The sequence below is a fragment of the Silurus meridionalis genome, chromosome 1 (genome assembly GCF_014805685.1).
Source record: "Silurus meridionalis isolate SWU-2019-XX chromosome 1, ASM1480568v1, whole genome shotgun sequence".
Lineage (NCBI taxonomy): Eukaryota > Metazoa > Chordata > Actinopteri > Siluriformes > Siluridae > Silurus > Silurus meridionalis.
In genome coordinates this window covers 5,007,009-5,069,355 of record NC_060884.1, presented here as the reverse complement: position 1 = coordinate 5,069,355, position 62,347 = coordinate 5,007,009, and the positions used below count along the sequence as shown (strand labels likewise).

The 62,347-nt window shown below is 37.5% G+C and overlaps 3 protein-coding genes across 7 annotated transcripts; all 3 read right to left on the bottom strand.

Moving 5' to 3' along the window:
* Positions 1-3,776: 3,776 nt before the first annotated feature.
* si:zfos-323e3.4 (volume-regulated anion channel subunit LRRC8E) lies at positions 3,777-11,048 on the bottom strand. Of its 4 annotated transcripts, none has more exons than XM_046860553.1 (3): positions 10,951-11,042; positions 9,517-9,669; positions 3,777-6,344 (listed from the first exon to the last, which is right to left on the bottom strand). In XM_046860553.1, exons 2-3 carry the CDS (start codon positions 9,655-9,657, stop codon positions 4,059-4,061), a joined length of 2,427 nt encoding a protein of 808 aa, XP_046716509.1. In that variant the 5' UTR covers positions 9,658-9,669; positions 10,951-11,042; the 3' UTR covers positions 3,777-4,058. The 4 variants fall into 4 exon arrangements, with proteins under 4 accessions (XP_046716509.1, XP_046716607.1, XP_046716697.1 ...); XM_046860651.1 differs by having other exon boundaries at positions 9,517-9,665; positions 10,951-11,014; XM_046860741.1 differs by lacking the exon at positions 10,951-11,042 and adding an exon at positions 6,437-6,509 and having other exon boundaries at positions 9,517-9,605.
* A 2,740-nt stretch (positions 11,049-13,788) lies between these two features.
* keap1b (kelch-like ECH-associated protein 1b) lies at positions 13,789-29,935 on the bottom strand. Its single transcript, XM_046846689.1, has 7 exons — positions 29,592-29,935; positions 24,017-25,151; positions 21,061-21,306; positions 18,964-19,640; positions 17,482-17,687; positions 16,788-16,964; positions 13,789-16,146 (listed from the first exon to the last, which is right to left on the bottom strand). The coding sequence occupies exons 2-7, from the start codon at positions 24,326-24,328 to the stop codon at positions 15,956-15,958; spliced, it is 1,809 nt and encodes a 602-aa protein (XP_046702645.1). The 5' UTR covers positions 24,329-25,151; positions 29,592-29,935; the 3' UTR covers positions 13,789-15,955.
* A 6,037-nt stretch (positions 29,936-35,972) lies between these two features.
* On the bottom strand, positions 35,973-39,450 carry s1pr5b (sphingosine-1-phosphate receptor 5b). Of its 2 annotated transcripts, none has more exons than XM_046846702.1 (2): positions 39,337-39,450; positions 35,973-37,707 (listed from the first exon to the last, which is right to left on the bottom strand). In XM_046846702.1, the coding sequence occupies exon 2, from the start codon at positions 37,464-37,466 to the stop codon at positions 36,342-36,344; it is 1,125 nt and encodes a 374-aa protein (XP_046702658.1). In that variant the 5' UTR covers positions 37,467-37,707; positions 39,337-39,450; the 3' UTR covers positions 35,973-36,341. The 2 variants fall into 2 exon arrangements, with proteins under 2 accessions (XP_046702658.1, XP_046702668.1); XM_046846712.1 differs by having other exon boundaries at positions 35,973-37,702; positions 39,337-39,407.
* Between the last annotated feature and the right edge of the window lie 22,897 nt (positions 39,451-62,347).

The following is a 62,347-nucleotide window of genomic DNA, read 5'->3' as shown; positions in this document are numbered from 1 at the left end:
GAATATAGAGCAGATTTTAGAAGTTAGATTTAGTTGGACTTACTAGAAAATTATTTTGCAAAAAAATATACAACACAACCAAAAATCAAACTAAAGCAGGTAATCTAGAAACTTCCATGAAGCTGACCAAAACTACACACTTCTGTCATGTCTACAGAATAATGCATGATGGATAGCAATGATAAACGTCCCCAATATCCAGTTGTGCAATCACCTTGTGTGTGTGTGTGTGTGTTTAAGACCAAGGTGAGTCAGCAAGGACATTTATAATTGCTCCATAGAGGAATGTGCCTTACTGTACAACCCTCAGAGCATGCTATCACTCAGGTAGACCACAGAATAAAGCACAGGGAACAAGAATTCTATTTGTCCGCTGCATTTCTGTTTAAAGGACACCAGCACAATGGACGCTATTGTTGGCTCTTCTGCTTTAAAGCCAAAAGACTTGACTGCTAACCTGTTGCATTTTGTAACAAAACCTCCAATGGCACTCGTTCACTTCTCTTTCTGGTTGAGGTTCCTTTTGCCCAAACTGGACAGATATAATGCATCCACTTGAAGGGAAAAATTCACCCTGAACAACCCGAATATCCATATTTTGTATCAGTATGTGGTTGTCAGTAAATGATGAAATTCTCAGGGGACTTTTTTTTTTGTGGGGGGTTCAAATTCTGTCAACAACAGTTTATTTAACAGGTTGCTTAAAATGCCTTTTGACTTTCTGCTGATTGGCACTAATGGGAATTCATCTCTAGGCAAACGGGTGCAGCAGCAGACTACACCCTGAAGTCCTTTATTCTGTCCTTGTCTTTCACTTGGACACACTCCCCAAATTTGTCAGTTTCCACACCTTCAACTTGTCTTTACTTAGATAAGTAACTAGGTGAGGATACTCTATTGTAACTCAGCTCAACTGCTTCATAGAAATGTGTTGCATTCTTGAAATCCAAGTCAAAATCAACGTTTGCTCTCTGCACTACATATTATGTTGGATTTCTCATGGATATGATGGAAAATAGTGAGTGAGAAAAGCAGCGCTTGATCTTTTGTATTTTATGAGCTAACAGCAAAATCAGACAGTTACCCCCTATGGCAATAACAATGTTTCTCTGTGACATACATCACAGCAATTTCACAGCAAGAAAATAGACTTCTGATTGGAAGGTCATAAGTTTAAATCTGAGCAGCACTAAGCTGCCAATTCTGTGTCCTTGAGGAAAGACCTTAACCCTTAACTGCTCAGATGTAAATGCAGATGAGATAATTGTACACTGCTGGAAAAGGGCATCTGCAAACTGGCGTAAATATATACAGTACAGACCAAAAGTTTGGACACACCTTCTCATTCAAAGAGTTTTCTTTATTTTCATGACTATGAAAATTGTAGATTCACACTGAAGGCATCAAAACTATGAATTAACACGTGGAATTATATATGGAATTATATACATAACAAAAAAGTGTAAAACAACTGAAAAATGTCATATTCTAGGTTCTTCAAAGTAGCCACCTTTTGCTTTGATTACTGCTTTGCACACTCTTGGCATTCTCTTAATGAGCTTCAAGAGGTAGTCACCTGAAATGGTCTTCCAACAGTCTTGAAGGAGTTCCCCGAGAGATGCTTGGCACTTGTTGGCCCTTTTGCCTTCACTCTGCAGTCCAGCTCACCCCTAAACCATCTCGATTGGGTTCAGGTCCGGTGACTGTGGAGGCCAGGTCATCTGGCGCAGCACCCCATCACTCTCCTTCTTGGTCAAATAGCCCTTAATGCCTTCAGTGTGACTCTACAATTTTCATAGTCATGAAAATAAAGGAAACTCTTTGAATGAGAAGGTGTGTCCAAACTTTTGGTCTGTACTGTATGTATCAAGCATGTTTTTTTGGGGTTTTTTTTGCATCAGAGACAAAAAGTAGCCACAATAATGGCAGATTATTGCGGCACAACACTAGAGGGCGCCATTGGGAACATGGTGTCACATTTTTGTTGCACCACAGAAACTTGTTTTGTCTCGTGCTTCAGTTTCAAGCGCAAAAAAGATGGAAAACGAGGTAAGTATTTTTTTGTAGGGATGACAAAAATAAAGTGAGTGAAGAGCAGCTTATTTCGCTGCATGCATTTAAGGAGAATGTTTCAAACACATAATTAGCACTCATGCAGGTTGAGATGCTCAAACTACTGCCTTATATATATATGGAATGTGATGAGGAAGTTGAGAGAAGATTAGAGAATATTAAGTGAATTTTAGCTTTATTGGAAAACTGTAATATATTTATATACATATATATATATATAGGAGCAGCTTCATGTCACTTATTAGAGGTCACTAATATTACAAGCATATGGCTGTAAATCCTGAACTGAAAATCCTGAACATTAAACAGTGAACTCTGTTTTGCTATAAATGGTATTGTTTCAATATATATTGTAAAATTTTATATTTTATATTGGTACTATTAAAGTTTCAGTGAACTACAAAACTTTGAAAAGTAAACAATTTACAGCATCATGTTTTCTATTTATTCTTTTTAAAATATTATAAAATCATAAATGAGAAAAACAATAGCAACTTTTATTTTAATATAATTGGTATAATGGTATAATGTCCCTCAATTAAGTTTGATCTTGGCTTAAATAATGGCTTGTCAGTATCTCAGACTGCATACAAGTCATAGGTTTGGTTTATACAGTGTTTGTAAAGAAAAATTGCACATTATTACAAAAAAACATTCAAAAGAAATCATCACATATGCAAAGGACATTGGCAAAAAACAGAAAGCTTGAATTGGGTTGGTCACTGCAGTACACTCACTTCAATGTGGTATCTTCTGGTTTCTGGCACTGTACTATATACTTTTTGTATAATTTAATCTCCTCTAGTGAGTTATTTATTTCAATATGCCTGTGGTGTTAATCTAAACACTTTCACTAGATAAGTCTCTTATTTTAAAATGAAACTAATGTAACGAATTGTACGCTAGATGCCAGACGAATACTTCTGCGTAAGCACATGCTAATTAAGTGCGATGCAGGTTATACTTGTTGCAGGTTTACCTCTCATTGTCTAATCTGTACTCATGGGCTGGCTGAACCGCATTCCAGGATTGCACTTTGAGTCAATTTCTATGGAGTTCACATGCAGGAAAGGAGAAACAATGAAAAGGTGTACAGAAAAGGAATCACAGAAAGATAAAAATTTTAACATTAGGTAGAAACACAAAGCAACTCATTAAGTAACTAGTTGTGAAAATAGTGCATACTTTCCAGCTATGAATGTTTGTCTCAATGCAATTTAGGACATTTCTAGTATCTAGGTAGAAGTTACAGTGGACACATGACCCTCACTTCCCTCACGTTTCTTCCCCCAAGATACTGTCCAAAAGTTGTAAGCCCACGTTTATACAGGATGTTTTTTTATGCTGTCAAATTACAATTTCCTGTCATTGAAACCGAAAGTCTGAAATCATGACCGAGCAATGGCAGTAAAGAAGTAGCTTGGAAAGTTTGATGTGGAAGAACTCGTATGACCAGAGCCCTGACCTCAAACACCTTTTGTTATGAATTGGAACGTGACTATGTGCCAGTATCAGTGCCCCACCTTATCGATGCTTTTTTGGGTGAAGGAGCACAAATCCCCACAGCCATGTTTAAAAATCTAGAAGAGAGCGTTCCCAGTAAAGTCGAGTCTGATCTCACAGCAAATGGGGGTCCAACTCTGTGTTAATGGGTGTAATTATCAGGTGTGTCAAAATATTTTCTGAAATAACGAGTTTAAACATTTATAAAAACATTTTATTAAAAAAAAGATACAAACTTTTTATAAAGGCACTTCAATGCAGCAAATAAATAATATCCACTAACTGTTCATTTAAATTGACTAGGGTTTCTTTCACACGTTTCATTTGGTTTTCCTATACAAGTAGGCAAATAAATAAAAAAATACATTAGCCACTTACGCAATTACGCAACTACAACTATCGCTGTATGTTTTTTCATATCAAATACCTGGAATCTGATAAAATCTCTAAATTTTCAACGCAAATGTAAGTCAATCTTTGAATCACCTTTCCTTCATTCTCGCTTTTAAATAGGCAGGCAAAGTATCAATCAGACTCTCTTCTATGATGATCCCAGTCAATTTCAGTAGGTTGCAGTCACCTATTTCGGCAGGCAAAGACTCCAGCCTGTTACCCTTTAGTTCCAGACACACCAAGTGAGCCAAATTCCCAACCCTTGGCGATAAATAGACAATTCTGTTATTCCCCAGCTCCAGAGTCCTCAGCCTTTTACATGAGAACAACTCCTCTGGGAGCACTTCCAGTGAGTTGTAAGCTACAGAAAGGTGCCAGAGACTCTGCAGGATACCAATCTCTGAGGGCAGCGAGGTTAGTTGATTGTGCGAGAGATCCAGGTGCCGAAGCTTGGTGCAGTAGCACAGGTGCAATGACAGACTTTGAATCTTGTTCCAGCTCAAGTCGAGTGTCTCGAGCGAGCGCAGTTTGTTGATATGCTCAGGGATGAAGCGAATGGAGTTGTGCCATAGTCTGAGTGTGCTCAGTCGGCGGCAGTGCTGCAGGCTAAGGATTTCCTCCACGGTGATAAGCCTGTTCTCTTTCAGATCCAGCTGTTGCAGGCTGGTGAGGCTGAAAATAGCATTGGGAAGGCGCTCCAGTTCGCAGCCAATCAGCTCTAGTGTTGCCAATTTTGCTAGCTTCTTCAGACTGCTGAAGGCGTGCAGCCTGCTGCCCTCATTGTGCACGCATAACCTAAGCAGCTGGCCACCTACATCTGTAACACTGGAAGGGATCTTGGCGAGTTTCCCACGTAAGGTCAGTACACGTAGATTCTTGAGCTCCCTCAAGGTGTCTAAAGTGGCTCCACGATGGAGCTCATTTGTGAGGGGCCCATTCAGATGGAGCTCTTCCAGATTTGTTAAAGTGTACATCCACAAAGGGACTTGCTCTAGGTTGCTAAAAGTAAGGCGGAGGATTTTCAGGTTCTCTCGTAGGTACGTGAGGGCTTCTAGCTGAACTCTGGCAGTACAGTGAATAAGGGAGATTTCTTGTAAAGCAGCAAGCTGGTTCACTGTGCCAGGAATAGTTACGTTATTGATCTGTTCAAGCTTTAGAGATTCCAATTCTGGCACATCAAACACAGTGCTGGGTAAACCTGGCAACATGAACAAGTGCAGTTCTAAGCGGTCGCTAGCGTTCCTTGAGAGACGTGTGCAAAGTTTCTTGATGGGCCAATCGTGATTGAGGGTCACCTGACTCAACCTGCTCGCACTTACCTCGGAGAGAAATACAGCAAACCGCTTCGAGTAAAGAGGGTCGTACTGGTCGCTGAGGTGCAAAAGGAACGCAAAGTCATTTTTAACATCAGGGATGTCGTTGATCCCTGTCTCCAGGCGCACATTCTCAAAGGAGTATGATTTGAGTGGTCGATGAAAGAGCCAGTAAAGAGAATAGATGCATAGCAGTCCATACACGCCGACAAATCCAATGTAACAGTAGGCTAGTTTTGAGAAGAGGTGCGCTTTGTTGTTATTACAGCAGAACAAACCAAATCCAGTCAGATCAGGCGGAACTCTACAAGTGACCACAATCTCGATATTTGGTACAAGGAAAACACTATAAACAATGATGATGGCAAATTTGATCACTTTGAGTGAAGTCTGGAAAACATACATGAGGTAAAGAAGGTCAGCTTCTTCTACATGAGTCTGAAATTTTCTCACTTTCTCAAACAGAGCCTTGGCCTGCTCAGCTTCCTTTTTGTCCAGCACAGATGTTGCAGGCTCAGACTCTAGCACATTCTTTTCCCGGTCTGACACAACAGACGTAGAGCGCATAAAAGCAGTAGTTTTGTCCTCCACATCAGGGTTTTCTACTGCTGATACGTTAACTGTGTTTTTCTTCCATGCGATCATGTCTTCTCTCTCTTCCGACACCTCACTAATTGCGCGGGTGGTCCAAGGGGAGTCGAAACACTTCCCCAGGATCGACACAAACAGCTCGATCTTGGATGAGGTCCCAGGAAATTTGAACCAGAAACTGCTTGCTACCATAAAGATCATGGTGTGGATGACCACCAGGTACGGAAAGTACTTGCCATACCAGTGCACTGCCCTTTCGTAGCAGTAACTGTTTATAAAGATGTACTGGTGAATGTCCAGGTCGTTCTTTCGGCCGAACACCTCTACAATGTTCGGGGCAATATTTTTGGTGATGGCATGCTCCCATAGGCTATCGTTCGCTCTGGGTTTTAAGAGGTAACTGCAGTCCATGTCCTCATCTTGTTTTTCAGTGATTCGATCAGGAAGACAGGAGATCTTTTCTTGTGTTAGCTAACAAAAGAAAGAGTTTAGAGTCAGAGCCCAGATACCTCAAACAAGTCATATTTACACATTTATAATGTGATTCACACTATTTAATATACCATTCAATTATACCACAGCCTTGATGAAATCTCCAATTACAAATGTGTCAGATGATTGAAACAGTAGTTGTGTCTGAAATGTAAAGATATTTTACTAAGGAAAACATACTGTGTTTATAATTTCATTAATATAATTAAGTATTGTTTACCAGTATGAACAGATTCTCCTGTGTCATTTTTTTCACCATCAGAGAGTACCAATTTCTCTTTAATGTGGCAAGCACTGTATTTTTGACATATTAACTTTAAAGATGGTGAGGAAACAGCTTTTTTTTTATAGTAAAGTGTAGTAAAGTAGTGATAATAGGAACTAAACCACAAAGTGTCATGTGTTGTTTGTTAATATATTATTACAATTCCAAATTAATTAATTCAAATGGCCAAATTGCTGTATAAGAGGAATAGAACACTTTATGACTGTTGCTATAGATCAGGGGTCCCCAAACTTTTTTCAGTGAGTGAATTCCAGTGAATTTCTCCTTTCTGTAATGGAATCCCTGCAACTGTATAGACAGAAAGTTGTTTTTAATATCTTATATACACTGGTGATTAAATGTTAAAACCAATCAGTGCATAAGAAAAAAAGGGCCACAAACTCTTAGTTTTCATAGGCTTTCTAAACTTTAAAATGCTGCATTGCTACATATAATGATAATCATAATGATAAACAAACTTCCTGTGAGAACATATAAAGTATGGTAAGCTGATGTTTTTTTCTCCTATCTAAAATCTATGTCTGCACACAGAAATAATAAGAAATAAAATAATCTGTCTCACTCAATCATTTCATTGTAGGTCTAGATGGCGACATGGATCAGGCATATCATTGCTAATATAAGATCTTATAAATGAAATATTAAGCTCTAGAGAGCATCTAATCCCATTCTATTTGGATCTAGGTCAGAACAGTGCAAAAACAGGCAAACCTGTTATGTCTTACATGCATTAGAAGGCCAATGTCACTGATAAGAACCTGTTTTAAATACTGGGACTAGAAGTGAGCTCTGGATATTCCCACACATTAAAACATATATAACATTTTGGTCTATAATTAAACCTTGTGATGTGGTATATAGTTTTTATTTTACTCATATGTTCCTTTATCCCACTCTCTCTCTTTCATTTGGCTTTCATCACTTTATTTTCATTTGTCTCTTGCCAGGCCACCTCTGTTAATAATTAGTTTAGAAGTGGTTAACCTGGTTACATCATTAAAAAAGTACTCCCACATAAATAAAATAGCTCATCCATTCAAAAAGCAGCAAAACAGTCAAAGTGACGCAATACAAGTACATGGGAATGCATTGAATGTGCTATTATATGTGTAATATAAACCACAGATCCCACTGTGTTTTTTAAAGAAATCAGAACATGCATACGTAACAGTTCTTACTCACTGAGGGTCATTGTAGAATGACTCACATCTGCCAACATGCTCAATCTTAAAGTCAACAGTACAACCCTTAAAGGTGCCTTTCTGATTGATTGGCACGTGACCACACAAACCTTTGCATTGAAATATCAAAAGTCAAGTAATCACTTACTGTTAAAGTAAAGGCTGGAAAATTTTGTGTTCAAATTAGCTTCAACCATTCATGTCCCTTACATTCTTTGAACCAAAGTATTGGGACAACCGAATTCTCCTCCTATATGTGGGCCAAAATTGTTGGTTATGGTAGCATTACATATCCCTTCACTTGAAATAGGGGACCCAAACCATGAAGTAAGCTCCATGAAGATATTGGTTGGAGTGGAAGATCTTTAGTGGCCTGCTATAGAGCTCTTACGTTAAGACTATTGAACACTTTCAGGATGAATTTTAGTGCACCACAGGCCTCTTCACCTCACCTACATCAGTGCCTGACTTTACTAAAGCCCTATTACTGAAAGAAAACAAATCACCACAAGTATTTTACAAAACCTAGTGGAACATCTTCCCTGAAGAATGGAGGTTATTATAACAGCGAATTGGGGATATGAACATCAATCTTATAATTAGGTGTCCACTAATTCAGAATTTAGAATTCTAAGAATGCAATATAAGGGCAATTTGATGACTAATCAATCTAAGGGAAGTGTGGTAGCTTAGTGGTTAAAGCTCTGGCTTACTGATTGGAAGGTCATTGTTCAAGCCCTTTATTGCCAAGCTGCTACTCTTGGGCCATTGAGCAAGGCCTTTAACCCTCTGTGCTCCCTTGATGCTGTATTATGTCTGACCCCAGCTTTCCTAACATTGCTGGAATATTAGAAGAAAGAATTTCATTGTGCTGTAAGGTACATGTGACAAGTAGACAGTACTTACTAAACAAACACAATTTTTCATAACGGCTTCTTGTCTAGGTCAAAATTGGTGTTCTCTTGGTAAAACTAAAAGAAAATAAAGTAGGCAGACTGTCTCTGCCAGGAACTAGAATATAGATCAACATTTTCAGTGTTTCAACTAACCATTCTCATAGGAAGAGGATATGTTCACTACAATATGCAATCTATAATTGCAGTACTCTAAAAGGCCAACTGTATGCGTTCCCACAATTTCACTAATATTGGTATAAGTTATAATACCAAAAATGTCTTTAGACCAGCTAATGAATCATTGAAGGCAAATGAATAAGTTGTTCAAGCGAAACTAAACCAACTTATGAATTTGCAAAGCTATTTTATAGCTGGTTAATAACAAATCTAAAATGACTTTCATGCCACCTCATCTCATCTCAGACCTCTCTCACCTCATCTCCTCTCAGACCTCTCTCACCTCATCTCCTCTCAGACCTCTCTCACCTCATCTCATCTCAGACACTGCATGTGCATTTTGATAACAGAGTGAGTTAAGTGGTGTTTTGTTTACGCATTTCCTTACCTAGTGTGCTTTCACAGTAATGTTCCTGTCTGGTTATCAGCTTGATCAATGCTGATAACCAGACAGGAACATTACTGTGAAAGCACACTGGAAAAAAAAACTAATCTATGTATACCTTTTTGAATGAATAAACAAAACACCAGCCACTTGACTTGCTCTGCTAACAAAATGCACATGCAGTGTGAAGTAAGTTAAGTAAATGTGATAGGCGAAGGTTTTGTACCTGCATGGTGCACCCAAAGACGCCGATCATTAACATGGTTATGCACAGGTACTCAGAGAAGACGTCCCACCATGGCTTTAAAACCCGGAAACGGGGATTTTGTTCCGAGGTAGCATTTCGGAGCTCATTAACCGGAATCATTTTGGAATCTGCCTGTCAGATGGATGAAGAAAAATAATAAAAATGTATTAATTCAAATGAGCTGATTATGTCAATATGAGATGTCACAGGTAGATATCTGTAAAATCATAGTTTTCACGTTTTTGAATATGGCATTACAATGACTTCAGTGACTAATAACTTATTTTCAGAACTCAGAGCATTTTGGGTGGTAAAAAGGCTTGCGAAAGCTAATTAATAATTAAGCTAATTAGCTAATAAGATAATAATATTTGATAATCTATCAAATACAGAAATAAATGGCTGACTGAATGACTGGTTTTTAGAGAATGAAATTTAGAGAATCAATGTGACCTTTTATACCAGTAACCTCTGGTTTTAGTCATGAGTCTCAGAAACATTGGGGATTGAGGTGGGAATATAACCTGAATTTAAAAGTCCAGCTCAGGACAACATGCACACACACTCACACTTAGGGATAATTTAAATGAGCCAATCCACATATGCAGGTTTTTGAGAGGTCCGTGGAAACCAGAGAACCCTGAATGAAACCCACACGTTCACAATGAGAACAGCAGAAACATCAAGAAAATATGTACAACAATTGAAACTCAGCACATACTGTACACTAGATCATGATTGGTTCTGCCTCCATGGGGCCTTTTAAATATTGGGTATTCCCTTGAAGAGTATATAAAATATGATGTGTTTATATTTTCTGCCGAATCACATCCATACTCTAAAAAAATTATCTAATGAACAATGAATGTTATTGTTCTCTTGAATCTACAACACTGGTTCTGTTAAATACCTTAAATAAGGCATTACATGTAACGTATAATATTGGGGTGCAATCAGTCAAACATCGCAACCTCTGGATCGAAAGTCTCTTAAGGATACCTTCTTTCATTTACACATGGTATCAATAGTTTTTTTTTATAATTTCATATTTAACTTGTACAGGTTTTTCTTTTACTGCCTTTAACCAAAAACACCATAGTTTGCAGAATTGTTTGAGACCATTAGAAAGTTATATACCGCCGCTTTAAGCAAATTTTACCAAAATGTTCAAGATTCCTCTACAGAATAAATATATCTTATTCCTAAATAATTCAATGGAGACCACTAGAACAAGCTGAGTGACAAAAGAACTCGTGTAACCACATTAAGGAGCAAAAAAAAAAAAAGTCTTGTTAAAGTGTATATATGTTACTTTCGAAGACACAAATATATAATATGATAATATATGGAAAACGTAGGACTTCTTTGAATTATTCATAGTATAAACATAACAGTCCTTAATGAGTAACATACCTGCTTTTTCTCACGTGTTCACCATTCCTCCCAAGTCTGTGTTCCTTCATCTAATGAGTGCTGCTCCATTTCTCTTCTCTCACTGAGTCTTGGGGACCGCCGCCGGCGCTATTATAATTGGGGTTGCCAGATTGGTTTCGATTGGTTTCTAACCCAGTCTCACCTTACACACCCTACCATCTCTGTTACACTTCTATACCAATGTATGGATCTACAAAGATATAATGTATGAATGTTTTTGTTTCAGTCAATTATTAATAATAATTTTAATATCATTATTGAAAAAACAAAGCCAATCTGGCAACAGCAGTGCTAATGTACTAGGGCTAGGTGTACACAATCTCATTCTACCTGTTTATCTAAAGTAAAAGGTCGTTAAATCATTCTCATATGAAGTGTATTCTCAGTAAAAACACTCTAGACATGTTAATTGTAAGCCTAACTTTAATTTAAGTTCTATTGTGCATCAAACAACAAACAAATGATGACTCCTTGATCCGGCTATTCCTCTCTCATCATCACTGCTTATTCTGTCGTTCCACTGCGAAATTCAGTAACACTGTGTGAATAACAGGCTGATGATAACAATTAGTCACACACCCAATAATAATTTATTTTTTATGTCATAATTCTGGCCACAAAAATCCCTCGAAACACTTGTTGAATGGCCTTATTGTACTAATTGGGTGAGCGTGTGGCGCCATCATGTGGTGAAATAACCCCTGTGTTTCATTGCCGCATCCTACTTAGACTAGTTTTTCAGGCAACATCGAAAACATTATTTTATCTGAAGCCTTCATGAAACAGTTTCATTTAACAGTTTATTCTTGAAAAAACAACAACCCTACATGATCCACCAACATTATTTTCAATGCCCGGCTATTTGCATAAGCAACATGATTGGCTCATGTGTTTTATGACGTTACACTTTATGCACTGCTTGAATTTAGTTGTTGTGTAAGTCATATAATTGTTACTAAAATAATTTTGGAGACCCCCTAAATCAATTCTTTACTTGGGGGGTTTCTAATGCCTTATGGGGGGGTCCTGGATCCCCAGCCCCCCCTCAATTCGAGCACTGAAAAAAACAACACCTGCATTTTATGTCCTTCTGTTACGTACTATCCTTTCAATTTTACACTTTCACACTCTCAAGTTGTTATTTTCATTCATCTTTAAACACACCAGAGCCACAGACATTAAAGTGAGCAGCACTGGGACACATCAGGTGACAGTCCTGTCTCCTTTTCCGGTCACACTCTACACATCAGACTTCAGACACTGCTCACAGCCCTGCCATCTGCAGAAGTTCTCTAATGACTCTGCTCTTTTAGGCTGCATTAGGAGAGGTTAGGCGAGAACAGGAGTGTGGTGGACACAAATTTGTGTATCTTGTTTTAGAACAGTCTCTCATATTGACAACTGGATTTTTAACATGGCACCTCATGGCAAAGACTCTCTTAAGTTTTGAGAATTAGTATTGTTGTTCTGGACGAAGATGGCCTAGGCTATAAGAAGATTGGTAACACCCTAAAACTGAGTTACGGTACAGCGGTCAGGGAGATTCAGAGGTTTTCCCAAGACAAGCTCCACTTGGAACAGGCTTTGCAAGGGTCCATCAAAGAAGTCATCATGCTATACGTCATAGCTGTGGTTCATTGAGGCGAAACATGGATTCCAACATGTACTCTGTCATTCTGAAGAACATGATGCCCTCCCTTCAGAAACTGGGATGTACAACAGTTTTCCAGCATAATAACGACCTTAACCACACCACCAAGATGACAACTGCCTTGCTAAGGAAGCTGAAGGTGAACCCTACTAAGCACCGATGTGGCATCCTCAAGCAGAAGGTGGAGAAGCGCCATGTGTTTAACATCCAGCAGCTCCATGGTGTCATTATGGAGTAGAAGAGGATCCCAGCAACAACCTGTGCAGCTCTGGTGAATTCCATACCCAGGAGGATTAAGGCGGTGCTAAATAACATTGGTGCTTACACATTGACACCTTGGACACAGTTTTGACATGTTCACTTAAGGTTTACTAATTTTTGTTATTTTCAGAGGACAGTATATACAGTATATGTACTGCTTTACAAGCTGCACATTGACTACTCTAAAATATATCCATGTTTAATTTCTATAGTATTTTCTCTTATAAATATATTAAATATACTATATAATATACTAAAATATACTAAAATGGTTGCTGAAATGGGAGGGGTGTACTGAGACATGAGCTGAGACGTTAAAGCTGAGACCTGAGACATAAAGTAGTGGTAAATATGCACATACTAATTGGTTACACAATATACAGGCTATCTGATAGTCACCCTTTGCAGTGATTAACACTTTCACCCCTATTCTACACCGTGGCAATGATTTATGGATGCAATACAGAATATAAATCAGCACGCTAATGTTATGGGGGCCAAAAAATCTAATCGCATGAACTTTCGTTGATACTTTTTTGTTTCTTAGAAAAAATAAAAACAAATACTTCAGTAAAAGATGAAATCTCTTAATCTCTAGTGAGATTAATGTGTGTATATGGCTAACCAGAGATAAACCAACATGCTCTTCAGCTCTGAATTTTTCCATCGAATTTGGTCACCTGCTAATTCTCATTTACCAGGCAGGTCTCCCCTATCAGACTACCAAGTAAAGAGGTGTTAGCATCAAGAGGAATGCTATCTCTCTAATGCAATGTTGCTTACTGGGCTCCTGTCCACCAAAATATACATTTTCATTCATAAAGAAGTTCAAAAAGAAATCTTTAGTTACAACTGTTCAGGAAAATAACCTTGGCCTAGAACTCAGCATCAAGAACACAACGAACTACAATAAACAGATATCTTTAATACACAATGTGTTGTACAATACAATGATTGCTGTAAAATGTACAAAGCAGTCTTTAAATTATCTCTCTTTGTTAGTAATAAACTGTTAAAGCAAAAAACTACAATTCAATATTTTTCATTTTATTTTATTTTTTTTTTTAAACAGCCAGACTTAGAAAAAAGAGAAGTCACGAGTTGCCGTCATGTCTGAAATTCGGCACATGCTCAGTGTGCAATGTATACAAAAGGAGACCGGTCCGTTTTTTCTTCTTTTTTTCAAACTAGAACAAACCCCCCCCCAAAAAAAAAAACAAAAAAAAACAAAACAAAAAAACCCCACAACATTGACTCCAAAATAAATAAAACATAAATCCAGACCCTGTACAAAACTCCAAGAAATTTCTAAAATCTTGGGGAAAAGATGTAGAATAAAATACTGTTACAAATACATTAATAAGGTTTTTTTTAAACTGATCACAAAAGATGTCTGTTCCAACTGTGGTTTTGGCCTCAAGTAACAAGAAACCAACTTTTTTTATATTAATTTCAGGTAATGCTTGATCCAGCATTATATGATGACAGGACCCATGTTTCTTCTTTACGATCCAAAACCTCAGACAACAGTCTATCTTTCCTTCATTTGTGCTCTTGGAATTTGGATTCTGTTTTACCTCAGGTCAAGGTAGGACCCTGATGCACTTTAAATGAGATGCCATCTAGACAAACACGGGCCATCTGGACAAACACAGACTCATAAAGGGGTTTACAAAATCATTAATTAAACTCAAGTGACTCCAGCAGAGAAAAAACTAAACTGAATCAAGTTATTCTATAACCAGGGTTAGGCAACTGTGATTGCCAGCATTACCAGTCACCATGTGGATTCAACTCGCTACTTAATTACAAAGGTGGTGTGTTACAACAGTGTTTGTAAGCACACACTCGATAAACAACACCCTGAGTGAATGCGAGCATGAAATTTGCTAATACTCAACATGTTGGAGTTGAATCGGAGTCTTAGAACAGCCAAAGATAATTACCTCAGGAGTTGAAGGAAGCATTTTCCCAGTATAAAAATCAGTTCATCTTGATATCTGCCTGATGAGTGGATTCGAAAATCAGCTGAAACATGTTTCATGTCTGAATCATGTTTTGCACTGGGTTTATAAAACAGGTAATCTGTAACTATTTTTAAATATCTGCTTGAAATGAAATTTGTAAGTGGTGAAACAAATACGTTTGAAAACTAGTAGCGTTAGACCACATTTACATATCACTAGAATTTCATCATCCACGTAACCATCAGGTAGAGGTAGACACAGTGCTATTTGTTTTTATGTATTTATTTTTTATCCAATTATATTCCCTCCCACTGCTCACATTTTGGTTTTTGCCTAGTCTGGATCCTGAACCTTCAAATATTTAAACAAATATAATTTAAACTGCTCCCAAGATTAGAGTCTGTATGTATGCAAGATAAACTTCTCTTACTTTAGAGCTACATCAAACTGGTAACCTGGCGCAAAAAAAATAAAGAAGCAATCTTCAGACACAAAACATGTTTTGGGCTGACGGAGTGGATTAGAGTATGTGGAAGATGTTGGAAATTTCACTGTTCTCTAAACTATCCTGCAGTTCGCTGCCTCGCTGGGTCCTTGTGCCTGGCGTGATGGTTCTATAAGTGTAGTACAGCAGCACAGACTTCAGATACTGAAATGTGTCGTGGGATACGTTAATGGCACTTTAAAATGCTGACATCTGTGGTCCAGGCTGCTGATCTGCAACTTTCAGGAGAAATGTTCGGCTTTTAGTCAGTGCTCATGTTTGGCTTAAAGAGACGAGGCTGGTCAGTAATACAAACAGGAGACGCAACCTGACTCACATTAATGATCCCGATTCCTGGAATCTGGCTTTAAAACCAACAAAATATATAAACCAGTCCTGTCTGAAAGCATCATCTGGTCTATTTACGTGTCTCTGATCTCACGGCTTTTTGTGTGAACCCTGTAGATATCCAGAGACCCGTATGCTCTCGTTTTATAGAAGACTGTTGAAGTTTTAAAGCACCAGAATTGTAATCACTGATCATCCTGGCTGTAAAAAAGGAAGGAATAGAAATATGGAAGGAAAGAAACAGAAAAAAAAAGCAGGAGAAGACAGCAGGCACTAGAATTGCTGACAATCTTTTTTACAATCTTTCGGACACTCTTTCTGACAATATTTTTGGCACGGCTCCATGGTAACTGCAACACCGACCCCGCTCCGGCCAGAGGTCATCCTCGTGACCTCGGTCCATGTGTCCGTTTCAGGGTCGTAGCACTCTACGCTATCTAAAAAGGTGTTTCCATCATATCCTCCTGTTGGGGGAGAAAAGCAGAAGCCGATTAAACATTTAAAAAACATTAACTGGTCTATGTAAATGCACAGTCAATTATGCGCACTTTTGCAGTGCTGTTTTTGGAAAATAAGCCATGGTAGGGTGGTGTGATATTGCGGATGTGCTCAGTTTCATTGTCCGGTGACTCTGATAAAAAGGAATGAGTCAAAAGCTAAAATGGGGCTTTGAAACACAAAAAAATAAGAAAAAATATGCGCTCTTATACCAAGACAACTGAACTCTGTCGACCGATGCGTACATCACGGCAGCGTCCCAACATATAGTCTGAAAATTAAAATGCTGCGCAAGCATTTTAATACTAAAAAATTCGTATTGTCATTGCAAAAAATTATTAAAAAAAATTCAAATGCTGTGCAAACTTAATACTTAAAAAAAAAAAATTTGTTTCATCATTGCAAGATCAAAAAATCGTAACTACCTGTAGGTTGTAAACAAACAAAAAAACAACCTAATCTAAGAAAATAAATAAAAAATTGATGTGTCATTGTTAACCCAGGGACAATGGCAAGGCATGAGGACAGGTCGTTAGAGTCGCTAATATCTCCGACCAATCAGCTGATAAGGAAGTTGTTAAAACGAGAAGCAGAAATTTCCCCATACCGAGTGCGTAGATGCGTCCTTGGTGTGTGGTGACTCCTAGTGCGCTGCGCCGGTGTCTCATTGACGAGATGAAAGTCCAGCTGTCCGTCTCCACGTCGTAGCGCTCAACGGTGTTTAGCTGATTGGTGCCGTCATAGCCGCCCATTACATAGATGTGGTTATTTAACGTGCACACACCTGAGAAAAGAGATAGCGATAAATTACACTGTACAAACAAGTACAAGAATTACCTAACACAGGCTGCTAAAACTAACTTAATGGACAGATAAACTTCCTTGTTTATTTTTCCTGACCTCCGGTGTCTTTATCTAGAATTGAAAGGTTGTTGCTGTGGTTGGGGAAATACGGGCTTGTTGCAAACGAATCATGACGATGCACAAAGATGTTGTTAATGAGTGAACTAAGAGGGTTATGACTCGGTAACTGGGAAAAACAAAGGTCAAAAAAGTGAATAGGTATTTAATCTTTCTGCTTATTGTAAACCATATACAACCAACCAACCAACAACAACAACAAAAAAAAAAAAAAAACATTGAGGAAAAGAAAATCAGTAAGTTAGGGAAGAAAAACACCTCAGGATGTGCTGTTACAGGACAATAATGTGACTCAAAGTTGAATATTTTCCAAATGACAAAACATCGTGTCATACGGTTCCTAATCCAATAATTACTTATACAATCTTGCAAGGCCACACCTGCTCCGCTACGGACAGTGTTCATGGGTGCTGTGCTCCTCCATTCGTCTTTCTCAGGGTTGTAACACTCTACCGAGCTCAGACGATGGGTTCCATCAAACCCACCCACCGCGTAGAGGAGGCGGTTAATGACAGCCACGCCCACCCCTATTCGCCGGGTCAGCATGGGGGCTACCAGCTGCCACAAGTCTCTTTCCGGGTCGTACCTACATGAAAGATACACACACACACACACACACACACACACACACAGAATCAGAAGAGCTCCAAACAACGGCAAAATATATGGCCCATAATATAGAGCCCTGCATAAGTCATTCAACCCTTTTCCATAGGTTGCAGTGTTACAACCTGGAAATGACTTTGGTTACAAAAGTACTAAATATTTCATGTTGAACATCCTACAAACCATCATTAAATCTATTATTTAAACATAAAAAGAATACGGCAGAACCATTTTATATTTTAGGAGCTACAGTAACAGACAGGTGCTTTGATCACTAGTCTCTCTTCCTTATTCTTTAAGGTTGGTTGTTTCCTTATCCAAGGCACAACACTGGACTTAGTGAAAACTCGCTTCCTGAAATTATTCTGAAAAGGTACAATGAGACCAAAAACAAAAATGACTGGCAGTCAGGAAGAGAGAGAGAAAAAGAGAGAAAGAGAGAGAGAGTGTAAATGAAAAGCCGTTTAAGAAAACAACTTCGAGGGTATTTTGGGTACAAACTTAATCCTAAATACAGCACACAAGTCTCACTGTGGTACAAAGAGACAATATGTAAGGAACTGAAAGAGAGACGCCTGAAGAGAAACAGCATTTTTTTTTATACATATACATAATTTAATCAGGTGAGGGACAGCCTACTTAACATCTCCCTTTCACTCAGAACACAAGAAAATGCTATGACATTAAGTTGTGGACTGCTCTTGTATAGAGTAAATAAAAAGAAACAAAAACTGTTTTGCCTTATAAATGTGCTGGCACTGTAAGTATAGCAGGCAGAATAAAAGTGAAAATACCACAAGCCAACACTAAGCAAAACCTGAGACAAGCGTCTGATTTAGCTGTTGTCGCTTCCTTTAAGAGACAACACTTCCACCCACATGCTTTGACTAGACGGAGGCTTGGTTCGTGGAAAGAAAGTCAGTGTGACGTAAAAGTAACAGCTATCTAAAGCAAATGTGTGGCTTTTTATATTCCACATCCTTTTCCATTTAGTGAATTGCTTCTTCTGATTGTTGCGTTGGCTGAAAAAGTAGAAAGGTCGTCAAAAAAGGGGCAAATCTTTTCCTAAACCAACCTGTCCATCTGTTTTGATCAGAAATAAAAGGGTTTTGTTTTAAGTGTGATTAATTATTATTATTTTTAGGAGCAGTAGTAATTCCTTATTCCTAAGATGATTCCAAAAAAGGAAGTCAGTCATAAAGGTCAACCTCCTTTTACAGTACACAGCTGTTTAACGCTTTAAACACCATTCTCACCTCTCTACACTGTTATGATGGATGCATCCATGTGAGCCTCCAACAGCATAGATCATACCATCAATGACCCCAATGCCAATTCGGTTTCGAGGTACGCTCATTGGGGCACACGGGAGCCAGCAGTTGTTCATAGGGTTGTAGCAATCCAGCGTGTTGGAGTCCATGTTTCCATCGGGTGCGTTGTTCCTCCCTCCGACAGCGTAGAAGAGCCCGCTGATCACACACGCTGCCAGGCCACTGCGGGGCACCTGAAGATCTGCCAGGCGCAGCCAGGCACCAGTGCCCGGGTTAAACGCCTCGAGGTAGCAGAGCGATTGGCGGAAATAGCCACCCGCCGTGTAGATGAGCTGCGGTACTTTAGGTGTGCGGCACGCTGCTGCCTTGGTGGGCTTGTGCAGAGTCAGGTCCTGAAAGATCTGTGCTAAATAGTCCTTGCTCTGCGCGTCCCACTCAAAGTGCTCAAGCTGGCGCTGAAGAAAATGCGGAGGGAGAGAGTGGCATCTCACGGCCTGCAGCAGTGCCTGCACGTAGGGCCTCCGCTCGTCACGCTCATACTGCACCCACGCCACGCATGCATGGTATACCTCAGATTCGCACCGGACGTTCAGCTCATCACGGCTAATCAGAGTTACCAGCTGACATGGAGACAGGTTGAAGAACTCCTCCTGTGTCGCCACCTGGTGGGTGGGAGGAATCAGAGGTGAAATGAGTACCATCAGCGGCTATGCAGTGGAAAGGGTTATATTCATTATAACCTGTCAAACATGGCTAAGAAAGAAATCCTACCTTTATATTTTCAGTGCAAAAACAGGGAATCAAATTATGGGTTTAAAAAAAATGCCCTGGCTGATTAACTGACTGTTGGATAAGAGGAGCACTTTGAAAAAAATATTATTGTTCAAACCTATGAAGATTCAAAAATAGTCACACCCTAATATCCACTCTGGTGAATGGCAGATCTCTGCTGTAAGCATACACTGGAACGTTCATTGAAAAGATAAGCATATAAAGTAAACAGATCAGATAGAGAATCATTGCCAATATTTAGGCTGAGTGAGAAGAGGAACTTGCACACTCCCACTACTCTTTTAACAGCATTCCTTCCTCTTGTGAACAAATGCATTGTGGATGTTAAATTCATTCACTCAACTACAGTCCACCTTTAAACAGTGCTTCATTGTTTTTTTTATTACTTGTCTCTTGGATGCCATAAATGGTGACGTGTCATGTGATTTTATGGAAAAGGGTTTATTAGACACACCTTAATCCAGTTGGTCGCGGTTACAGAAACATGTACAGTGCCATAGTACTCTTATGAATACATCCGTGTATGCTATATACATACTCCAACCGCATTTACTGCATTCCTAGACAAGAATTCATCTTTCTTCACCTCAATGCGTACACAAATCTTAAAACATTATTCTTACTTCTCTGCCACTATATCTCGAATATTAGTTAACAATATAACTATAACTATAATACTCTAGATAATGTAGGCACCCAATATTCCTTAATCACATATTACCACCAATATTTTTTTATACAGTGCTTCCTCACGGACCATTATTACTGACGCGCCACCCGCTAAACTCTTGAGCGATCTAGACAGGTGAACACTATGGAAGCCCGTTTCCGCAATTCCAGGATTTTCCTCGCGTTTCCGACTTTACTTCTTGCAGATCAGACTTTTTTTTTTTGCCAATTGGGCAGCGTTACTGCCTCTATTGTACCAGAAAGCTTTTAACTTAGAAAATTTAATTAGCTACAAATCAGTCTCAAACTAAGCCTCAGATCCCTGAAGAGAAATCTGTCTAACAATTAGCTTCAAACTTCAGGCCGACAACATGGTTAACAACATGGTGGATGCACCAGAAATATTTGACGTGTACAAGAAATAAATTCGGAATTGCAAGAAATAAATTCGGAATTGCGAGAAATAAATTCGGAATTGCGAGAAATAAGTCAGAACACGAGAAAAGTTTGCTTGAAGTTTGATGATTTCAAACTAAAACAAAGAAAAACACCATACAACACGTTTACCGTTTTTTTTTTTTTTTTAGTTATTTGAAATAGATTTTTATATATTTTAGTTACCTGGCTGAAGTTCATGTAGATGTACTCGCGGGCTTTCTGGTGCAGCTCAGTGCAGCCAATCTGCTCGGCGAAGTTTGCGATGCCGATTGCGTTGCTCGGGTCCAGCTGCTGCACCAGGAAATCGCAGCAGGCCTTCACAACACTGTCAATCTGATACATCACCGCTCCGTTCATCACGTGGATGACGCACTTCTCTCCGACAGAGATACTTGCAGTGTAGGCAAACTCAATCAGGCGGCCCATTACCTGTAAATTTAAAAAGGTTGCCTGTTTAGCAGTAACTTACGTTATACATTATCTTGCTACTGAAAAACATACAGTCGTCCGTGACATGATCATTAGGGCAAGGTAACAAAACTGGTCATGCTGTCTGGTTCAGAGTGATGGCATACTTTCTGTCCTCTATCAATCTCAGATACGTTCGATAATTATAGCAATATGTTGGTAGAGAAGTGCTGGGTTTGTTTATAGGAACTGGCATGTACCCAAATGGGTTTATTGGTGATGCATTAATAGGAAAAATTACATCTCCAACTGTGACTGTATTTGAATTTACGACATATGATACAGTACCAAAGTGTCACCTGTTTCACTACTTGTCTGTCAAAATATTACACAAAATGACTTTGCAAAAACATGCTGGCAGCCGATTGTCTTTGTATCGCTGTGTTTAATCGGTATATTCCTGTGTATCGTGTATTTTTATTAAAAGAGGTAAGAAAATCTAATTTAATATCAAATTGATATTTTTTTTTTTATCGTTGATCAACAATAAATGTATTGTCCAATCTTAAATCTTTAGTTCTGCAATGGTTTCAAGAGGTTGTGTAGCTGAAATGTCATAGCAAGACATTTTAAACTATCCTAAACTTCAGAAGATATGAAAAACATTAACTTATGTAAATAATTCAAGTCCATAATTTCTAAACTTCAATCTGGTACATTTCAATTGACTTGTTACACACTTAGCTTCTTAACCAGGAGCCTGTGTCTGTGTGGTGACCTAAAATAAAAAAAAGATCCCAATATCTACTTGCTTACAGTATCGCAATGCGTTGCAAAATATCGTATCGCAATCCCTGTATCGTGATACATATCGTATCGCCAGGTCCTTGCCGATACACAGCTCTAGTGTAAAATGAAATCCACACGTGTAAAGTACAAGCCTGTAATGTAATGAAGTACAATAGCACTCCATAAAGAAATCACAATTATAGTACTAAAACAAAGTCCTGCTACAGTCCAGAGTAATCAACCCCAAATACACTAAAACCAAACAAATACTCTAAAATCAGCATCCTTATTGACACCTCTTCGTAGACTTTAGCCACGATCCACAGTTCCTCTGAAACACCAGGAGCACAGCATGCCACATCCGTTACCCCGACTACCACAGAGTAAGATCAAATCTAATCTTTAGGGAAGCACAGCTGTTGGATGGATGTAGCAGGTCATGGTGATGACACCACACCACAGTTGTGTAACAAGAGTGTCAAGTAATAGTTGCTGATGATCAGTGTGTAAGGACAATGTGGACCACAATGTGGTTTCTGCCGAGTCATCCTGGAGACTAGGTTGTGCAAAACTGTTATACTAAACTCATTTATTTTCATTAATTTTTCAATCTGGCAAACATCTAAAAGCGGATGTGTGTTCTGTCAAAATATTAGGCTCTGGACAATGTAGTATTTTTCAAAACCCTTTTCAGATAAAGGAGATAAACCTCAAGTCTACATGAGTTCAGTAAAACATCCGAACCTTCTAAAGTAATACGTTTTACATTTCAAGTCACTTTTTTCTTTTTTTTAGTAAATATTTATGTTGATCATATCATATGCCTAAATTCCGAACCCCAGGGTATTTTCTGTAATTCAGTTATGTCTGGGCAGGAAATATATGAGCCGAACACTGAATGAAATAAAACAGCTGGTTGTTCAAAGTTCTTGCTTGAGGAACCAGTAGTGGCAGGGTGGTGAAACTCATAACCTTAAACACTGAGCAAGATTTTAACAATGACGTCTCTTGGTAGCCAAAAGGGCTTGTACTATTTCTACGCTTTTTTTTGCTCCATGTTCCCACTTGCAAAAGCATGTAAATCTTACAACCAATTTTCACATTGATAAGTGCATTATATAAAGTGTTCATACTGTAAAGCTGCCTTAAGAAAACTATATTTAGCTACAAATCTGAATATAATTTAAAATAATATATATAATGTATATGTGGGTCTGCTATATATATATGTACCTTGTTTTCCTGTTCTATTAGGAAATATTAATTTTTTTCTTCCTTTTGGTCTTGGCTATCAGGGTGGCTTCTTTCAGAAGTAATTTTCCAGTTCGCAACACAGCTGTTGGGACATTTAATAGTCCTCTCACATGTGGTTAAGGTCAAGTGGTTGACCACAATGTTATTGGTACTTGTAAACACACTTTTAAAATTCTACATTTAAAGAGATTTAGTCAAGTTAGAGAAATATTAACTTAAAAGATACGAAAAAGAACATTGAGGAAAAACAAATATTTTAAGTGCTTCAAAGGGGACCAAACATTTTATGGGTCAGAGAATAGTCAAGTCAAGTTTATTTCTATAGCGCTTTTCACATCTGACATTGTCTCAAAGCAGCTTTACAGAATTTAACAGTTAAGGTGAACGATATGTATTTATCCCTGATGAGCAGCCTGGGCGACTGGCAGGAAATAGACTAAACATTTTAAAGTTTGAAAAAGGGACCAAACATTTTACAGGTTTGACAGCAGACCAAACATTTGTGAGAGTTTAAGAGAGGATTAAACATTGCATATTTAGTAGATCAACTGCTAATATTCATTCAGTATAAGACTATACACTCTTTCAAAAAATTATAATCAATCATGTAACAAATCAAAGAGAAACTGAGCAGCCATACCACATATATTACACGGCAATAATTCTTAAAAAACAGTCATTCACTCACCCGTGGGTGGATCCCCTCGATGGGAACCACCTCCATGCCGCACTCCTTCAGGCCATTGGTGAACATGGCACGGAAGACTGGTGAGGAGGATGCCAGCACCACCTTATGTGCCACAAAGTCCACAGCCTCCAGGTCATTGTATTTTACTCGCAGCGTGACGTCACAGAGTTGCCGTTCAAGCCGCAGCTCGTTCATGATGGCGAAGGCGGCGGCCGTGTGGCTCTCGAGCGTGTAGCTGAACACTCGATGGCCATTCCGCGTTGACGGCGTCACTTCGGCCTTGCACTCGGTCATCCCTGACGTCGCGTACATGCTCAGCTGCGCCCGCAGCCCGGCGCCTTCATTCTCGCTCGCCAGTGCAAGACAGGAGCAGAGCAACCAAAAATCAGGGTTCACAAATTCCTGCTCAAGTTATAATTCTTTTGTAGTAGGTGCAAGCAACATTAGGAAAGCACTATTCCCTTACAGTGCACTAGCTTTCTCTATTCAGACTTTCTTTATTCCTCTTTTACGGCGTACTGTGCGCACTATTGGGCATAAATTTAAGTCTGTGAATCACCTTCATTTCAACATGCAATTTTTGATCCATTTTGGATTTCCTGGAAACAAGACACACCTTTATTAGAAAGCCTTGTCTGCCTGCTAAATATAAACACCATCTTCTTACACAAGGCCCATTAGCTAGGAAAGAGAAACTGTCAATGACCTTAAAAGAAAGGAATCTATATGTGTGACTAAAGTGTTGCAAACATAGTAATGGCAGGAACAGCAGAAACTTTAAAAGCTGGAAAAACAGGAATGGCAACTGGAGGTGAATAGAAGTCAGGCCAAAAAATGGGGTACGTTTAAGCCAGACAAGAACTCGATCAACATACTAACTAAAATGGCATTTTAATCGAAGACTGTCAGGTCAGAATCTGCTAACAAGCCTTGTTTCTAAAGCCTTGTAAAGATTTTCTCACTACAGTAATAAAACCAGGACTAGCCGGTTTCAGGTCAGTGGCAAAAAATTCTCAGAAGTTAATTAGTGTGCCACCACCCTTTTCAACGCAAAACTCCGGGACTGAATAGTTGAGAAAAGGTAATGGAAGGTGGCGGATTTCAAGTGATCTTCTTTGACTTCTTGCTCGAATACCTAAAGAACAAGAAACAAAAGCAAGAAAGGATCAGCAGATTAAAATCACACATGCGGTAACAACACAACTAGAACATTCCCAGCTTTCTTAGAAAACAGATATTTTTGTCCACACATCCAGGCTCCGCAATCATATTACCAAGGCCACACATACCCGGCATAAGGTCAAGTCAAACGAACATGGAAGTAGAGCTCCACTGATCTCTCCTAGGAACATGCTGTGTGTTTACTTCGCGTGCGAGTGTGAAACTGAGACGGGGATGCTATTTAGAACAGGTGACTTTAAGTAGGGCCTTGTGCTATTCTGTCAGAGTGACTGTGGAGTTTCCTCTCTGACGTCAGTACAATTTTAGCCTACTGAAAGAATAGGAGTGTGTCGCAAAACCAAACTACAGTGTAGAATATTATATATACTTTTTTTCCAGGGTGTCAAATTAAATGAATCGCATATGTTAAAATGACAATATTAACACTAACTATATATAAACCACTATGTAATGCACTATGCAATATATACAACAGGATTGAGACAGAACAGAAAATGTCATCAGAATAGGAAATATAGAAGTTGTGAAAGATTTGGAATTTTTCTTTTAACAAAAAAAAGTACTTTTAACAATGTATGTAAACTTCTTATTGCATTTTCCCATCCTGATCTGTAACCTTTGTGCAAATTCAGCAGTGTGTAATAGTTTGTGTTTCCAGAAACTTAACTGAGGAGGTTAAAATGTAATATAATAAAGTATGGCAATTGCATGAGCAAAAGTATTGGGACACCTAACCTTTTCAGCCATATGTGTTGTAACATTTACATTTTACATTTACATTTGCGGCATTTGGCAGACGCCCTTATCCAGAGCGACTTACAACTGAGCAGGGGAGGGTTTTAGGGCTTTGCTCAAGGGCCCAGTAGTGGCAGCTTGGTGGTGGTGGGATTTGAACCTGTGATCTTCTGATCCAAAGCCCAATGCCTTAACCACTGAGCTACCACCTCCCGTAACTGTTCTCACAACGCTGGAGACACGCAATAGGATGTATTTGGATGTGGTGGCATAGAATTTTCCCTTTACTTGAACTTGGCAACCCAGACCTGTTCCAGCATGACAATGCTTCTGTGCACAAAGAGAGCTCATTAATATATTGTTTATATGGGTTGGGTGGCCTGTTATAGCGCACTGGCCTCAACCCTATTAAACAACTTTGGAATGAATGTAAACGCCGACTTCACCCCAGGCTTCCTCGCCTTACCTTCATCAGTACCTGACTTTAAGAACACCCTTGTGGCTGAAAGAGCACAAATCTCCAAAAACACACTTCAAAATCTAGTGGAACGTCTTCCAAGAATAGTGAAGGTTATTATAACAGCAAATGGGACTAAATGTGGAATAACAAGTGTTCAAAAAACGCATAGAAATCTTATTGTCAGGTGTGTATATATAGTATATTTGAGTGTATTAATACAAACTAGGGAGTGCACTCAGTGAACTTTTCATGCTACGAGTTTCCACGAGTTTAAATATTATTCAAGCCTGACTCGTCGCTTTTTTATTTCTCTTCATGTCAGATGATTTAGTGATGGATTTCCGTTTGGGTTCATTTGCTCTGCTTTATTAGTTTCCACCTAATCTATAAATATTGTCTATTAAATGCAAGTAGTAAACACTGTTCTGAAGTTATACAAATAGTGTGTTAACCGACATGTGTAGTGCAGCAGGTGGTAGGATTGGAAAGAGTACCACGTGCAAAAATTACAGCATGAAGGCACCACTTTAGAACAAATCAAAATATACTACCAAACAGAATACAAAGCCGATCCACCGATTATAAAATACTTCAGACTAACAAATGTAATTTTGCCAAACGGTTGATTTTTATTTTAGCACACTACTTCTTTGTGCTGTGGGCATTTTATACTCCTTGAAATGTTTTTGATTATAACCATGAACTATATACTGAAAAACTAAATTCGGTTTTTCAGAGGGCCGGTTCTCTATTCATTCGTCCTGAACGCAACCGAATACCCGTTTCACCTCACGCTGCCAGGCCAAAAACTTTCGCCACTTTAATCATTAAAGTACAACGTGTCTCAGGATGCACTTGCACTCCTTGTCTTATTGTTACCCATGAAAATCATGAGCTGTGATTTTAAGTAACCAATTCTACCTTAACCCTGCAATAAGAGTAAGTGACTGATCTAGAACTTTTTTGCCCTTTTAAACATGTTACATCACAGAGTAAATTAGGCAATAAAAGAAAGAAAGAAAGAAAAAAATACACTCAATCATGCACTGGACCATAACCTTATGACCCTTGTACAGATTTGCTGGTGTGTGTTTTACTTGATCAAATGCAGAAGACACAGTCAGCAAATGTGATCCAAAAAAATAAAAAAATAAATAAAAAAAATAAAAAAATAAAAAAAATTTGCAAGTTAATGGTTTTGGCAAAACGCCTTCAGCAGTGACTCAACGCATGCACATGCGCTCACACACAAACGGTTGACTATTGAAGTGGGAGGTAATAAGGGAACAGAACACTTTGTTCAACAAGTGAAACTAAACGAATAACAGTCTGTTGCAACCTTAAAGCCCATAATAAGCTGTATATACACCAAAATTACACTCTCACTCCCTGCATATTCACAATTATGTGAGCCATGTGTACTAAAACTCCAAAAAAAAATAAAAAAAATAAAAAAAATAAACCCTAAAAGTGCACCAGATCTATACCAAATGGCACGCTAAAATTATTTACTACTAATTGTTACTTTGTATCTCTCCGAAGCTGGGATAAAAAAAAAAAAAAAAAAACGACAGCTGAACATAATGTCAGCACAGAATTATTTTCCAGAAGTAAAGAAATCCTTAATGCTGATCATTCTAGCCACAGAAGACAAACTGAAGCTAGACAGTTGCAGATAATGTTGTAAAAACATTAATCATTAATCATTAATTGATGGCTTCAGTTTAGTACATTAACACACTTTCTCTTACACACGCAAAAATACTGAGGAGCTCCAGGATCTGTGTTGCTGCCCTGAGGGTTCAGAAAACTCTGGGCAAACACACTATATGTTAAGTATAGTTATATAACTAAAGTGGAGTTACTCTTATGACAAAGTTCTATCTGTTAAATTAAACGTATATGTACGTTAAATATTAATATATAGACCAGGCATAACATTATGACCACCTGCCTAATACTGTGTTGGTCCCCTTTTGCTGCCGAAACATTTGTGACCAATCGAGCATTAACATTAACTTCAACAATTTGAGCTACAGGTGACTGTCGCTGGTCCACCACTGTTTCTTCCTTGGACCACTTTTGATACACACTGATCACTTCAGACCGGGAACATCCCTCAAGAGCTGCAGTTTTGGAGATGCTCTGACCCAGTCATCTAGACAGTACACTTCAAGGATCTTCTGTGTTCTGGCACCGAGATGGTGGAATGAACTTCCCCTAGATGTCCGTACAGCGGAGTCCCTGGCTATCTTCAAGCGACAGTTGAAGACCTTCCTGTTCCTGTAACACTTAAATTAGCTCTTTTCAAGTTCGCTTTGTAGAACTCAAGAGTTATATTTATATGAAGTTTGTAATCTTGCGTACCGGTGTAGATTTATTCGTTGCTAGAGACTCCAAACACTTTTGTACGTCGATAAGGGATAAGGGCGTCTGCTAAATGCCGCAAACGTAAATGTAAATGTAGACACCACAATTTGGCTCTTGTCCAACTCGCACAAATCCTTACGCTTGCCCATTTGTCCTGCTTTTAACACATCAACTTTGAGGAGAAAATGTTGACTTGCTGCTTAATAAATCCAGCACAATAACAAGGGGCCATGATAAAGAGATCATCAGTGTTATTCGATTTACATGTCATTATATATATATATATATATATATATATATATATATATATAGTATAGTATAGTGTAAGATTATGTAATGTAGTTTCCACCTGACACCAGAGAGTGCTTTCACAAATGTGAAAAAAAACTTCAAATGTGACAGAAAACATACACACACACACACACACACACACACACACACACACACACAGAGAGAGAGAGAGAGAGAGAGAGAGAGAGAGAGAGAGTGTGTACTGTATACCATTATGTACAGTGTAAGCTGTTGCTATAGCAACAACAGGGCGCGCATGTCTCTAAACCTATTATTTGAGTTACAGTCGGAACTACTGTCAATACTGCCAAAGTTGCAGCTACAGACAATTAATCAAATCAAAACAATCAGAATGGAGAAAAAAAAACATAAACACGTTTTGCACTCAGTAAGTAAAGCAGCCTGACACAGCGAGGAGAAGTGATGTAAACAGGTCGGAAAAGAACAGCGTGTCCAGTATGTTTTCGTTGCTCCATGCACCAAACTGGACCTGGAGAACCAGCAGTGATCGAACGGTTCCTGCAACCGAATTCTTACCGGATTCATGCAGCTTCTTTAGACGAGTGAACGTGTTCCAAAGCTACAAATCAGGCAGCATGAGAAACCCGTGCACATCCTGAAGAGTCTTCAACAGTCAGGGGTTTGGATCCCTCACGGAAACCACGAAGAGGAGGAAATAAAAACACTGCGTAAACAAACACCCACGCGAAAGAGTTCTGGATAATCCGCACTCACAAAAGCCTCCTAGAGAAAGTGACACGGCGCAATCCTGGCACTGCTCTCCGAACTCCAGATGAGCGCGGGGGAAAGCCAGAAAGTCACCATGACTAAGCATTGCCACGCGGAACGCCAAAATAAAAGCTGCCCTGCATCCCGCGCCACTTCCTCCTACCCCCACAGGTTTATTTTATTCCCACACATTTCACAAACACACAGAATTCACTATACAACAGATGTATGGCCGGATAGTCAACTAATTTATATTCAGGTGTTGTGCATTATACACCGCAATCATTATCTTGACACGCTCCTCGCACGAGTGTGCGAGGCCGCATAGGACTTAAGAGAGCCCTCGAAAATGGCGGGTGCATGACGTCACTCGAAATGGCGGCGCTTTAATAAACAGCGTTTAATAAACAAGGCCAAATTGAAGCCTTTTTAAAACGTTATAAATATGCGTTAATAATATTGAATTGCATTAAAATATCCAAAGCACATAGCGGCGTGTAGGGACAAGAATTTGTAAATAAGGCTGACTATAAGTTAGCCAACAAAGAGGACTTTTATATACAAGCAAAGAAACAACAAAAAGAGAAAGAGAAACGCACTCGGACACTTTCACTTTCTATTTTTTATTATTGGGCAGCGGCCCGTCAGCTGTCAATCATTTGCACATACTACGTTTAATTTGGGAACATAGTGATTTATGTATATGTATTCAATAGTGATGTCTTAAAGTGTTTCATTTTTTACAAACTGTAACTGACAATTTATTACTTTAAGTGTGATAGTAGTTCAAATGCTATGTGTGGAGCTCACATTTACACGTTAGCGACACTATTATACTTACATTTGCCACTGAGCATTAGAGGGTCTTGCTCAGGGGACCAGCAGAGGCAACTAGCGATGCGACGTTCATGAACAATTCATTTATTTTGAATAATGTGACTCAGTCTCAAAGAGCGATTGGTACTGTATGAGGAAGTCTGGTGTGTCAGAGAAGTATGTGAGGGTGGTGCAGGACATGTATGTGGTGTGACAGCAGTGAAGTGTGCAGTAGGAACGACAGACTGGTTCAAGGTGGAGGTTGGACTGCATCAAGGATCGGCTCTGAGCCCTATCCTGTTTGCAGTGGTGATGGATAGGTTGACGGACGAGGTCAGACAGGAGTCTTCGTGGACTATGATGTTTATGGATGATACTGTGATTTGTGGTGAGAGTAGGATGCAGGTTGAGAAGAGCCTGGAGAGGTGGAGGTATGCACTGGAGAGAAGGGGAATGAAAGTCAGTAGGAGTAAGACAGAGTACATGTGCATGAATGAGAGGGAGGGCGGAAGAGTGATTCCTTCATTTTCTACTGGACACGCATGAGCAAAGCTTGGCAAAATCAACGTAGGTTATGCACAGAAAACAGTAGTTTACCTCTCGACTCTTCCAGTCCGAGTCATTCAGTCTTTTATCACGTGACTCCCATAAACACTATGCCGTGACATTAAGAAAACAGAATTAAGTAGTTTATCTCGTGAGTCCTCTGGTCCGAGTCGTTCATTCTTTCATCATGTGACTCCCATATACGCTATGCGGTTATATATACATATATAAATGATTGGAACTACAGTCGAAGATCATGTATATAGACATGCTGGGGATTTGATTAATAAAAATTTTACTTATATTGTTTCTGATCAAAGGAACAAAATTAAAAAAGATCAATGATCCAAGTCACCAAAATGATCCGATCTTTCCATTAGTGGCATCTTGGTAATGCTGGGATTTTACCCAGTCCAACATCTTAACTACTAAGATACCACTTCACTGAAGATCTGCGACATAAACCACTGAGATACCACATTCATGAAGTTTAGACAGTATCAAGCAGAATCAAAAACCTCTGTGCCGGGTAAAGAGGACTTTTATATTAAAGGAACAACAACAAGTAAAATAGGTAACCCAGCCATTAGGGTTGCACAAGCCAGTGCACTCTTAGTGGTGGTCCCAAGCCCGGATAAATAGGGAGGGTTGCGTTAGGAAGGGCATCTAGTGTAAAACATGTTCCAAAATCAAATATACAGTTCATGACTCAGAAATTCATACTGGATCGGTCGAGGCCCAAAGACCAAAGAGAAGGTTTATGGATGTGGTAGGGGAGGACATGCAGGTGGTTGAGTTTAAAGAGGCAGAAGTAGCGAACAGAGTAATGTGGAGACGGATGATCCTCTAATGGGAGCAGCCGAAAGAAGAAGAAGAACAACGACAAGGGAAAGAGGATTTCACTCACACTTTCTCTTTCTCTTTCTTTTTTTTTTTTTTTTTTTGCAGCAGCCTGTCAGTTGTCAATCATTACCATACAATAAGTTTAACTTTGAAAAGTATTCTAATATAAAAATATATGTATGCAATGCTTAGGTGTGTAGAGGTTCATCTTTTCCATTAGTAGTCGGTGTGGGTGCAGGTTTTCATTCCACACAATCAAGGTTCACACCTAATAGTCATTCATTGTCTGGAATGAAAACCTGCACCCACACCAGCCCTTTGTGAAAAAGATTGGACACCCCTGTCTTAAAGAGTTTCATTCTTTTAATACTGTAGCACAAATTATTACTTTGGTGTAAGTTCTTACTGTGGAGCTCACGTTTTTCATTCACATTTTCAACATGGTGGAGACACTATTAACCAGAGAAACTTACATTTACCACTGATCATTAGAGGGTTAAGGGTCTTGCTGAGGGGACCAGCATCTGAATGGTGCTGGGCTTTGAACCTTCCGATCAGAAGTCCCACATCTTGACCACTAAAACCATTTCACTGGAGATCTGAGACATGAATCATTGAGCTACCACCTCCCCGAAGCTGAGACAGTATCAGGTAGTATGAAAGAGTATTAAGCATTCTCTGTTTCCACATAATAGGTTTAACCTTTTAAAATATGTATTTAAAAGTGCTGTTAAGGCCAAGGAGTAGGATTTTAGTGGTGTTGGGTTTTGAACTCAAGATCTTCCAAATAGAAGTCCAACGTCAGTACAACTGAGATACCGCTTCCTGCGGATGAGACATGAACCACTGGCATACCTCCTCTGAAGAGGGTATCATGATTAATTATATCTAATTTAAGATACCTTCGAATGAATCAAAATCTTTCTAGGATCTTAGATTTAGGCTTTTCTTGTAAACATTTCTTCAGAAAATGGCAAGAACTGTAGGCGGGGAAACTGTGGTGAGTCAGGTCTATCAGGAAATCTATATAATTCTCTTGTATTTTAGCTCAGGAATGATCCAACGTCAATACCACTGAGATACCATTTCATGAATCTGAGACATTAACCACTGAGATACCACTTCCCTGATGCTAAGATATGAAGGTATAATGCATTTGAAGAGGGTCTCACGAATTGATTATAACTAATTGAAGATACCTTTGAATAACCGTGATGTGGTGAATCAAAATCTTTGTAGTCTCTTAGATTCAGGTTTTCCTTTAAACATTTCTTCAGAAAATGGCAAGAACTGTAGGTGGGTGAACTGTGGTGAGACAGATATTTAAGGAAATCTGGAAAAATGCATTTGTATTTTAGCTCAGGAGTGGTCTTACTGTTTATATTTTGCATGTAAATTATTCTCCAAATTTGTGCAAACTTAAATAAGCTTGAGTTATTTTTTATATCAAAGGTAATACAGTGGAATCTCGATACTCGCAACCTCGATAGTTTGCAACTTTTTATTTGGAAACGGATTAAGAGTAACTCCTGGAAAATTTTGATAGTTCGCGAGAAGCCGCAAGAGGCTCGAAAGTTCTGAGTAACATTTTCAAGTTTTAGCTTGTACTAATAAATGACATAAAAATGTTTGAAAAACTATTTTATTATTGTATTAAAGTAGTAAATAAAACATGTATGATAAGTGATTCACAATTTTTGTTGTGTTTACAGTACTTTTCTGGCAATTGATGCACTCGATGCTTTGTGTTACAGTGATTCATCAACAATATGAAACATAGTGTAATGTAGAATGTTAAAAGTAAGATTTGGTTGTTAAGGGACATAACAGGCAACTATTATTACTATTTATGACTATTATAACTATTTATACCATAATGTTACTGTATGAAGTTCTGAGAATAATTTCAGCTGTGTGTATTTATTTTATTTACAATTTTCTGTCTGTAAACCCATAATGTGAGTTTAAATGTATGAACTCTTATGTGTTACATTTGCATACATGCTTAGACATGTTTCTCAAATGCTTGGTTGCATGAATTGAACTTTTCAGGAATTACACCTTTCAGGTTTGAGCAAGAAATTCCCAGGCAGGTCTCAGTGTTTCTTTAAAACAGCAGTGCAGTTTTTTTCATCTGAATTCTGACTCATCTAATTTATGATGGCATCTACAATCGCTATCAAAGCATGTTTTGCACAAAAGGGTTTGCTGAACACTTCTTATTTAGGAACAGGGGTTGGACACAGTCAGGTGCAAATTGCTACATGTCAGTTGTGTGATTGATTGCTAAAGAGGGTCAACAGTTTCATTAAATATGATGAATTTCTCAATTTGTCAGGTAGACACATGCCCATGTAACAGAAATGACATTGCAATAGCATAGTAACGCAGAAGATTTTTAGATACAGTCTTGAGGTTACACATCAAACACTCAATAACAACAATGATCTACTAGTAAAATAAAGCCTTATAAAGTTTTATTGGTGGCTACATAATAAACAAGATGAAATACACTACACAGTACACTTTAGATGGGCATACAGTGCTTGTCAAAAGTTTGGAAACACTTAGTCTTTTGTGATTTTTGAGACACATGCATATTCCATTTGTTTATATAAAACAAACTAGGTGAAATGCAACCAAAAGAACTTAGGTGGAGAAAAGGAGATAAGATGGAACATGGAGGTTGAACCTTCAATTTATGGGGTTGTTTTGGAGTAGTAAAGGTTCTGAAGTCCCATATCAGAAAAAAACTCAACCTCATAATGCATAAGGTCAAGAAATCAGTTTTGTGAGTACAGTTTTCCTCCAATTTTCTTCATTTTTGGACAAATTAAATGTATATTTTTTTTAACCCGTATACATTTTTGACCAATTGTGTTAAATGCAGATCAGTTCAAAACTAATCCTTCATTGTATCTTTTAGGGGTCATGGTTCACTGTGGTGAGTTGTGTTATTTATGACTGACACACTTTTACACTCTTTTTTACAGCCTCTGGTGGGCTAAGATATGTAGGGCAATGCCTATACCAGATGTGCAGACAGGGCGGCTACACTTCCTCCAACATCCTTCTCATAACCGTTATAGCTTTTGCCTCTGTTTCATTATAAACACGCAGCAAATACAACTTCTGTATATTGAACTGTTTTTTTCCAGACTTGCTGATGTGGTGTTTAAGGTATGACAGCAAGGTGACACTAAAAGAAAACATCAAATTTCTTTTTATTGTAGGCATAATTGCAAAAATATTCACATAATTTAACACCATTTAATGTTCAAAAATAGAAAAACATTCTACAGTTATAAGTACAATAAAAATACATTGTAATGACAAAAAACTGTACACAGTGACACATCTTGCTTGTACTGTAATAGGAAATACATTCTACACACATCATGGTCATTTGAAATCAGTGGCAAGAGGAATATTTACATGTGCATGAATTATAAAGATGTGGCAACATTTATTTTAAGCATGAAATACCACATGCTTTGTGAATGCTATTCTGATGCGAATGCTAACTTCCCTAGATTTTATCGGTTTGTATAAGAAGAGAAAAAGCATGGATTCTTATTGTACAGGGTGACTTGAATTGAAAGTCTGTTTAGCTTACTTTAAAGGCTTCTACATGCCGGACTGGTCTCTACTGACTACTGAAATTCTGAACCTTGCAAAATAATAATTTAAAAACCTAAAAGTAATATCCTTACGCAAGCATATTTCCTAGTGCTTCTAAAAGAAAGCCTCCGTCCACTTTCAATATTTTTCTTATCTGATTTTTCAGATATCTGGCTGTTTCACACAACTTCAAACTTGTAATTCAATCACTTCACCTATATCCTACTTGCTTATTCTCCTCACTGAATATGGTAACTTTTCTGACTCAAGGTATCTCAATTTACAAAACAGTGATACAGGTTTAAAGCCAGTGTTTGTAAAGCAGTCAGATTTTGTGGATGTCAATGACAATTCCCCCCCCCCCCCCCCCCCCCCACCCCAGCCCCTTCACATCTGATATCAACATCGAGGCATACCTGGTTTACAATTTAAGCACCTTTTCTGAGCCAAGACTTGTTAAGTCTGATGCCAAGTTTATATTTTAGTCCCACTCTGTTTGAACCTGGGCATGCTCTGACTTTTGTTTGTTTGATAGATGCTGACAGTGCAGTTTCTCACGCTATCTGCCTTTTGACATGTCAAAAGACTTAAGCAGGAAACTTATCAGAGCTCCTGTTTGGCCTGTAACTGCTTGTTCTGAGAACCCTCAAGTGTTTATTTAATTCTCAAAGAGTGCTAGTAGTTTCAGGCAATCTCCAGTGCTTTGGCACCAAATTTCAGCACAATCAGTCTTCACAGTTTGACTGGTTTGATGTTTGTGTTGATTCGAATTGGGGAGGATGTCCCGTTCCCAGAGGAGATGGTAGTCTCGAAACCCCGGTGAATGTTTGTCTCAGTTTTGCTTAAGCTACACTCCAGGAAGGGTACTCCGATTTTCTTAACCTGGCCATCTTCAGTGATCAAACAGCGCTGACAGAGTAACTTAATAATGGCCTTGCGCATGTCCTTACTCGTCAGGGTGTATATAATTGGGTTAATCAGGGAGTTGATCATGGCGACCCCCAGGAAGTAGTCCGCCTTGAACAAGATGGGGCATGCACGAGTTTGGCATACAAAGTCCAGCAATAAAAGCAGGAAAAGTGGCAGCCAACACACAATGAAAACCCCAAGGACAATAGTAACCGTCTTTAGCAGGGCCATGTATTTCTGTGAGCGGCGTGCCATACCCTTGCGCCGTATGCTGCCCAACCTTTTTGTATTTCTTTTGACTGTGTGAAAAATGCGTCCATATAGCACGACAATGGCCAGAAGGATGACAATGAAGACGGTGACGCAGAACAGGACGTAGCTCTTGGCATAGAGTGGAAGCACAGTGGAGCACAGTTCTAGATTATGCATGCAGTTCCAGCCTATGATGGGGAGCACACCAAGCAACACAGCTACAGCCCAGCTCGCACCAATTAAGAGGAACATGCGGTTGCGCTTGGTGCCATGATAGGGCTTCATCTTTACCATGGTGATGTGACGCTCAATGGCGATTGCCAAAAGACTGATGACTGATGCAGCGAGTGTGATGAAGACTCCACCCTCCCTCAAAAACCAAAGCAGAGGGGTCAAATTAAGAGTGTTGGGCCCTGACATGATAATATTGACCATGTATGTGAATCCGGCCAGCAGATCCGATAGAGTCAGGTTGCCAAGTAAGTAATACATGGGCAGATGAAACTTCTTGTTTTTCCATATGGCCACAAGCACAATTGTGTTTTCCACAACAATAAGCATGCAAATGATAAGGAATGTGATTGCTTCTGGTTTGAGCCCATCTTTGTATCTGTCCTGTTTCAGTTTTCCTGTGTAATTATAATGCTGCTCAATGACATTTTTGTTATGGTAATCAGCATAAATGTTCCAATCCATTTTCTGAATTTTTATGCTGGATTAGTTTATAATAGTTCTTTGTCTGGTCATCGTGCAAAAGTGGCTCAAAGAGCTGTTTTTGCTTTGTTTTATTTTACCCAGCGTGTCCATTAGCTGACTTTGTACTGTATAAATTCCTGTTTTGCAATAGCATAGGTAGTGTTTTCCGATATTCTCCACTAGAGTGCAGAAGAGAGCAACTCTGGTTTCCAGGCTCTGCTTAAGTTTCCAAAGCCCTGTGCTGCCAAAACAAAGAAAAAATAAATAAATTAAATTAAGTGGATTCATGTATAAACTCAATTCTAGTGTGTATTTGAGAAACAGCAATCAAGTCACTATGGATCAATTTTACTTGGCCTACAGTAGGCTATTCCATTAAGAGAATACTAGGATATGACAATGCATCATAATGCATGCTCGAGTTTTTAAGCTACTGTAAATGAAGAACTGGTCTATTTAATTATACACACGAATAACAATATATATTGTCTAATGAAAATTAATAACAATTAGTGGCATTAAAAATAATTTGCGTTAACGCATTAATTTTAACCGCCTGATATATATATATATATATATATATATATATATATATATATATATATATATATATATATATATATATAACACACACATATATATACACGTATATATAAATAAATGAATAAATATATAAATATATCTCAGAGCTGCCAAAATTAACGCGTTAATGCAAATACATTTTAATGGCATTAATTTTGATCAATTTTCATTAGACTTTTGTTTTACTGATGCGGCAATTCTTAAATCAAGTACCAAAATCCGGGGTGATGCACACATCCGGTCTGTTTTGTCTAAATGAAGAACGGGTCCATTTTAAGTACAAGTACATTTAGAACAGATAATATTGTTTTATATATATATATATATATATATATATATATATATATATATATATATATATATATATATATATATAAAAATAAAATTCTTATCTGTTCTAAATGTACTTATACTTGAAATGGACCAGTTCTTTATTTAGTTTAAAAACCTAAGCATGCACTCTAAAGATATAACACTCCCTCTTTGCTATTATTTGATGTGCTTATTTGATTTTAGATTAAAATGCTTTCTTTTCAACGGTTTTACTACACGAGCATGCTTCGGGATTTCTTAGCATTCCATTGCCTCAGTCAGACACATGGTAACATTTTAAGATCTCAGGTTACACTCTGAAGTTCACTACCCAGGGATTCCAACAATGGAAAGTGGGGCTGCACAATGCATCGCATGTTAATCATTATTGTGATATTATCAGCCTTCACTAGACATCTTATAAATCTTCAAAGTGCAAGCAAAAGCCTGAAGTACTCTCTAGTCGGTCTATGAAGTTGAGACCAGATGAGAGTTTAGGATGAGCCAAATGGAAGTCTTTTTGTTGCATGACAATTTTGGACCACATCTTATGTAGGACTATAGGTTTCTTATAGAATTTGATTATAGTGTTTATAGTGATTTCATTTACGCCGCAATAATCTTTTTGTCCTGGACTATGTGGATGTTGAAAGGTGCCATTAAATCCATAATTAAACACAAAGTAAATAGTGAATGCATAAGATTGCAATTTTCAGGAAAATTAATTTAAAATTTCTTTATCATATATCATTTAATATCATTCAAACAGCATGGTTAAGGAAATTGTTCATTATTATATATTAATGCATACTCATAACAAACAAATTCATTGGTGGCTATAATCTTATATTCAGTAGTGCCTGTGAGTCTGACATTTACGAAGCATGAGCAAAAGGTTTTACTGCCGTATGACACACAGCAAAACTTACATTATTATTTGCTCATTATGAAAAAAAAAGTGAGAAACTTTACTCACCACAAGAATAATGACTGTAGGTGGGCTGTATCGTGCAGCAATGTTTAGAGAGAAACCCATTCTGATCAGAGTCGAGACAGCCAGGCAGGTCACACGCTAAACGGGTGTAGGCTGGACTTAGTCTCTTTCTCCTCCTTCTCTCTCTCTCTCTCTCTCTCTCTCTCTCTCTCTCTCTCTCTTTAAACCACACTCTTTTCACCCACTCTCTTCTTGCTCTTTGCTTTCTCTCCTTCCATTTAGTGGTTTGCACTGAATGAAGTGAATAAAAATCAACCCACATTTCATACTAACATACTTCAAAAGATAACTAGAATTGCTATGAAACATGTAGCCTAAAGTTTCTGAGGTGTTTCTTTGCAGCTGGTAGCAACATTTTCTCATTGTCAAAGGAAATTAAACATAAGCAAATTTCCATGTATGCAACATCAGCCAAAAAGTCCAATGTCTGTTGATTTTTAAATTAAGTTTTGCACTAGAGCACTGGAGCTAATTTAGTTAAACCAAAGACATGCAAAAGACCAGCAAAATGCATGGCAACTAATTTAATTTGCTTTTTTTAAGACATCACACAGCAGAAATGTTGTGGCTGATATGACTATGTTTTGTGGAAGAAGAAAATGGTTTAGGAATTTTTCAGCTAGTCAGTCAAGCTAATCAGTCAGGCAAATAGTAACATTTAAGTTGCTCGTTGCTTGAAAATCAGTGGGGGGCATCAGGGCCAGCAAAGACTTCTCTGATGGCCTAAAAACAAAAGTGGATTCACTGACTTTTACAATATCTTTCCCACCAATATATATTCACTTATTCCCAATAGTCTTATCTCTTGTTTTAATAGCTTTTCTCCCAGTTGTGCTGCTTCCAGTAGTGTATGTTAAAGTTTCTATCCATTCAAATTTCAGCCAACATGTGTTGCCAGGGTCGAAGAAATCTGCCGTGAGGCCTTTAGAATCAACAGTGCAGGCACCTGTAGCATAAAGTACAAATTAATAAAGCTGTTTCTTTAACCAATCAAATTCGAGTTGGTGACAATGGAGCCACCTAGCAGGCATACAGTAACATCATTTTCATGTCCTTTGATGGTCAGAGAGGAAACTAGTTACAGCTAGCAAACTGCATTTGTATCAAATTGGAAAAACTCAAATATATTCGTATCAATTTTATAGCACATTTTTCCTTCCACAATAGCTGACAGAAGAGAAGTTGATTTGGTGGCAGATATACCTACAAGGCCATTTATAGGTCATTTTTTAAGACTTGCTGCACATCGTAAAGAAAAGTCGGCCAAAACAGTTCTAAACAGTGGTTAAGGTTTTTCAAGAACTATTTATATTTTTGCATTTTCCTTCCTGTAGAATTTGCACAGTTGTTGATTGCAAAGCCGAAAGAAAAAGAAACCGCAAGTGGGACTAAACAGATAGGACTGAAAGTTAAAATGGCACCATATACGTACAGGGCCATAGTCCGTGCAAAGCCGAAAGAATAGAAACCACACGTGGGACTGAACAGATATAACTGAAAGCTAGAGATGCACCATATACATTTTTGGTTGATAAAAGGTTGTCACATTATTATTTACCTTTGTGATTATGATTTAGCAAAATACAAGAGCTATACTCATTCATTATTTAAATCCATGATTGTAGTGTTGCCTAAAAATGTGAAACGGAAAAGTTTTAATATTTCTTTATAGAGTTTTATAAGGGGCCTTTTAGTATTTATATCTGTCTTTCAATCTGCTTATCATTGTGTGGTTTCATTTGTGCGCAGTAACCTTGCCTGTAAATTCAGGTTCAGGCTTGTCGTCATGCTTTCTTTCTCTTTATAGCATGTCTGTATAACGCATCGGTAACACAGCAGTATTTCCCGTTAGGAAACCATATCCCTGTGAGAACCATTACTATAACCTGTGCCTACAAGCAATACCTGTTTACACACCTGTATATGTGTGTGTGTGTGCGCCTGGTTACATTGTGTCACAATCGTCTGATTTGGACATTATTATTCACATTCTAATAAGGTGGATTATTATGTTTATCTAGATAAAGGTTGACTGTAGAGGCTCATGAGCGTTTAAGAGTCAACAGCCGCCCCGCCTGTTTAACCAGTGCATTTGTTGTCCTGAATATTGGTTTGTGAATGCCTTGAAGAAGAAATTCTCCGTAAACCATTTGCATAATAAACTTTTTAGCATGTGAGTTTCATTACTGCAAAGCATTTATTTTGTGATATTAAAGTTTGAGTTTAAACTTCTTATTCTTGGTGTTTTCTCGTTTTGGGTTACAGTTTCCCTTACCCACAATACTGTTCTAATAAAGGCAGCAGTGAGAAAGTCTCCTTTCAGATTAGAATTCAGTACATATGGACCTACAGATTGTTTGAGGATAGTTTCCCTGGTCTTCACTCATCACAGCTATTTGGCTAGGAATGTTTTTACCATTTTGTAGCAACAATAAACAACAACAACAAAAAAGGAGATTTAGCTAGCCAAAAGCAGTACCATTAGAGAAGCAAGCTACACCTTTGATTAGCTTCTTTTGGCATGAGAAGGCCTGGGATAGATTGTCCTGGAGTGTCTCTTTCATTAAACCTTTCCTTATCAGACATAGAAGGAATTCGTGCAGAATCTAGAGCTATCTAGAATCTATAATCATTGTACTGTGTCTAGAATTCCTCACATAATTCTAGAATATTCAAACCAGAGATATGCTGCTTTTGTTGTCTATGCAGGACAAACACATTCTTCAAGTACAAGGTTAATCACCGGTGTCATGGAGACAACTGCATTTCTGTCACTGGCAATGGAACGCAATACAAGCTATATAATACAAGCAGTTGCCTGGCCTGAGCGCACATTTGAGGCCCTTTAGAATGCTTACCTTTGCAGCACTTTTTTAGGCAGGTCCTGACACTGAAGATATGAGCAGGATTTACAAGGGCATCTATAAGGTGACAGGTCTTACAACCACCAAGATTGCTCTCTCACATGAACGTCATCACAGACCAGTGAAAGCAGTTGCAATGCGAGGCAAACATTTCCTTGAGCTATATGCAACCCTAACATTGTTACACTAACTGACTTGGATACCATCCCAGATCTGCCAATCTTGCAGAAGCTAGATGCTTCACCCACTATAGAAGAGTTCAGCAAAACCATTGATTTCCTCACATGTGGAAGGTCTCTGTAAGTGATGGCATTCAGCCAGAATAGTGGGAAACCTGTGCTGTTTCAGCTACTGCACAAAGTACTCTGCCTTGGCTGGGAAGAGGGCCACAACCCCCAGGACGATTCAACTAGAGACAACAACACTTTGTGTTGGAACAAAGGATACCACAGGGTCTGTAATAATTACAGGGGCATCTCCCTTCATAGCATCACCTATGAAGGGGTTAGCTTGTGTCGTCTCTCTCTTGCTAAATCTCCACCTAAATACAATGATGCAGCAGCACTTTATTTCTTTATTATGTGCAGCTACAGGATATCACATTCTCATCTTTACACTTTCATCCATATTTTTTCTATTTTTTGTTCAAGTTAAAATGTTCTTTTCTTTTCTTTCTTTTTTCTTTATATTTTTATTTTATATTTCTCTCTTTTTTTTAAATAATATACTCATAAATAAATTATTGGATGACTTGTGTAAGAAATTTCAATATCATTGCATATGTGGATTTGACCTAATGTCCATAATACTTGTACCATTGCTAGTTGACTTGCTGAATCTTTGTTATAAGGATTTAGTTTTAGGGAAAGAATGGTATTTGTTAAACAGAAGATAAAATCTACCAAAAACTGCCCCCCACTGAAGATAAGTGAAGGAACAATTTCACTAAGCTTCACTAAGTTCTGGATGACATTTGGAGAACTCTTGGCTGATAGTGTGGCTGCACTCTCTTGTGGCCACTCTCAGTTAAAAAAAACAAACTGAAAATCTTGGTCTGACTTATTCAAGGGTCCCTTACCAGAGACTGCCAAACAGATTAACTGATACAGAAATACTGATAACCTTTAATTCATTGAGGAGTAGAGAGCAGGGATTAGGTCTGGCTCCACTCCTCTCACTAGACCTGTATTTGGTGATTGTAGAGTGTCTTACACAAGATACCACAAAGCTCAGACTGTCCCACAACATTAAAGAAAATTAGCTTGTGTGATTAAAACATCTTAAGGTCTTTACAGAAACGTTCTATTATAGGCATAATGTATAAAACATTGATCTATGTCCTCATATAACACTAATAATATACCTAGGTTCTAAAATCCTCTACCTCTAATGCTCATTAAAATGCTCCTGCAGCACTTTAGATTGTTTTTTTTTTTGTTAGCTTCTGTAGTGTTGTGTTCAATGTCCAAATATAATTCTCTATATTACTACAAATGAGAAGTGCAAGCTTAGCGATACTTGGCTTAAAAAAAGTTAATTTAGGGCTAACTTAAGACCAGTTGCTAACAATGTACATTATTTGTGTGTGTTTTTGTTGTTGTAATATAGGTCTTAAATTTCATTCTTAATGGTCTTAAAAAGTTCTTAAAATGTCTTACATTTGACTTTGTGAAATATACAATTCACACACTTTATTCAAATGATTATTAACCTTCTGTGTTTACTTTCATTCACAAGCAGTTACAGGGTACTAGCATGTGCATGTTTAGACAGGAAAACATGTATGATGTGTTCAGTGTATGTGAGTTTTATATTGGAGTCACATGGCTTGAGATGACATGAACAAATTTAATTATCATACATTTTTATAAATAATAAAATCAAGAGTAAATGAATTGTGTGTCAATAATATTAATAAAAAAACATGATACAAATTTAAACTGTAGTTAATTTTACATGTGAAGTTTGTGGAACTTTCCTGTAAGGGATGAACTGCATGTGTATTGTGTATTTAACTTCCATTAGAGAAGTACAACTTCACTAGAATGATCAAAAGCAATTTTTTAAGGTACTACCGAACAATATTGAACTCTAGAGGATTGTAGATTTCCCCATCCTGGTTACATAATTGCTGCAATGTCTTTCTCTCTTTAAAGGATGTGGTTGGAGCTATAGCCTTATTAGAACATCGTTAAAGCACAATATCCTGTGAGAACGAGCAATGCTAGCAGACATCAAAAAGCTAGAGAGGAAAGAGAGCGTGTGTCTCCGGGGATGAACGATTCCACAGATGCTACGAGACCGAACTAACTCTTGAGCTTAGTCTCCCAGTTGATGTTGTCTCTTATTTTTCTGTTTGTGAGCAAGCGGTTTTGCTGCCAACGTATTGCCTTGTGTCTAACAGGACAAAGAAGAACCGTTTGTGATAGCACAGCTTTCCTTCACCAGTAACCGTTTGTCTGAGCCAAACAAAACAAACAAACCGTTTGGTTGTATTGACATGAAGTGTATAATTAATATTGACCTAAGAACTGAATAAACTGCCGGTTAAATGTTGATTGTGAATTAACCTGTTGAACATGCTTCATGTTACTTAGAAAAGGCTCCTTCTCCTAACAAACTATGACACTGCACCTGACTCGTCCACATTGGTCGTGTTTTTAGTAGCCATCCAGTCTGAAAAAATATTATAACTGATATTGTTTCCGATTTGCATTATTGTAGATTTTTCCCTATATTATATAATAAATACTGTATAACAGGATAAAGAGCTTAATGACAATTTCCTATTTATTTATTACTCTGGATAATACCTATACACAATGGTGCCTGTCAAAATATTGGCATGCAGCCTATTGTCAATGTCTTTCTCAATTGTTTTCATTCTTTAGGGCATCTATTTATCTTTTTCCCCTTTTTGCTTGTACACAGATTAATGCACTTTTGCTCCAAAAGCCTTTCATCATTGATGGAGCCTTTCAAAAAGCATACAAGCTGCCAATTCCACAAGCACTAATACACTCCTATACCATCAGAGATGCATCTTTTTGAACTAAGCTCTGATAACAACCCAAATGATCTCTCTCCTCTTTAGTCTGGAGGATGTGGTGTCTATGGTTTCCAAAAACAAATTAGTATTTAGATTCGTTTTAAAGGATAAAGAACTTCATGCATTTTTTAAAATTTATTTCATTGTACCTTACTTTCTTGAATTAACCTTTACATACTGACATTGGATCAGTTTTTGCTGATACTAAATGAATTGAATGAAAATCATTGGAGAAAGACATTGTCAGTGGCTGGGTGCCCAATTTCTTTTTACTCGCACTATTGGGTGTAATTATTAACCAGAATCAGGCCAGACTTCTTCTCAGTCCATGTTGTTTATGTCTTCACAGTGATGTTAAATTCTAAGCAATAAAACTTGCTTAGTTTGTAATAGGATCTGCTCATAATTTAGATAATTTAGACAGACATACCAATGATAATATGAATGACGTTATATTATCTTCCACCAATATGGAGCTTATTAGTTTCCTAACTAAATTAATGCCCCAGTCAGGGCTTGCTGTATCTGTCTGACCAGGTTCAGAGAACACTAAATATTACGTAGAGAAAATAGTGTTTAAAAACATTGTTAGTTATTAGTTATATTACAAGATAAGTACCTGTGTTCAGCTTAAAATGTATGTTTCATAAAATATATTTATTTAATGATTAAATTCAGTGGAATGAATGTGTTCACAGACTGGGTCTGAAAAAGTTGACTTAGCGAGACTGTATCATAAAATCTAATGTCAACCTTGTATCATGTAGTGGACCGTGATTTAAAAAATCCCTTTTGTATTCTAATGTCTCTAATTTACATAGTTACTGTATCGGGAATGGGTAATGTGGAAGTTACATAATACCAACAACAACAACAACAATAATAATAATAATAATAATAATAATAATAATAACAAGAACAACAACAATAATAATCATCATCATTACCATCATAATCATAATCATAAAAATGTCATTTATATAACACCTTGAATAAATAAATAAAAATAGAGATTTTACAGCCACAACTTAAATATAGTTTCTACTGAATGAATTCGACCTACATAATTGACTCCATGCTTCATTCATTTTAATAAAGGCTCCCTTGTGTATAATAAGTTTTAACACCCCCAAAATGTGGTTATTATTCAGTCAAGCAACACTCTTTTTCTCTTGACCTCCTCAGCCCCCCAGACTTCAGACACACACACACACACACACACACACACACACACACACACACACACACACAATTCCTCCCTGCTGATAAGTGTTCAGACTGTGTCACAGGGGCCGAGATAAACACCACATTCCTCAGCCGACTGTTACCACTTTGGATTTTGTGCGTCACTCTCGTTCTCTCTCTACTCAGCGCGTCTGAAATGGTGGCCTCATGTTTCATGCGCCGCTCTTTGCCATCCGGATAGCTAGTGGACCAGTACCAGAATTGTATTGCATGACCTAAGATGGTCCGATCATTATGACATTTTTTTTTAGCATGAGCACATTGACTCTTTGAAGCCATGCATGAACGATTTATGAGGGTTTATTTTTCTACATTGCGGTTTGGGGTGGACTCTCGTAACGGAGAAAGGAAGAGGCAGTGATGTGATAATATAAGAAGGGGGCAACTTAACTGCACTTATAGCTTTACTGACAGAAAGAGAGAGAAAGAGAGAAAGAGTGAGAGGAGTTGTAAGATGATTCCTTTTGTGGGTACGAGAAGCATTTGTGAGCGCTGACTCATGTAAACGATCCCCATTCATCAGGAAACCAATGCTAGGTTATCCTAATTACGTAGATAACACCCTACAGGGAGACCGATTGAGACAGACGGAAGACGTCGGTTATGCTAAAGGTCATCCGCTGTACTCAAACTGAAACCCACCTTTAATGATATCTGACATGTCTATTGTTTTCCTGTTCTTGCTGATTTTCTTTTCTGTGCATTTTCTGTGCACTCTGTCTTACTGGGTAGAGAAAAAAGGGGAAAAAAGTTTTGGTGTGCATACTGATGGAAGTGGTTCCTTCATAAACAGTGTATGTGGTTCTATTTCAGAAAAGCATGCTTGACTGCATAATCTAAGTACTGAAAGAGATGGATGTCAATATTAATACAGCCTTGACAGCCTTCAGTGGTTTTGGCTCAACTTAAATAGTATGTTGTAAACCCGTTTTCCAATTGTTTTGAATTGTTTACCTATTCAATTAAAAAAATTATCTGTTATATCTTTCAGCTGTGTGGTACCACTTATGTAGTTACACAAGTGAGTGATTTCAACTAATGAAACATTATTTATGAGGGCAGGGTGCACCGTCACAGCTTTTAGCTGCAACAAACATAGTCAACACTCTCAAAAGAAACTCGAATGAGAGCCATCATCATTAATTTTTAACAGGAACTTGCAATGTTCCCTGTGGAACAACACATCCTTAATATATTTACAACACATTTTTGAACAATCGTGTTCATTAAACATGTGCACTATTCTATAGTAAACACCACCTCCCTTCAGCAGCATATACATAATGGTAATGTTAGCTGGTTGGACAACGTAGCCAAATACTTTCCGGGTAGTTGGTAGTTAGCCGTTTTGCTCAAGGTAGCTACTTAGCTACATAGCTATTTTTTGAAAAGGAAAAAATAGCTTTGTAGCTAGCAAATAGCTAGCAAATAGCCTTACACATCACCCTGAGTGTTAAATATAGGCAAGAACTCAACTTGGATATTTTTTACTACAACAGGCAAGCTTGTCTACCTCAAGCTGGCTAGCTAGTCTAGCATAAAATATCTAACCAATGGCTTATCTGTACATCTTTTCACAGGTTGAATGTTGACCTGTTTAACGGTGATCATCATCATTACAGATAATACTGTTTAAAACTTTCCGGAGAAATTAAGCCAGCGAATCTTCAGTTTCTCAGCATTATCTGTGTGGTAATTCACTCTATTCTGTTTATCTGATGTATACTTTTATTTCAGAAAATATTTTACACGCAGGCCTACTCTTTCACTCTGCCATTTCTGCTATTCACTGCTCTCAAAAGCTCTGTACTGTATGTTGTTGTTGTTCACATACATAACACATATTACTGGTGATAATATGTCTTTTTTTCGTAGTGTGGTATACATTACAATTCCACATCCGAAGCTGTAATGAGTGCTTCTGCTGATTATGATCATTACGAGCTGTAAACTTTTTGCTGATAACTCTGAGGTGACGATATGTTATGTCACATTCTAAACATACACAACCAGAAAATGGCAGTAGATCCAACAGTTGAAAACTTTTAGGAATGTCATGTTAGAATTTAGTAAGGACTATAAAGAAATTCAGGACATGTTTTATAGGAAAGAAATGATGATGGAAAGTTGATATCATATAAAGATGTTTGGAATTTATTCATCAGCTAACATTATATTTACACGTTTATAGTTAATGTTAATGTTAATATTGTGAATTTTCCTGAAACTTTCTGTCTCTAATGGCTAATTGACACCTGATGAAAGTTATTTCACAATGATTAGTCATCATCATAGGCATAATCTTTTGTGTCTTCTGTGCAACTGAAACTTGTAGCATGTAGCAGAATTCTTCCGTTTTTTTCAGCTGAACACTCTGTGTTCTGAGCTCACTGATAAGCTTTGTCATTCTGTTGGGCACTAAGGAGTGCACATACCCCGATACATGCGTCACAAAAGAAGGAGTAGCAGCGTGTGTATATGTTGTGTGGTTGATATGTGTGCTAGCTGAGTCAGTGCATTGTAGATAGCACTTTGGGCTAATTTGTTGTGCTCTGGAAAGTGTCATCATATGCTTGCATCATTTGCCAACCTTCTCATGGCTTTTGGCATTCCTCTCTCCAAATGAAATGAAAACAGCAGTAACGAGTTAAATGAGTGCCAGACATCGGCAGCATGTTTGGGACCTTCTGTTTATAGAGCTAATTTGTAAAGCCTGCAAAGTCAAATTTATGAAGCTGATGCAATAAAGCTTAAACCGGTTTTTCCCTTTTCCCCCATGACTGTGATATTTGTTTTTCATCAAAAATGTATGCTGCTTTTGCAAAATGAGTCCGTAGTGAAGCGTGAAGTGTGTGGAAGCAGCATAAAAGCCACCAGGTCCACTGATATTAAAAGAAAAAAGAATTTTTTCGAATAATCAATATTGTTATTATTAAATAGAAATTTTAGCATGTTAAATTAATCTGTGGATCTATAAATAAATTCAGAAATATATGACTTTTAAATTGCATTCAAAATTGAGCAGAAATCATTTTTAGCATGCAGGCTCCAAATGCTTAGCAACAGATTCTTGATTTCTTAACAATGTTGTGTGTAATAATAAAGAAACAGTATATTTCTGGAGGTTTGCAGCTTAATTTGGGCAACCCAATGATCCTTAACCAATCTAAATCAATAGTTTACACTTTCACTTTATCTCTTTATGTATGCTGACAGAATGTACAAATTTGTAATTTTTCTTCTCTTGCTCATTTTCTTCTTTTTCTTTTTTTTCTATCTACGTATTTATCCATATCACTTCAAGAAGTACAAATATAGTTTTCCTGCCCAAACCAGCAATTTCATAACACTGATATGTACCGGGATTCCGACTTCAATCAGTCACTGAACCTCACCTGATCCTGAAACGTACATCACATGACTGTTTGCACCTTCTTCACGTTTCAGTTTAATTAATACTAAGAGGCAGGTCTTGCACAGCACTTACTGTCTATCTTTTGTCTTTTGTGGTTGCTGGTATTGTTGTTGTTTGTGACACATACTATGTTTCTTTGCCTTGCTGTTTCTTTGTTTCCTTCATAGCCTTTATGTTTTTTTTTCATTTGCAAGAAGCAACATCTGCACTAGCATTGTTTGTTCTGTACTACTCTTAACTTAACTTCATCCCCCTTTCACTGTCTGTCTAATGAGGTCCAATTTGGAAAAGCAGCTTTTTAGGATTTCCAGCAAACTAGATCTTTTTATGTCTCCATTTTGGACTAAACATCATGCCTGAATCTGATACTTGTTTGGTTTGCAAGTGGTTGTATTTTTTTTTTTGGTATGTGATAATTCATTATTATGGGCTTTTGATCATTGTTGTAGCATTTCACAGTGTCAAAAACTACCTGCAGTAAACACTTGTAGATGCAATCATGCAAAAATTGGTCTATGCTTTCACTTTAAATGATGAATGTGCTGGCATCACACTGTTAACATGCATGACTTAAAAATGTACTGCAGTTTCAACAGCGCTGAGTGCTTAATAAGTTTAAGAGTGTGTAATGAGTAAGAAAAAAAAGTGATGATGTAGTTTCGATGGTCAGTACAACCTTCGATTCTCCTACCAGAAACCAAAAATCAGTTTTAGAAAACAAACTTTACTTTTCATTTACAATGAACTTTATGTTACTTTTAATGCAATGCACTTAATGCAATGTACTTTAATTACAAATACCACAGAAGTCTCCATTCACTCTGGATACGAAGGATATTTACTGTCTTTTGTCTGCACTAAGTTGCACACAATGAACTTTATGTGGCCAGGACAACTCTATGCTGTGTAATGTAACTCTATGTTGTTTTATGAAGCACCTGGGTTCTGGAGAAACGTTGTCTCATTTCAATGTGTACTGTGTCAGCTATATATGGGTGAAATGAAAAAAAAAGAAAAACTTTTAACGCTGCATGTTTTGCCTACAGGAAAGCATAGAGCTAATCTTCTCAGCTGATCAGAACCAGAGTTGGAGCTTCTTATCTCCAGTGGTCTGGGCAGCCATCTGAAACAATGCAAATCAAACTAGACTGATCTGATCAACTGATAGCTGTCATGAGTCAATACACATGTGAGGGTGAGATGAACTTTGACCCTCGCCTAATTGATTTGCTTAGACTCATCATTATGTAAGAACAATAGTCCATTCAGTAGTCCTTTAAAATTACAAACATGCCAAGCCAAAAGGTTTCAGTGTGCCCTTCAATTTAATTTAAAAAAATAATAAAAAATCAAGATCAAGTCATATTTCACTCCACTTCAACCCTTAGCTGCCACTGAAGACAACTTTAAGTCTATTTCTCTCACATGTCATGTCATGGAATAAAATTGCATCATGGCTATAATTATACAATACCAGTAAATCAGGTTCACCATTTTTAAAACTTTGTATGGAATTGTTATGGAAATTTCTGGGGGTTTATCCAATAAAGCTCTTGATCCTTCGCAAGTAAAAATTAAAGAGCAAAAGCACATCAACTTAAACAATTCCATGAGGAACAGACAACAGATACAACAGATACCGTATAATGGCTAATTTCTTATAGTAGATGAACCTCAGAGAGCTGTGCAATAGCTCGTAACTCCTGTTACTCCTGTCAAGCTTTTTGAGCCACAGAATCCATAGAAAGCTATAACAGTTTAATTTAATCGAGTAGTAATAAAGTGTTAGACAGGATAGATGGGCTTGAGTTGCAAACAAGTCCATCTATAAAGTGCAAAGTTCTTTTCATACCACACAGGAAATAACCAAGAAAATGTGCGAGGCTGACACAATGCACACATATTACATACATTTTCATTGTAATCGTGCAGACAAACAGCCTTAAACACAGTTGCATGCTTTCCTTCTTCCTAATGGTCTGTTGGTTTGTGAATTTTTAAATGATATCTTTATATGCCACTGACCTAAAATATTTCCTTCGTATGAAATTCTTATTTTACAGTCTTCCTGTCACACATTCATTTGAATTCATCCTCACACTCTTTTGCTGCCAGATGAGGTCTCTTCCCAGCATGGCTGAAACTTCATGTTATGTTTGGAGCAGTGCTGCTTCGTTATTTTGCAGGAGATGTTTTTCTCCGGTGAAACTAGAGATATTTGGTGAATGGTCCATTCCCAATGTGCTAATGTGGATTTATTTTCTTTCCATCACCAAATCCCTGTGTAAAATGTATTAAAAACTTCCATCTAAGGCTTAAGGTCCCAAACAGTCAAAAACAAAGAAGGAAAAAATGAGACTAAGGGAACTAGGAAACTTTTAAGGGAACAACTATTTATCATTTTAGGGTGTTAACATAGTACAACATCTGCTGTTCCATTAAAAGTGATTAAAAAGGGTGTCACATTTCCTATGCTTTGCTTCACAAACTGTACATTGAGCTGAAAGAAGCTGAGAAGGATACTTTTTTCTTACATAATTTTTTTTTAAATTAATTTTAAACACCTTAACCAACATTAGAAGGGAACAGGGGAACTGTAGCTGGACAGATTACAAGGAGAAGTGTGTGAGAGTGTGTGTTTTAATGGCCCTGATTGGAGTATCAGGGAGACATGAGAAATTTAGTCTGGCTGCTTCCTTGCCAATACAGTCTGTGTGCTAAAAGGTCATAAAGGCTTTAGGCTGTTAGTAGAGCCTTAAAAGCAGAACAACATCACCCATTAATCTGAGTAACCCACGATAAGAGTGCGTCCCTCAAAGTGCTGCTGTTGATCAGATTTCAGGAGTGTCATTTATCCTTGTTTTGTCAGGTTTTCATCTTAGGGTGGTATTCCTGATTCTCTGGAAGTAATTATTGTTCCATGGCCCAATGTGTGGTGCTTTCTCCTTCTCAAAAGCTTCCAAGAGATCAGGCTGCTGTTTCCTCCAAGCACATCACCACCCCTGCAGTTTTCTTTTCTGGCCAAACTAGGTTTAGTTCATTTCCTCCCCCATCAGTAACCCTCTGACTGGAACCAACCCCCTTCTTAAATACAGTATCATAACTTCATCTGGACCAGTTTGATTTGTTCAGATGGTAACAATGGGAAACAGCTGTCAACCTACAATTTGTCTAAGGAATGAGTATGTAATTCAAACTTCATCGAATGACCTCCTACCACTTTTTGGAGACTGGCAGTGAAGCATCCTGACCACAAATCTTAAGGTTCTGAAGCTGCCAGCCGAATGGCTTCATCAAACCTTTGTAGAAAACAAGGATGTAGCCTATTAAAGCTTAGAACTTTAGGCATAAAAAACGGTGAGATCAGCCAGTATGATTGAATACAGAAACCCAGTATTATAGGGGTAGCGTCTCAGTCTCTAGATTTCATCCAGCATCAAGATTGCCTTGATGAAGAAAAAAAATCAAGACCTTTATAAAACACCCTTGCCTGCATTAGCAGGAAGCATAGAACAAAAAGTTAAACAAAAAGAAACTTCCAGTAATAATAGAATCATATATTTTGGCAACAAATAAAAAAATAAATAAAAACTAAACATGCTGTGATTTGCAAAAGAATGATCTCCCTTTCATTTTTTTCTTTAAAAATGTAAATAGACCATAAACATTTGATTTACATAATATGTCTTACATTTGAAGAAACACAGGTTCATTAAACAAAATAAGCAGATATTGTGGTTGCATAATTTTTTATCCCCCTGGGTCAATACTTGATCGGAACAATTACAGCTGTAAGTTTCTGGCATATGTCTCTCTCAGCTGTTAAAAGCATTTATGTAAAAAAATTAATACATAAAAATCTAGCCTTCAGGGACTGTTTAAGCTATGCAACCTTCATTTTTAATAAAATGCAGTATTACTGCATAACTAAAATCATGTGCAGAATGTCTAGTACATTCTTGACATCTCTGTAGTGCTACATTTAGCTTTTCCTAGCGCATGTTTACCCACTGTGTATCATTAGGGTTATTTAGGATGACTTATATGCTAATATGTTTAACTAATTAAATGCTAATATTTTAAACTTAAAATATATGTAAAAAAACGTGTTATCTTATGGATACCCGATGTCAATACTAGCATTCAAACTACAGACTAGAAAACATTTGTGTAGATTTCATTCAACTTTCATAATGTTTAGAAAAGGAAAAGGAAAGGGAGAGAGGGAGAGACTCTTTGGCTTCTTTCAGTTCTGTTTTAATTCATCTAAATTTTTTCATCCTGTCCCACTCGCCCCACAACTACTACCCTCAGGAGTTGTCCTTTTTTTCCAAGCCATTAGTCAGACAAATTGATTTCACAGCTTAAAGAAAAATGCGGACGACTTCATTTAATAAAAAAAACAACCTCCCACACATTTTATAGATATATTGTATGTTTTTATTGCATGACTTGCTTGTTTCTAATATATCTGACTAATAGCCAGTAGCTTTGCTTTCTTGGTGTCTTGTTTTGTTTGTCATCGTCTGGTGACCTCGGGTCCTGCCTTGGTCAAAACAACCAATACACATTTGTACTGTTGTTTTAGCCATGAGAAATGGGTAAGAGAATGTATTAGTATCCAACCATGGCAGAACTCAGATTTTTCTTTTGCATTTCTTCCATATAAATCAGGCTTATACAAACCTGTTTGAGACTAATTGTCTGGTTAGAAGACTAAGCGTGTCAGGCCTTTGACCCTTCACACCCTAGAGCATTCACTGCATTTACACAGTGTGACTCCCACATGTGTCTGTGTGACAGGACAGACAGAGCAGGAGAAATAGATGTAAAAGGAGACTCAGACAGCTTGGTGTTAATGACATATTATATGTCTTTATAACAGTGACTTTACTTTGTTTTTTAAGGACAGATGAGGCAGACGAGGCAGGGTCAACATTTCTGCTACTAAGTGACTTACGATCCTTATTGTTTACTGGAGCCATTTTCTCAACCCGATAAAATATGTGTCCAGTTCCCCTAGGGACATTACACGGCTGGTTCTAGGGGCAATGGGAAAAAAATGGTTGTCTTCTCACTTCTTTGATTTGCTACATTCTCATCTACATTATAGATGTTTGCAGCATTATTTGCACCATCCACAGCAACAGAGTCAAAAAGAGATGCAGGGTATCAGGATGAATCATACATGTCAAAAAGTGCACATACAGCCAGAGATAGAAAGACAGGAAGAGAGAGAGAGAGAGAGCGAGCGAGAGAGAGAGAGAGAGAGAGATTGTGAGGTGAAAACATGCACGATTATCCTGCAGTCGAAAATCATAAAGTAGCTCAGATGCTCAGAAGCAAAAACTGAGGGGGAAATCTCAAATCAATGCTGTCACTTTCACGCTGACAAGTTTCTAAATATATACTATTTTACACAGAATATTTATGCCACAACATAAATAAACAGAGAAGCTGAATAATCTATTGTCTAGTTTCATATAGCACATCCAGTGCAAATGTAAAAGAGCACACTGGACATGTTTTGGCTGAGCTACTACAGCACATTCAGGTTAGGTGTAAATAAGTTAAATAAATGCAGTAAACAAGTAAAAAAAAAAATTGCATTAGATTTCACAGCACTGCAGGATTTTTTATAGGAGTGGAAAATGGCCTTCTTTTCTTTGTGGCTGCTCGAGATCTCTTGATTACTTCCCTTAAACATTTCAAGAGACACCATCTGTGCCATATTGCCTCACACGTGTGGACCTTTAGGCACTCTGATCAACACGAAACCACACACACACACCCACACCCACACACACACACACACACACACACACACACACACACACTTGCATGCTGAGATGAGTTCATGAAGAGTGGGTAGAGTGTACATTTTGTTTAGACTGGAGAATAAGAATACTTAATAATGGACACCTCTTGAATCTTTTATCTGTTTGTCTTTACATATGACTGGCCATTTACACAAGTGCACACACACACACACACACACACACACACACACACACACTGCAAGTTCCTCAGTTCCCACTATAGAAAACCCAATCATCAGACCAAATATGGGTGTCCTGAAGTGTGTTTGCTTTTGCAAGTGGGCTCTGATAAATATAGGAAATAATTACTACATTATCTTCTGCTGATCATTTACGAAAGAAAGAGGGACGGCGAGGTTTCGTGCCAGGGAAGATTCCGGCGAATCACTGACACATACCTGCTGTTCATCTGGTCACTTTTATGAGGCCACAGAGCTGATTTAGATCAAAAATATTTACTTGTGCTTCTTAAGAGAAAAATCTGCCAAGATCTGTAGGTTTTCCTTTTCCAGGAGGTTAGTGGAAAGGTTTAAACTCTAAACAAGCCAAGCGGAGTGTGCTGTTGGATTTATAATGCTCTTACAGGCTTATCATTTATGTTATCGTTTCTTGTAAGGGCATCTGTCTGCAGTTTATTAAACATTGAGTTTATTAAACATATCTTAAGTAGGTGATTTTGGTGGAATTAGAGCTAGAGAATGGCATAAATGCATAAATGTACATTAGATTCACTATTTATCCCAAGCAATACATTTAGGAAGAGATTCACATAATAATGCTGTTCCACTCCCTCACCCATGTTTATTTTCCATGTGTTGCAGGCTATTGTTTGATAAAACTACATAATTTTATGCTATGTTTATGTTAGAATGGTGTTACTGAGCCAAAATTTTGTGATATGTGTAAATATTTTCATAAGCAAACTAACAATAATTTTCATTCAATCTAAATTACATTTAATTACACCTACATTAATTAAATCTAAGTCTCCATAGAAGGCAAACAAATTCATATCGAGTGTAAAACAATAAAATAAACACTAAACGGTGAAAGAGCACCTCATAAATGATGCAAACTCTTAAAATTACAGTAATGCATGCTCAGCCACTGCAGCTAATAGATCATTGTTCTTGATATAGGATGCATTTTTTTTGTTTGCTTCTAACCGAAAAGCTAATAAAATTGGTTTTATTTATCGTTTTTATTAATCGGTTTAATTTAAGTCATCAATATTCAATAACTTTGACAACATAATTGAAATTGTAATAACTCACAGCAATTACACAATATGAAGCAGATCAGCCATGATTTGTATAATTGTGTATACAAACTTTTATACAAATGCAGACAAAATTAAAGAGCTCTTCTGGGGGACAAAATACATTTTCATAAATATCATCATTCTTGATGAATTATATTGGATTCAGTTTAATAAACAAAGGCGAATTTGTGTGTGTGTGCATGTGTGTGAGTGTGTACTGTATGTATGTGTGTAATAAATTAGATTATCACACAAACCCACTATCTGTAAGTATCTGTTGCTGTTGTATTCTTTTCTTTAACACCAAACATCTGGCCTAGTGGGTTGGAAATGTGGAAAGGGAGAAATTGCACAAATTTTATTTTCCATCCGTTATTTTATCCAGCATCTTGAGTGCATACTTCCTGCTGTGTCAAACCTGTTTCCTTCTCCAAAACAGGTCAAAATTAAACTGTACTGCTTCAAATGGCTAAAACTAGCAGATCTAGTCCATTAATAATTGTACAGACACCTGGGTTACACATACTGCATTATTTGCCAATTAATGTAGCTAAAAATTGCACACTTTTGAGAATCCAGGTTTTTTCTTATAAATAATAATGGCAGATGTTGCAGTAATTTGCTTCTAGTTGTTTAATGTGTTGTTTACAGTAAGTCTATAAGTGAAGAAGTTTAACGGCTCATTAGGGTTGTTCTCAACTTCACTTTATATATTTACATGAATCTCAATGAGCATAGGTGATGGCACTGGATTTTCTTCATATGAATGAAATGATGCATAATTCGAACCATAGCTATAAATATTTGTGGCAAGCTTAAATTGTAACTTTTTGAAAAAGATCGAGATGTGAGGTATTAGTAAACTGCAAAGATATTAACACAGAGCTATTCGAATCTTTTTATCTAGACACGTCTGATAGGGGCCAAAACGGTGTGTGTGTGTGTGTGTGTGTGTGTGTGTGTGTTTGTGTCTGTGTGCACATGTGCACTTCCTTTGGCAGCAGAAATATGAATAATTGCAACAACACGGACAAGGACTTATCAGTTTCCTGAGTGGCTGTAACTTAACGAATTTATTTGATAATGTCTTCATGATTACAAACCACGTCTTTTACTCTCTAATATTCTATATGTGCTTTACTGTTTCTCAGATATTCTCTCTCTCTCTCTCTTTCTCTCAGAATATAATATAATAGGGAAATATCTATCTATCTATCTATCTATCTATCTATCTATCTATCTATCTATCTATCTATCTATCTATCTATCTATCTATCTATCTATCTATAAAACAAGACATATAAATATTTTTTATTTGGTTTTGGTTTAAAAAACTACTGACACAGATGTGTAGGAACTGTTATAATAGCCGAAAACCTTCCCAATACATTTTTCTTTGCTTAATCTTTTGTCCCTTAGTTTGTAATACATTTGTGTGTTATCTATTTGATATGGTATGACCATAAGGTATTAAACTACGGTCCTGAAAACACTCTATGAGCAGACATGTTATTGCTCTACATTTTGTTTTTGGATTTTCTGAATTCATAAAATTAATGTGTACATTTGTGCTCCTGCCAAAAGAATACTCTCTCTCTCTCTCTCTCTCTCTCTCTCTCTCTCTCTCTCTCTCTCTCTCTCTCTCTCTCTCTCTCTCTCTCTCTCTCAGGACTTACATTCCTTCCTGCTATACATGTTACAGAAGGAGTGCTGCTTAAGCATTTTTTCCAGCTGTCTGTAGATCATTACACTTTATTAGGTTACGAAAACATAGCTCATGTGAAACATCAATGAAGTAACTGTTCATGCATAGAGACATAACAAACAAAACATTAGAGGTCTAAATATCACTCCTTCACACCTTTAGGACCAGGGCGGGTTTTTGAAAGAATTTGACTGTTATGTTGACTGTTAATGCAGAACTGATTATTTTCATTTGCTTCGCATGATTGTTTTCTTGTTAAATTCTTAACTTGTGATTAATTGCAACTTAATGGCACATTTATATCTGCTCTAAATGTACCTACAATTAATACTTTTCAAGTTTTTAATACTCTAATCATGGACAAATATGGATGCTTTATGCTTACATATGTCGATTATTAGTGAAACCATACTCAATATAGAGCAGGAGAACAAAATGTTTTTTTAAATATTTTAATGTAATTATGCTATTTTAAATTACATAAATCATCAGGACACGAAACGGAAATTTCGGCGTGTTTCCACAAAGATGGTTTTAATTGCTGGATGTGTGCATCCTGGCTGATTTTGGTGCTCGATTTGAGACTTTGAGATGTTTAGTGATAAAAAAATATTTTTTGGTGGTTTAACATTTATTTAAACAGGTAATAGACAGGTGATAGACAGCTGATAGACAGGTGTTCAAATACTTATTTGCAGCTGTATCATACAAATAAATAGTTAAAAAATCATACATTGTGATTTCTGGATTTTTTTTTAGATTATGTCTCTCACAGTGGACATGCACCTACGATGACAATTTCAGACCCCTCCATGATTTCTAAGTGGGAGAACTTGCAAAATAGCAGGGTGTTCAAATACTTATTTTCCTTACTGTAAACGTTTGGTTTAACAGCAGGTGTTACAAGTCTAGTCTCTTATTGAGAAGGCTTCTTGAAGTTTTAAGGTTTTACATTTGCATACATTTACATATTTGTATAAATTTAATACTGCCAAAAATACACTAACTCTAATTTAAGAGTCACCCAATATGACTGAAATTCAATAATTCTTCCAAAGAAATATTGCAGCAAATCCTGGCTATTATTTACTTTATTCATCTTCACATGTCTGTGTGTGCATGGGCATGTTCTAGAGATTTTATTTCAGGACCATTCAAAAAGATTAGCCTGTGCTTTTTGTATAAATGTGCGTATGGGTGTGTGTTTTACTTCTTTCTTTGTGGTTTAGGCTTTAGCTGAGGCTCCCTAGTCTCCATATATGCTTAAATTTACTTCTCATAAATCCTAATCAGGCTGTAATGACGCCTAACAGAAGACTCCTGTTTGTTGTGGCTTTCATTTAATTCGTCATTGCTCCCATTAGGGAATTTATTTCAGTAAACTTTGGGAAAATTTACTTTTTAGCTTTTAAATTGTGGCAAAGTCACTTCTCTTAGCAACATTTAAGACAAACACTCTGCTTTCATCGTCTACGTCTTTTTAAACAAGCCATGTCATCACATCAGGAAACAGGCCTAAAAGAGTAAATAAAATGGAAAATTCATAAAATTTCTAAATACAAATTTTTCTAGGCTAGGCCTGTAGACATTTTTTGGTTCAGTTAAATCATTTACATAAATCCATTTGAATGGATAAGCCACAACAAAGAATATTCTACTGAAGTCATAATTTGTTAATATTTGGGAAAATTGTAGAGTGAAATAAGTTTTTTTCATTTTATCCACTTTGGTAAAGAATGTGTTCATGTACTTTTATTCTGGATCTATTAGAGTGTTAGATCTAGGCTCCACCACGATTTGCCCAACTCAGACGTCGCTTCCCAGAACACTCGCACACTATTCACCGTCACCCAGCTGCTTAATTACCCAAACAACTATAAAGGAGACCTTGCTAGGATACAAGGAGAAAAATACCTTGCTAAATATACTCTCTCTGACTCTCCAATTATGAAATATTTTGATTGATCAGATGCTGTTACTGACCAGTTTTTGTCTACGTTCCTCAATTTTGCTGAGCCTAGTTAAGTCTGTTAACTAGTGAAGGCCTTGTTTTTGCAAGTAGGATTTATTTGTCTTTTTCATTAATGCTGTGGATCCTGTATCCAGTGTACTCATTACATACCATGAAGACCTTATTTAGGCAAGTTGTATGATTCTAGATATAACCTTCTCTTAGCAATAATAGAGGGTCTTGAACAACCAAAAACCAAAAAAGTGTGTTGGCTGAAAAACTAAACTTACGGTAAAGGAAAATGCAGTAAATTTGTTGAATACTGCATTTTCCTGTTTAAGCAAAAAGTATTTTTTTTATTTCTAATGATGTAAACTTAGTTTATAGCTTAGTTATAACTGACATTATAATTACTATAATTATTCTTTCTTTCTTTCTTTCTTTCTTTCTTTCTTTCTTTCTTTCTTTCTTTCTTTCTTTCTTTCTTTCTTTCTTTCTTTCTTTCTTTCCTTCCTTCCTTCCTTCTCTTGTTGCTGTTTCAAGCTCATTACTCTTCTTTCTCTTGTCTATCCCCCTTCTTGTTTTGCTCGTTTATGTCTTTTACATCTGTCGATGGTGCTCCTATATAATGCTGATTCCAGATTCTCTGGAACATACCAAGCAACAGAGATACAAACTGTTTACTTCATTGTTTACAGTCTAAGCCCCCCCCGCTCCCTCGATCTATTCTGACGTGTGTTTGTCTACGCAAACACGCCTTTGCGTTGAACTAAAAACCAACAGAGAAGATCTGACAGAAAGAAAAACCCCTCCCTCTATTCCCCTTCTGGTGCAGACAGCAATATAACCCACAGTCAAAACACACACAAAACACTTGGCTAGGCAGTTCAGATTTCGAGTCGAATCAACCAAGTGGTGTTGAAACAGATCTATTTATTTTTGAAATTGAAATAAATTGCAGACTCTGTGATCCTGAGGTTTTCCTCATTGCCTATTTCTTTTATCCAAGCCTTATGATCATTGAAAGGAAACCAGTCAGTTATCTAAATAACTAAATACCACTCAAGCATACACGCAGTGATCTACAAGGTTTTCAAGGAAAGCGCCCACTTAAAAAGAGCTGCAAGAGAACTTGGAAAAACATTTCCATACAAGTTTCCATGCCTCATCTCGAACCATAGGTGTTTTCGGATGAGGCATGTATTTGGCCAGTCACTTTGTCTTTCCTAGTGGGGCTGGCGTCACACCACTGCCTGAATCAACCTAAAACATGACTATAGTGGCTTGAACTATGAAATGTGTTCATGTTATCATCTTCCATGGTTTCAGTCGAACACTTCTGTCTTTTACACTCTGTCATCCGCTTGTTATTTAGTTATTGGTCTGCCAGTTTTACTGTTTATTCTGTGAAATCACTGCTAGGCTAAAAGGGCAGAATGAATTACAGTGAAGAAACGTCATGCAGTCGAGTACAATGTTGCCTGTGTACAGAATGTTATATGTATCTGACCTTTCTTTTAGCTTTGACTGGTCAAAAGCATTGTACAGATGTGTTTTATTTTTACAACTATAATAATGTCCATATATGTCTTATCATCTTCACCAACAAATCTGCTCACCACCAAGGCATTTACTATTCTGATCCATTCATCCTATTCTTTTCTTCTAAGTAGAATTCCATTCT

Excerpts from the sequence above, each read along its gene's own strand:
- s1pr5b (XM_046846702.1), bottom strand. The coding sequence starts at position 37,466 with ATGGATTGGAACATTTATGCTGATTACCATAACAAAAATGTCATTGAG.
- si:zfos-323e3.4 (XM_046860553.1), bottom strand. The coding sequence starts at position 9,657 with ATGATTCCGGTTAATGAGCTCCGAAATGCTACCTCGGAACAAAATCCC. Across the intron at positions 6,345-9,516 it reads TCTTTGGGTGCACCATGCAG|CTAACACAAGAAAAGATCTC; the intron begins GTACAAAACCTT and ends TTCTTTTGTTAG.
- keap1b (XM_046846689.1), bottom strand. The coding sequence starts at position 24,328 with ATGTACGCGACGTCAGGGATGACCGAGTGCAAGGCCGAAGTGACGCCG. Across the intron at positions 16,965-17,481 it reads CACTGTCCGTAGCGGAGCAG|GTGTGTGCACGTTAAATAAC; the intron begins GTGTGGCCTTGC and ends CTCTTTTCTCAG. Across the intron at positions 16,147-16,787 it reads AGGACGCATCTACGCACTCG|GAGGATATGATGGAAACACC; the intron begins GTATGGGGAAAT and ends CTCCCCCAACAG.